The sequence below is a fragment of the Pinus tabuliformis genome, chromosome 7, assembly GCF_031772625.1.
Source record: "Pinus tabuliformis cultivar Carrire ecotype Pingquan chromosome 7, CPIR1, whole genome shotgun sequence".
Lineage (NCBI taxonomy): Eukaryota > Viridiplantae > Streptophyta > Pinopsida > Pinales > Pinaceae > Pinus > Pinus tabuliformis.
This window is the reverse complement of record NC_142293.1, coordinates 1,019,901,887-1,019,971,068: the sequence shown is the minus strand read 5'-3', so window position 1 is coordinate 1,019,971,068 and position 69,182 is coordinate 1,019,901,887. Positions and strand designations below refer to the sequence as shown.

General features: G+C 39.9%; 1 pseudogene; it reads right to left on the bottom strand.

Annotated features, from left to right (window-relative positions):
* Positions 1-14,585: 14,585 nt before the first annotated feature.
* LOC149251091 (elongation factor 2 pseudogene) lies at positions 14,586-19,150 on the bottom strand (annotated as a pseudogene).
* Positions 19,151-69,182: the final 50,032 nt, after the last annotated feature.

The following is a 69,182-nucleotide window of genomic DNA, read 5'->3' as shown; positions in this document are numbered from 1 at the left end:
TAGCCAAAATATTCGTATAAAAAACATTCGATGATGAAATTCCAAAATGTAATATCCCTTTTTTGGGAAAATGTAGTGAATACCATAGATGGATTTGAAACAAAAAATAGTAACTAATAAATAACCAAAATAACACAACATAATCTGGAAATCATTTAGTCATTTTATTAATCATCAATCTGAGTAATATATAAATGAGATAGGGAAATTAAACCTAGGCTTTCTTTGCAACTAAAGCAAGACCCAGAAATATCTCTCTGGCCCAAATGAAGTAAGGCCCAAAATGAAAATATGCATTGTCCCGAGGATAATATATTGCATACTAGTTGAAGAAGAGGATGACCTCATCTCTAAAATGCCTATATCACCCTTGAAACACACCCACCAAATCATCCTCAAAAACCTAGAAAAACCAAACAAGGGTTTGGCTCCAATATGGAAGATGGGTGTTAGGGAATTCAATTGCTAAAATTGATTTCATTAAATTATAAACGAGGGATACTCGTAAGCTTGTGATGATTTCAACAAAATATATGTAGGGTTAGGCAACTGACTCTAATCTAAGAAAACTTGGTTGTTGTAAGCAAGAAAACACTAAGCTCCCTTACATGAGGTCCTTCCTTAATGTTTCACAAGGCCTATCAACAATAATAGTGTTCAAGTATTCCTAATGAAAACAGTAAATCATATAAACCTATAGAAAGCATTAAGATGAGTTACATGACATGGTTGTTGTAGGCATGAAAACATTAATCTCCCTTAGAGGAGGTCTCTTCGTGATGTTTCATAGGACCTATCAACAATCAAGATTATAACCCAACATATAAATCTAACCAACATTCACAACTATTTATAATGAAATTAAATGCTTCATTGATCCATTTGGATTGAGCTCAATTATCCTAAGAGCAAAGTGACAAACTATTCCATAAATTCATACACTACACTGAAGAAATTTACACCTAAAACTATAGGATGGAAATTTATGTAAAAGGAAGCTTTATTCTATTCCATCATAAGTTGGATACATGCTCCAAGAGTCCTCCCTTTGGAATGGATGAGGCACTCCTATTTATACAAAAACTTGAGATAACTAACAAATTTGAGATCCACAAATCTCTCCTAAATCCACAAATGTTTCATGTGATTACAAACATGTGCTAACACTTAGAAAGTAACATCTCTACCAATCCTCTCACAAATATCTAATATATTTGATAATAAATCTTATCAAAACTTCCTTGATTCTTCCCCATGAAGTATGCTTGATGGAATCTCCCAAATTTTCATCAAATCTTCAAGGGGTTGAAGAACAAATTCGAATTCGAGGCTTGGTGGTCAAATATGACTTTGTTGAAGTCTTCAAATACACCTACAAACATCATGAAACTCATCCCACTTTCATATATAAGTGAACACATGTTATTTTCCAATATTTAATCATAAATTCACTCAAAAACACTAAAATAGATGCATTGGAAAATAATAAGTGTAAACCCAATGTAATCATGAAAATAGTTTAATGTAAGGGTATGGGAAATAGAAATGTGGTTTAAAATTGAAGTGAAAGTGAAGTGAAAGGTTGCTAAAAATATGGTATTTGGATGACCCAATGTTATAGACATTTTTGTGCCTTACAGCTATAAGCATGAAATGTCCATAATCCAAGGGATCCAAAGTCCCTAAAAGTGTTGTTCCTCCACCTAAAGGAACAAGGTCAACCAATGACAGCTTCTCCTAGAAGTTCTCCACCAGAAACTGCTCAAAACTAGTCAAATCAAGATCAATTCAGAAGCTCCACTAGCTGCCTGCGTTGCAAAGCACCCAAATGCACTGGCTAGGTGCATTGCAACGCACTTGAATGCACTACCCAAGTGCGTTGAGTGGGAAATGACAAGTGGCAGAGTCATTCAACGAGGTGGAGAGACAATGGAAGCTTCCAGAATCTTCTCTAATGACACTTGCCTCACTGAATTCGACCAGTGATGAGTAAGAGGCTCTCAGTCTCCAAGTGGAAGCAAGAACTGACAGAGAGAGGCCACAAGTCAAAACATAAGCTGAATCATCCTCTTTGCTTACATCTATATATGGATCCCTCATCCCAGAGATACAGAGGTTGGAATTTTGTACTTTGCAGAGAATTGTTGTTGGTTTGAGATTGAGATTAGTATATTGGGTGATTTATGCTTTGTTGGAGGTGAGGAAGGGATTCCTTTGCTGGGAGGTAGATGCTGGATCGGGACTCATTTGGTTGTATCTCCTCTTGGACTTTCTTATCATATCAATAAAATTATTTGAGTTTCTCCTACATGCTGTGTATCAATGATGTTTTGTTATATTTGCATGTTTAGCTTAAGCTGATCCTAAGCTTTTTATGAATGTAAATCTATATCTTCGTGTAGTTTCTCTCTTCTGTGATCTTGCAGGAATTTGGTGAAGCTGGGCCAGTAAGAGAGTAGGGATCTGGGAGCTATAGAAGAGAGGAGCGATTGGATCAACAAACTAGCGCAAGACACAGGTTAGTTTATCCTTCCTCTTCGTTTACATTTCATAAAGAATAATACTCAAGTAGTTTTCCCTTTTTGTTGCTAAGGCACTGTCACACCTTAGAGTGGGATAGGGGCGTTCTGAATAGATACTTTTCCCAACAACAAATTGGCGACTCCGTTGGGGAACGTATCTAGTTAGTTTATTTGTGTTTCTATTGTTGTTTTTCTCATAAACTTAGGAGTGGCGAATCGAACTGCATTTTCCATTTTCAAATGCAAAGTAGAGATCTGCTACTCTAGTCCATTCACTGGGCCTGTTTATGATTTGAACAGCTGATCCACAAATTCTCTAACTGCCCTTTGTGATAGCTCTTAGTCCTCCTTTAAAACATCCCTCTAATTATACCTTACTGATAGCTTTTATCCGGCCAAAAACCATAGATTAAACTACAAACTGTGACCCAAAACCCAGAGAAAATTCTCATTTCTGCTTCAGCGCAGGCTCTGTGAAGAGGTTCTGCATTTCAACACAGGTCCCGAGAGGGCTACCTGCGTTGAAATTTAGTTTCTCTATGCAACAGGTGCACTGATCAGCCTTTGCCCTGTGCAGCTGTGGTTCTTTGCTTCATTTTGTTCAGTTTTATCTCTGATTTTTGCAGCCTGTTATCAGTGTGTGTAGCTATATGAAAACCCCTGTTCTTTTCCTTAATTCCGCCTCAGTTGTATAAAAGAAACTGTATTTGTTTTTGTGTATTTGTTACATCATTTGCAGTTTCCCATTACAAAAGTAAACTAGTCATACTGTCGCCCTTAGATCTAGACTTGTCGTAAGTGTCGTTTTGATCTTAGGAGTAAGTGTGTTTGCTGTTGACAGTTGATTGCGCTTTTACTTTTGTCTTTTGGATTGAATTTGTGAATTTCTAGTGTCGAAACAAGTGTTTACTTCAAAATCATAAAGTGTCGTAATCGTCTTTTTGATTTCGAAAAGAAGCTTGTTTGTGTTTTTCACTTGAAATCGAATTCAAATTTGTACAACTTTCTTTTTAGGCATCAATATTAAGAAATTGAAAACAAATACATGCATTTGTGCATTCGCATATTGATCGTTTGTATGGTTTGATTTAGGAAAAAGTGCATTTACAGTGTGCTCTTTGCTCTTTGAGAAAATATTGTGTCTTTCTTTTCCCCTTGTAGCTAGGATTTTCATTGTTGAAAAGAGATAAAAGCTTGCTTATCATCTTTAGACTGCATTTAGGAATTATATCTACATCTCGTGGTGATCCTAAAAGGCAAACTTCTAAGAAAGATCAACCTAAAATAAATTGAATGAACTTAAAAACGCATTGGAACTTAACGCACAACATAGAGGTCTAGGCTAGAGACGTGTTCCGGCGTCGTAAAACCTGGTGACTGTCGGCCTCACTGATGGTTGGGTGATTCCTCCTGAGAGACGATAAGTGCCAGTATGGATTGTGCTCCCACATACCGTCGAGTATATATTGGGAGACCCCTATAGGCATAAAACCTTTATCCATAGGAAGTCGTGTCAGCCGCCCTACTGATCGCAATGCACTGAACACAGCATTCGGGAAGATTGACCGCCCGTACCCTAAAAAGTATTCTGCGGTTTTGCGATTAGTTTGGCACACCCTCTACCTAGAACTCCAGAGCAGTCCCTTTCATTCCTTTTCAGACTCCTTAACGGAAAAGGTCCATCTGAGCACTTGTCACTTTAGGCTCATTAAAAATCGAAGGAGACTAGAGTCATCTTTTGCTTTTTCTCGACTCTTTAAAATTGAAAAAGCAAGTTGTGTCCCAGCGTCGTTAAAATTTATTTTAAACGGAATATTCATACCCTTTTTCCCGCGTTGATCTTTAGGTTGAGAAAATGGAGCCTACCAACCAAGGAATTCCCCTTGGTGGAAATCCTAGTCCCTTCTCCTCTTGGGGAGATGTTGGTGTGCCCCATATGGCCACATTGTCGCTTCCAGGACTGACAATTGGCTTTCCAGTCTGGCTCTTCTCAACCAATGTCGTTCAGAACACCACTATTCCTGAACAGTCGAATCAACAGTTAGACCAGTCCAGAGTTACCCACCAGCCTTCCACTTCCTCTAATTCTTCCTCTCCTCCTTCCTCTTTGCTTGATGGGGCTGGCAAAGCCAAAATTCAAGTTCCTAAGGAGAAGAAGGAAAAGAAGAAGAAAGAGAAGAAGAAGAAGGAGCCAAAAGCGACTGGGGGAAAATGAGTGTCGTCTAACGAAAATCCACACACAACACTGACCAGGCCTAAATCGCCATGTGTCATTTGCAAGGGAGACCACTTTCACAGAGATTGTCCCTGCATCCCTCGGATACTAAGGGACTGGTCTCCCCGTTTGCACAATCCGGTGGCATCAACCTCTGATAGCCATGTTGAAAACACACCGTCAACTAGCGAAAGTGAAGTCCCAGGACAAAAAGGGAGAGCTAGATCTCCTTGTAAACTGTGCGAAGGCAATCACGCCATCCATCGTTGTCCCTTCTTAGACGAAGCTAAAAGAGTTTTGGATGATCGTCCGGTTTCACCGTTACGACTTCCTCCTGGATATAAAGAACTCTTGCCGAGTCCTTCGTTAGTTGAAAATCCAGCTGGCCCGCTCAAGTGGTCAGCTGAAGCACCGGTCATTGAAGATGAACCAGCTGAATCCATACCCGACGAAAGTCAAAAGGTCGAGGCGGCAGTTGACCCGGTCTTGCCTTCAGAGGTTTTATCTTCGAATGATACAGTCACTGAAGAGAATAAGGATGACATCGTCCAATTTATCTTCATCAAGACAGACTCCGACGAACAGGGGGGCAACCTACCCATTCCTTTATTGCAGGAAGGAAGTTCGTCAGAGCCATACCCGGCCATCTACTCAGTCCCACCTCCAAGCAACCTAGTTGTATCCTTCGACTGGAACCAACTAGGCAGACCCCGTTTACCAGCAAGCATACCATTCCGAATTATCGTTCAAATATACAGAATGGTCATGGCTGGCACCATCATTGATGAGGGGGCATCTGTGAGTATCCTTTCCTCTATTGCTTGGAAATCGCTTGGTTCGCCATTGCTTTTGCCTGAAATGAGAAATCTGACAGGCTTTGATAAAGGAACCAGTCGACCTTTAGGGATCCTCCCCAATGTGCCCATAACATTGAAAGGGAAGACCGTTCAAATGAACGTGATGGTCGTTCAAGGACCCTTGGATTATAACCTACTCCTTGGACGAGACTATATATATTGCATGGGAGCCATCGTCTCCTCACTCTTTAGAGTAATGTGTTTTCCGCGCGAAGGAAGAGTGGTCAAGCTCGTAGACCAGCTTTCATTTCCCGGATCACGCATCGCAAATAGTCATATACCATCCCTAAATGGTCTCTTCACGCAAGAAATGTCTCAACCCACGGTCCATCCTCTCGATGAGCGCGAGTGATTCGGAAAGATATGACTGGAACCCAGGGGGCATGCGTCCTGGTCTGCTTCGGCAGGAAAACTTCGGATATAAGGTAGGTTTCCGCGGGAAAATATGACTAGTCTGTACCCCGTCCGTCTAGGAAGAGGGGTTATTCTAGAATAAGATTTTCTTGTCAAAGTTATGTGTTTGGCGCTCGTTGTCACTCACCTTTGTCTATCTCGGTAGACATCACCGAGGAAATGTTTTATTTGCGCCGCAAATAGAGCAATCTTTGGTAACCTGTAAGAGGTAGGCCTCTCTCATTAAAACAAATGTTTTAACGGACTAAAGAAGGGGTAACCTTGAAATCATACTTTATACCTGGGGGCATGCAAACCTTTTGGAGTGCAAGCAAGGGGCGGCTATTTATTTTTTAAATTTTTAGGTCCTCCCTTTAAACCTGTAGGCTAACCCTTTAAACTCGTAGGATTAGTCATTTCCAAACTTGCATAACGAAAGGATGCGGGGCATAGCTTTGTAAGGCGCAAGCTCCATAAAAAATGGCATCTTATATGAGACATTCTTATCATATGACTGGATAATCGAGCAGTTTTAGCACATAGTTCATGCTCGTTAAAAAATAAACATAAGATCGAGCAAGTGTTTCAACCCGTGTTTAAGCTCATTAAAAAATGAACTATCCTCCGATAAATAACCACTGTGAATGTAACATTATCAGCCATTAAAGCCTTGGTCATGTTTGCACCGTCACCTCCACTTTTCCATTTGGCCAATCATTCACCTCCATATGATTGTTTACCTATTTTGAGGAACAGCTGCGAAGAGTGATTTCACTAGCCATCCTTGTGACATTGTCATGATTGGAAAATTCCAACCCTTACCTGGAATCAGCTGCTACCCATTTTATCACTCATTCCTCAAAAGACGAGTCTTCTTTAAGCTCTTTTCATCTGACTCGTAAAATATGAAAAGATTGCCGAGTTTTGGCCTTCCAGCTCGTTAAAGCGACAGGAAGAGTTATCCCTCCTCTAGATTTTAATATTTTTGGACCTGAGGGATTATTGCACAAAAAGATCGAGCACTTGTTTTGTTCGGCTCGTTAAAACTATCGAAAATTCATCCCTTCTGTATTGTTTTATACTTTTTCGGACTTAAGGGATTAGATGACGAAAAAGGAATTCCAGAGTTAACTTTACGTACCTTTTCAGACTCTCTAAAAATGAAAAGGACCGAGTTATCTTTGTCGTTAGACTCGTTAAAAAGATTAATAGCGACAAACTTGTCTTTATACGAGAACGAGTTTCACTATCGCTAGGCTCGTTAAAACATAGCGATGGGTTTGCCCGAAGGGCAAATTATAGAACAAGCATATGTTATCCTCCTCAAGCTTGACAAAAATAAAGAGGTACTGGTCAGCAATGACTGGGGAAAAATTGGGAAGAAACTCAAAGAACCTTTATTGGTAGCAAGTCGCTCTTGAACATGACACTTCCACTCCGTGCCTGAGTCAGGTTGGGTTGTTTCATTCACCGGTCACATCACCATGGTCTCACCATACCATCCACCTTTGGGTTAAATGCTACCAATCCATCATATAAGTGTCGCCGACATGTTCAAGAGAAGTCATCCAGAGAAGTCATCCGTGTCCCATCCACTACCATACATTATACTTCATTCTTTCATGACCGCCACCCTGAACCATATATCATCAGATTGTTTTCACCTCCGTCAAAATCATTTGCTCCGTTCCGTGTCATTGATGTGGGATACATCAAGGCCCTCCTTTGACGGATCGCTTCTTGTCGACATCAGCTCATTATCCAAGAAGTTGATCTAGGAACACCCCCTTCAGTACTTTGAAGATTGCATGCCTCAATGGCAAGTTTCTCACTTCCGGCGACAGGTATACATCAATGACCTTCGACCGAAAGATTTTGCGTGGTGTTCGACGCCAAGTCCTTTATTCACACCACGTGAATTGTACTGCAGTACCTTGAGGGTCATCATCCTTATCGGTGATTCCTCTCACGCTTGTTAATAGTTTACATCATTGAGTGGTAATCAAGCGATGTCTTTCCATGTTCGACTTCAAAACATTTCTCACATGGATCAACTTGTACTCAGAGTGAAGATCGGACGAGATTGAAGACCCTGTATCTAGTTTCATCCATCCGGGCTGCGATATATATTCAGGAAAAATAAAGACATTGACATGTACAGCATTGTAGAACAGATAATCATCCCGCCAAAAGGATGATGATTTCATCAGAATCATCAGTCTACCATCAGACGATTGTCTGTCCTATGTACATAAAAAATGAATTTATAAAGCTGAGCATGGGAGTGCCTACCTCAGCTAGATCATGAAAACAATATGAAAATAATGTATTGTATTGTATCTTATTACAGGTCTCCTCCCAGCATTGAATGAACTTCGGATCCTCCTAATAAAGCATTTCACCCGATAAACGACCTCATACTTTAGGGGGAAACTGTTATAGACATTTTTGTGCCTTACAGCTATAAGCATGAAATGTCCATAATCCAAGGGATCCAAAGTCCCTAAAAGTGTTGTTCCTCCCCTAAAGGAACAAGGTCAACCAATGACATCTTCTCCTAGAAGTTCTCCACCAGAAACTGCTCAAAACTAGTCAAATCAGGATCAATTCAGAAGCTCCACTAGCTGCCTGCGTTGCAAAGCACCCAAATGCACTGGCTAGGTGCGTTGCAACGCACTTGAATGCACTACCCAGGTGCGTTGAGCGGGAAATTACAAGTGGCAAAGTCATTCAACGAGGTGGAGAGACAATGGAAGCTTCCAGAATCTTCTCCAATGACACTTGCCTCACTGAATTCGACCAGTGATGAGTAAGAGGCTCTCAGTCTCCAAGTGGAAGCAAGAACTAATAGAGAGAGGCCACAAGTCAAAACATAAGTTGACTCATCCTCTCTGCTTACATCTATATATGGATCCCTCATCCCAGAGATCCAGAGGCTGGAATTTTGTACTTTGCAGAGAATTGCTGTTGGTTTGAGATTGAGATTAGTACATTGGGTGATTTATGCTTTGTTGGAGGTGAGGAAGGGATTCCTTTGCTGGGAGGTAGATGCTAGATCGAGACTCATTTGGTTGTATCTCCTCTTGGACTTTCTTATCATATCAATAAAATTATTTGAGTTTCTCCTACATGTTGTGTATCAATGATGTTTTGTTATATTTGCATGTTTAGCTTAAGCTGATCCTAAGCTTTTTATGAATGTAAATCTATATCTTCGTGTAGTTTCTCTCTTCTGTGATCTTGCAGGAATTTGGTGAAGCTGGGCCGGTAAGAGAGCAGGGAGCTGGGAGCTATAGAAGAGAGGAGCGATTGGATCAACAAACTAGCGCAAGACACAGGTTAGTTTATCCTTCCTCTTCGTTTACATTTCATAAAGAAGAATACTCAAGTAGTTTTCCTTGTTTGTTGCTAAGGCACTGTCACACCTTAGAGTGGGATAGGGGCGTTCTGAATAGATACTTTTCCCAACAACACCCAACATTCCCCCCAATTGAAGGTATTGCATGTCCTCATGCGACCTTGCATTAGCTTTCTTGAAGTGCATGATGGAGTCTTTTTTCTGATGTGTAGCAACATTTTTTCTTATGGTTGGTTCTTGTGTGACAACCATAAATATTGCAACTGTTGGTTCTTGTGTGACAACACTTTCCTTTTTACTCTTATTCTTACTACAACAAAGAATGACCTTGAATATTACACCATATGGATACATTCCAAATAATGATTCAGTAATGTGTGCATCAACCATTCAATATTTTTAGCCTCATTTTCTTGAAATTGTTGTGCAAAACATGCTCGTTAAAGAGGCTATGTATAGGAAAACACAAAATTATGGATAACTTATTGAAAATTAATGTTTCTAGGGCTACAAAAATTATTTGGAACATCCTCCACATGGTAGTTTTTCTTAGGAATATTTGCTTCATATGAAAACAACTAATGCATTATGGAAGTCAATAAAGGTGTTTATAAGAAAAAAAACTTTCAATTGGGAAAAACATGTTGGTCAACAGTACATGAGGTTATGAAATATGGGATCGAAAAATATTGTAATGAATATACCCCCCCCCCCCCAAACTAAAGGTCTTTTCCATCCTTGGAAAATGTAGCAAATAAGGAAGATGTAGCATTGACGAAAACTTGACTAAACTGAGATTAGGGGTGAATTAGTTTAGCATAATCATGGAAATTAGAACTATTTTCTTTAAAATCATTAATTGAAACATTACATGAGAAACTTAACAAATAATGACCAACGGATTGAATATGTCACCAACAAGTAATAAGCAAACCAAAACATCACATGAACACATAATAACAACACATATTGACACCAAATATATTTGAAAACCCATAAAGGGAGAAAACCATGATTTTATTATTGTTTTGATGCAAAGACAAGCTTCTACTCCTTATTACATCTGATTTTGTATAGGGTCCAACCTACAAGAGGTTTCTACCTAAATTTCTGCAAGTTGCAACATGCAAGGAAGCTCCAACTCCCATATGTTTTTTGTAGGCTACAACCCACAGGAGGCTCCTACCTCAATAGGATCCAACCTGATGTTTATCAAATCACTACTTGAAAGGAGACCATAATCCCCTGATGCAAATAAGGAACAACGATGTGTTGGTTTACCTGGTCATAAATTTTGCATATCTCCATATTCGTTTTTGCCTCTTAGTCCCTTCAAATATTCTTCACATTAGATTCATATGTGCCAAGTAACTATTTCATAATACCTCAATCAGCACTCACTCATTCTCCCACTCCCTAATCTCCTTTTTCCCTCCAAAATCACATCTTTTATAAAGATAATTTCATGGTTGTTTGTATTCCACATAGGAATATGAAGTGAATAGGCTTTGACTCATTGCCTTCCACTCATTCATTTTCAAACTCTACATATTGTGAATATTATAAAATAAATAAGTGATCCACCACATATTATTTCATCCATCTATAATGATTAAGTGCCTCAATATCAACATAGTGCCAAAAACAACATTATACCACCACAACACATGAAAGCATTCTCCAATGTAAAAAATATGCACACAACATATGAAAATAATGCAAGCATATGTATGAAAAATTCACTCTCCACAACCATCTATATGTTCAAATTAGTCTTTTATTCATGTCATTGCCTCAATCTCCTTAAGTCTTGTCTTCTTTTGCTGTCATGGAATCTTAACTTTATTGTCATTGAGTCTTGCCTTTGTTGTCATGGAGTCTTGCCTTTCCTATCATGGAGTCTTTCCTTTGCATAAAAATAATTCATCTTACCTCACAAATTCTTCATTAAACAATATCTGCAACATTATCCAAGCATCAAGCCATCAACAAGCCAACATCAATGTCATACTAAACCATTAATGTATATGTTGCTCCTTTGTCCCTTGCTCCTGCATACCTTTCTACTCCTTTTATTTTTGTTCCTTGTCTTTCTCCTTTTCCATGCTTCTACATACCTATTTGTTTCTCCTTTGTCCCTTGCTTCTCTGCTTTTTGTTCCTTGTGTTGCTCCTTTGCCATGCTTCTGCATACCTTGTTTCTACTCCTTGCCTTGCTGGGCTTGTGCTACTCCTATGTCTTTCCTTGTTGGTCTTATGCTACTCCTTTGCCATCAATGACAATAATGCCAACAATCTATGGCAACACACTTGTCCTCCTCCTTTCATTTTGAGTAGTGTCTTCCTTCCTCTGATTACCTCCCCCTTTGACATCAATGGCAAGGGGGATACAAATTTCATGTAGCATGTAAAAGAGACCTCAGTGTAGTTGTCATCATTGCATTAATGATTTATAACCTGCAATGTATTTTTTTTCATAAATAATGTTGACACTATCATTTAATGAATGCTACTCTAGATGGCTTATTATGGCTCCTCCATATTGAATGAATGTTGCTCCAAAGTGAACGATTCTTTATATGACATATAAACATTGTAAGAGCGGTGAAAAATATTGTTGTGAGATGTTAATTTTAGGTATGTTCTATGCTAGAGCAATTTATTTTAATTTTCCAATATCTTTTCCTGATTAGCAATCACATCAGCATTAAAGTAAACTGCAGATAGAACATAAATATAAATCGCAGAAGACAAGCCAAGACAAGAGGACACAAGATGTGGCGCCAGCTAGGGACAAACCCCAATGTGGGGAAACCCTTGATCAATTCTTCTTTTATGTTCTTCAAAGTTCAGCAGAGAAAGAGAGAGAGAGAGAGAGATAGTACATTTACAATAGAAGTCAACACTTTGACTTTTGATATCTGCATGAGATCAGTTGAAGACATATTGCTTCAACTGATTCTCCAAGGTGACTGCTTCACCTATCATAGTATATTGCATTCATCATACCATTCATCATCACGGTGCTGCATCATGTTGTACCCATGTGCTGCACTTTGCTGCATCCATCACTGAGTTGTTCTCATTACAGTGTTTCTCCCAAGCTATTAGGTAACTGAGTCCTTCAAGGGTTGCAGACCATCTAGGAGAGCCCCTCCTAATCCATACTACCACCTGCATGCTGCATTATTCCCATGGAACAACCTTAGCTACTTGCTATGGCTTGTAGCCTAGAAAAGCAGTTGGTTGTAGCAGTCTACTCTTCCAACAGGTCTCATTCAATCTTCAAACAACAACCCCATAGCTTCTCTTCAGTGGATACTTATGCCTAGCATATTATACCAAAACATGACCATGTTGTTACTTACAACAAGTGGCTAGATGACTGTGCAAGGCTTCTTTCAGGACAACACCCAACTGCTTTTCTCCTGAAAACAACCTACCTCGAACAATCCTCCTCAACTGCGGATTGAGGCCTTTAATGACAGCATCCTAGTGAATGTTTAAATGCTGTTGTTTGGAGCCACCTTGAGCTGCCCATAGCACCCTCCTTAACTGCGGCTTAGATCCCTCCATGGACTGTGTATACATTTCTTCCTTGACTGCATCTAGGGCACCAGTGTGTCCCTTCTTGCTGCGTATATGCCCTCATGGATTGCGGCCTTAACCTTAAGTGTCACAGCTAGGATACTGCGTTTAGACATCAGCCAGATCTCTGTGTTTAGATCTCTTCATGACAACAATAGGATCTATCTTTATGACTGCGTTTTAATTAGAACAGCAGTTAGGGCATTCCTCATTTAGGACAGTGTTGGGCCTCCATCTTTGACTGTGTATCAGCGTATTAGGGCTCCTCCTAACTGCGTGTAAGGGCCTCTTGTCCAGCGGATAAGGGACTCCATAACTGTGGATAGATTAGGTCTGTTTAGTCCTCCTTTGTGCAGCGTATAGAAGCCTTCTTTGTCTATGGATATAGGGTTGTAAATAGGTCCTGTGGTAAGGCTCCTTCTATGTCTCTTTTGTGACTGCAGCTAGGGCTTCATCTGCGGCTAGGGCATCTCCTTTAGGCCAGCGTATCTTCATTGTGTCTCTCCTTCACCAAAACCCAAAGACGTGGAGAGGAGGAGACCACACATGAAGAGGTGTGTATTCCAAATGATTTCAAGTCCTCTATATTTATACTAAAAACGTAGATGATGAATAGACATGACTATTGGGCTTCTGAGCCTACTCAAGTTACTGGCTGACTTGACAATTTGTCTTATAACACAAATAAATTCATAACTCCATGAATACTTATCGGAATCGGATGATCTTTAGATCAATCCTACACCTCTCGATGAGAGGGATCCAATAAAAATATCAGCTGCCATAAATAAGATGACCCACATGGAGTTTGGCCCTAGTTGCCAATTTTAACATGAGAACACTTTGAAAGCAAGAATATTGTTGAGAGAACAATTTGTAAGGAAAACATGGTATGCATGAGAAATGCATTATATTGAGCATTGCTTGATATTAAAAAAATGCAGCATATTTAATACCAAATGATAGTATTAAAGCTTTTTTAAAGAAACATATTAAAGCAGGAACAAGACTCTCCTGTATGATGATTTAAACCAATAATTTAGATTTTATTCCAAAGTCTTGAGTACCAACAAAAAGGCATCAACAAAGGCTTAAATACCCCTGAACATTCTTCTTGAATGTGTTTTTGAGATGTTGGTTTGTAGCAACTTCAAAATCTCAATTCCCCAAGACAATAGATCTATCTTCAAGAGTGTTTTTAACAACATCCTTAATTTGAGCAATTAGAATTGTAAATGAGTGAGGATTCCTAATATTTTCCACAAAAATGTACTTTACTTCCTAGGACGTGTTTATATACAATCCCAGCCCATTCAAGATCATTAAGAGTCAGATCATCAACAAAATTGACAACTTGCCTACCATGTTAGAACCAAAGAACCATTGCTGGTCCAACATAACCATGTCCATCAGGCAGTGTGGTTGGACCCATTACTACTCCTTGATATCCCATAGGGTACTAGACACTAGATACAATAGGGTATCATGAGTTCATATATCATGTTTTGGCATTGCATAATGCATACGCTTTGGATACCAATCAAATTATTGAATAACATAAATTTAACTAGTCCTAGCACATAAAACTGTGTTTTAATACTCACGTAAGTTCCTCAATATTGACAGCATCCGACATGCAAACATAGCAAGGCTCTACATCTTGTCTTTGTACTCTGACAAGGGAGTCATAATCTCCTTAAGACCCTTCCTCTTATGGATATCAGTCACAAGTTTCCCAGCTCGGGAACCAAATTCCAATGGATCAGATCCATCATATCCCAGTGGTCAAACAACCATTGAGGGAAAGCCTGGTCGGAAGTTGCAGCATGAAGAGTACTTGAGAATCCAAATGATTCAACAATTGGTAGATATGCCTTGATGTTGTATAGTGGAGTTCCTAGCCTCTGCACTTCTTCAAAAACATGACCTCTCTTCTGGTTTAGCACACCATAAATACCACCAAGGGCATTCTCAAGAGCGTGAATCTCAACAAGATATACTAGCTCAAGAAGTCGTGGTTTGGTAGTAAGCTGAGATGCATACATAACCCTTCTAGTCATTGGGATAATCTGGCCACCTCCTCTATGGATCACATAAGTGTGAAAAGCCACGTCACAAACCTCAAATCAAATACCACACATGTTCTCTTCTGCGAGAGCACCTTCATTAGAATTAGAATGCAACAACCACTGACTCGTTAATTTCATTCAAGTATTGAAATCCCTTACACATATCCACCACCACTACTAGGATCAAGCAACCACACTGAAGCAGTCAAGAAGGAAATGTTGTTGAGGATTCTCCTTCATAAGATGCACAAGTTCATGGCCATATAGTGAATTCATCTATGTATGAAGAGAACCCACACATAAGGAAGCTATACAGAGCACTGAGATATCAAGGATTTTGCCAGATTTGAACAATAATTAATTATACCTGTAATAGATAATCTGCCACATGAACAAATAATAATTGTAATTATTATTTTAACATACTTGGAGCATGCAAGGCTGAAAATTTGGTAATATTCCCTTCAATCACTTTAGATCATGCGGGAGTGATACAATTTTGAAAGCTGTCAAATATTTGTCAATATATAACACCAAATTTGATTATTTTCCATGTGTTTTACTCCTGCGTTAACGACCTTCCTTCTAGCATATGACGCTACCAACACATGTCAATACTTTAATATGAAAGTTGAAAAAAGACCTAAGAACTTTCTTGTGCAATAGAATGAGTCGAAATGCATTTGCAAGGGATGCCAATCATATCATCTTCCACCTCTTGGTTTCATTTTGTTGGAGCAGTAACAATGCATTTTCTAAATCAATATTTCCAAGAACCTACTCAGAAAGAAACTGAGAATGTCAAGGATTATATAATTATGTGTGGTCACTTTTGGAGATCTTAATACCAATTTAAATGAACGTTTTTCGAAGAGTGTCGAAACAATTGAACGCTCTGGTCGTACATGGCCAATTCCATTGACCACACCACCCTTTCAGCTAGCTTTTCCAAGATATTTCCATGGGATTTCATCGACATAATTAAATTATCACTACCTGTTAGATCAAGATATTTAAGGCTAATTAAAACCTTGAAGGAATTTGGAAGTCTCTCCAAACTACGTGAGCACGATAGGTTTAGGTGTTCGAGGTTGACCAAATTGCCAAATAAATCTGCCAGTGACTTCATTTTCCAAGCATTTATTAACTCAAAACGCTTCAAAGATGACAACTGACAAAATTAATTTGGCAATGATCTCATATTATTCTCCTCAAGTAACCTGAAGTAACAAGTTGTTCCTTTCTCTTCCTCTTCCACACTTTCATAGATCGTTTTCTTTTGTTTGCATTTATTTCATAGTTTTCTCTTATTGAAGTTCCTTCCATCTTCTGTCTAGTGTTCTTTAGAATATATGGCAGCTTACAATCCTTGGTTTTGTGGCTAAGATTATTACACACAAAACATCTTGTGTTTCCAAAGAATAGAGAAAATTATGTGTTTCTTTTTGCATTCATGTTTTTCTTCATATACACTTTGCATTCAACCGATTTATGTCCAAATTCATGACACATATAACAATAACCATAGAAATATTTTATGTACCTGGTTGTCGGTGTTCTCCTTTGTTTTCTTGTTGGATAGTATCTTCTTATTTGTTGCATGTTTTGCTGAATAGTCTTGATCTTTCACATGTCCATCTTCATGGCAAGGAAAACATGTGATGTTTTTCCCAGAAGCAAAGAATCTCCTTTGAGATATTCTAAACTTGTTCAACTCATTCATTGGATTTTGATATTGCTACTTGGTTTTTTTTCTTTACAAAGCATGTTGCTATTAGACTCTTCTTTTATAGGTCCTTTTAGAGTTGCTTCATTATCATCTTTAATGGTTTCCTTTGTTGAGTTCTTCATGGAGGAAAGGTCCTCTTCTAGTTGCTTACACAACCTATTATTTTCTTCTAACTTACTTCTAGCTTAGTCAACCTCAACTTCTAATCGTTTACATTGTAGGTCTCTCTCCTTGAAATTACTGCTCATCACCTCTTCTAGTCTCCCTGCTTCTTCAAGTTGTGTCTTCACACTGACAATTTCCTCTTTAACTCATGCTCTTTCTCATCACATATCTCCACCAGTGTCTTCAAAAATTTGTTTTTATTCTTCAATCTTTCTATACTAGTCAATGATAAGTCAAGCCTAGCTTGATTTTCATCTGTCTTTTCTTCATGAGGGATGGGTACATTCACACAGGTAAAGGTTTCCTTTTGAAAAGGTTTTTTATCCTTCCTCTCTCTTTTCTTTCTCTGCACTACTGCTGCTAGCCTCTGCATTCATGAGATGCAACCTATCCCATATTTCTTTTGCAGAAGTTAAATCTATGATTGTATAAAGATCCTTATTATGAAGATTTTTATACATGACACATTTTAATTTAGCATTCCACTGTTGTTCTTGCAAAGAGGGAGAATATTTGCAGTAGCCATCACATACTAGTTTCCATACACCAGGTTCGTAAGATATCAGTTCAAATTTTACCTTATCTCTCCATTCATGAAAGTTTGCTGCACTCAACACAGGTACATTTTGATAGTCCATGAATCAACCAAATCTACCTTAAAGTTGTTAGGCTTATACAGAAGGAACCGACTCTGATACCAATTGATGAAAACTTAACTAAACTGAGAGGAGGGGTGAATCATTTTAGCATATTCATGGACATTAAAATTCTTTTCTTTAAACTCATTAACTGAAACATTACATGAGCATCTTAACAAATAATGACTAGCAGATTGAATATGTGAACAACAAGTAATAATCAAACCAAAACATCACATGAACACATAATAACAACACATATTGACACTAGATATATGTGGAAACTCATAAAGGGAGAAAACCACGATTTTATTATTGTTGTGATGCAACGGCAAGCCCCTACTCCTTATTACATCTGATTTTATGTAGGCTCCAACCTACTAGAGGTTGCTACCTCAATTTTCTGCAAGCTGCAACATGCAAGGAAGCTCCAACTCCCATATGTTTTCTGTAGGCTACAACCCATAGCAAGCTCCTACCTCAACATAATCCAACCTGATGTTTATCAAGCCACTACTTGAAAGGACACCATAGTCCCCTAATACAAATAAGGAACAACAATGTGTTGGTTTACCTGGTCATAAATTATGCATATCTCCATCTTCATTTCTGCCTCAGTCCCTTCAAATATGCTTCACATTAGCTTCATATGTGCCAAGTAACTATTGCATAATACCTCAATCAGCTCCCACTCATTCTCCCACTCTCTAACCTCCTTTTTCCCTCCAAAATCACATCTTTTATAAAGATAATTTGATGGTTGTTTGTATTCCACATAGGAATATGAAGTGAATAGGCTTGACTCTTTGCCTTCCACTCATTCGTTTCCAAACTCTTCATATTTTGAATATTATAAAATAAATAAGTGATCCACCACATATTATTATGTCCATCTATAATGATAAGGTTCCTCAATATCAACATAGTTATAAAAACAACATTATACCACCACAACACATGCAAGAATTCTCCAACAACCATCATATGAAAATAATGCAAGCATATGTATGCATCATTCACTCTCCACAACCATCTATATGTTCAAATTCATATTTTCTTCATGCCATTGCCTCAACCTCCTTGAGTCTTATCTTGTTTTGCTGTCATGGAATCTTTCCTTTGTTGTCTTGGAGTCTTTCCTTTCCTATCATGGAGTCTTGCCTTTGCATCACAACAATTCAACTTGCCAACAAATTAGTGTCACTGCAAATTATTCATTAAACAATATCTGCAACATTATCTAAGCATCAAGCCATCAACATGCCAACATCAATGTTCTACCAAACCATCAATGTATCTGCTGCTCCTTTGTCCCTTGCTCCTGCATACCTTTCTGCTCCTTTTCTTGTTGTTCCTTGTGTTGCTCCTTTTCCATGCTTCTGCATACCTTGTTGTTGCTCCTTGCCCCATCAATGTATCTATTGCTCATTTGTCCCTTGCTCCTACATACCTTGCTTCTCCTTTGCTTGTTGTTCCTTGTTCTACTCCTTTTCCATGCTTCTACATACCTTGTTGTTGCTCCTTGCCCCATCAATGTATCTGTTGCTCCTTTGTCCCTTGCTCTTACATACCTTGCTTCTCCTTTGCTTGTTGTTCCTTGTGTTGCTCCTTTGCCATGCTTCTGCATACCTTGTTGTTGCTCCTTGCCCCATCAATGTATCTGTTGCTCTTTTGTCCCTTGCTCCTGCATACCTTGCTGCTCCTTTGCTTGTTTTTCCTTGTGTTTCTCTTTTTCCATGCTTCTTCATACTTTGTTGTTGCTCCTTGCCTTGCTGGTCTTGTGCTACTCCTATGTCTTGTCATACTGGTCTTGTGCTACTCCTTTGCCATCAATGACAATAATTCCAACAATAATGACATGAAATAGAGAAGGATACGAAAGGAAAAATAGAGAATTTTTTCAAATACATGTATTTTAGCATTCAAGGAATTATTGATTAAAGAGTGGAAAACAACATACCTTCACCTACCTGAGAAGGTCTTGAGCTATGCATATGAGAGATCTTTGTATGGCTGGAATATTTTTGGCTGCTACTATTAGATCATCGATTTTCAAGTGAAACAATCTGATATGCTTGGTTGTATGAAGATAGAATGAGATTTGAAATTGATACATTTGTACCATCTTATTGTTGGAACTAAGTTGTTGGTGATGAACTCTAGAGCTAAATTTTGATTTATGGAACATTTCTACAAGTCGTTGTAATACATTTGTACCATCCTATTGTTGGAACTAAGTTGTTGGTGATGAACTCTAGAGCTAAATTTTGATTTATTGGAACATTTCTACAAGTTGTTGTAAGTGTTATGGAACCTTATAGTCTTCATTCATATCTACATCGTCGCATAATTCTTTTCTATGTGAATAAATTTTGCTGATGTCGAACATAGAAATAAATTGTTGGATTACCGACCATTAATGAATGTCGTTAACCAACACGATACTACTCACCATTAATGTCAATGAGAGTCAAGATTCCCAAGTACATCTTACTGGGTATGAATAAATAAGTTGAATTCAAGTCACCTAGAAGATCTGACAAACAGGGGACATTGATGTATTCCCACTGTTCATTGGCGAGAGAACTTGCCATTAAGACATGCAAGCCTCAAGGTACTAAAAATAACTCTAGTCTCAAACCTAGATAATGTGTTGAAGTTGATGGGTCAAGACTTGCTAGAAGGAGGGCCTTAATGAATCCCCCATCATCTAATAGGAGCATAAAGTAATGATTCAGAGGATTATAGATGAAAGAGTTGCATCTATGAAGCAGGTTTTATTTTGCAAAATGAAAAGGACAATGAGGTAATTCAGCATTGTAAGTGAGTTGAATGACTTTATTCATGGGTTAGGTATGAAATGTAAGTGAGGTAGGAAAGTGTGAAACTTGAAAAGGAAAAATGGTTTGAAGTTATGCTCTAGGAAGATGGAAATTGATGGATGGATTGTAAGCTTAGAAAGAGGGAAATGAATGAGTAGGAATGGTATTATGGATGTGATTTGAAATGGAGTTGAGTTCTTCATGTTATTTTTGAAAAATAAATTGATCTTTGAAAACCACTTGTGCATAAATTGATCTTATTTGATCATCCTAGAACCTATAAAAACTTAGCAATAATCTGTAATAAAACATAAGATTCTCGAAGGAGAGAGGTGATCAGTTTGTCTTCATACGATATATACGTAACAAATTGATATATAGTGTTAATAAAAAAAAATCAAGGAAGATAAATAAAAATGAAATTCACTTTTTACCTGCCAGGAAGTGGTGTACGTTGGACTAATTGTTTGTGTTTCATTGATAATTTCTTCATTTGATATCGAATTTGAGTGATTCAAAAAATAAATTCATATCAAAAACATGTTTTTAATGATTTAATGCTTTTTCCAAGTCCAATTGCTATAAAATCCATTAAAAAATGACCATTTTTTGTGTCTCAAATGCTATTGAAACCTATCTCATCATGTAGAGCTCACCGAGATCTTTCGAACGACACTTGAATTGTCTCAAATGGATGTGGTATGAGAAAGTTATGGCTTTTTGAAGTTTTAGAAAAACAATGAAATTGGAGGCATGGGTGACACATGGAAACACTAGGGAGTGCCATATGGCAACACCAAGGAGTGCCACGTGGCAGCTCCAGAAGATGCCACATGGTAGTGCGATGCTGACATGGATTGATGACATGGCATGATGACCCAAAAGATGATGATGTGGTAGTGATGTGGACAACTTACATGGCGATGATGTGGCATTGACTGGTCAACTACTGATGTGGCACGATGAGTTAGCAGAGTGAAGTGGTCTTCTCACTGATAAGGTGACGTGGAAGACTGTTGGGTGATGACAGTGCAATGTTGACGAATAGTAAGATGCCACGTGGACCAATCAAATGTCGCCATGTGAGAGCAAATTTGTTGCCTAGTTAAGGGTTGTCAAAATTGTAGAATAGTTAACAAATTTTGGTCTCTATTAGATTTGAACTCATCACCTCTCTATTACAAATTCAAAGACTTACCACTAAACCACATTCAAATTTGTGAATTAAAATCCATAAATTTTTTATTTAAAGTCGAAAATATTAATCATTCGACAAATTTAACTAACGAGGCAACAATTTGATAAATGCCCAGCAAAACAAAATTCAAGATTTTTAGGAGAAAATCAAGTGTCTAACTGCTCCAGGGCACTTGTCAATCAATTTAATGCCACCAAAATGTTTGATTTTCAATTGAACTCATCCTCTTTCAAAAAAAAAAGATCTCACAACTAATTTAATCTATAAAAATTGGGAAAACATTGAAGCTAAAACTCAAAAAACAATTGTTGTTGCAGGTTGCTACGAGGCATGTTACAGCAAAAATCGTTGGTCATTTTCTCATGAAATATCCATTGGATTTTGTTTAAATTTTGTAGACATTTTCCTATTGTTATAATTTTTATGTACACTAAAAATAAACACCATCCAATGCACAAATTTTGAGATATAATCAAAATGGTTATAGGTGACGATGTGTTTCAACATTTTGTTTTGTAAACTTTAGAAATGATGTTCTCACAAAATACAAATCATATTGGGCTGAAATTTTGTAAGAAGGTTCCTATGTTCCTAATGTTTCTTCATACCAAAAATATGATCAATCCAATGCACGGATCTCGAGATATAAGTGAAATCACTGAAAGTGATTATCCTTATTATATTGTAAACCGTGAAGTGGATTGAGCTGAAATTTACAGGGATTGTTCATCAGAATATTATGCATTTCATGTCCAAAAATTACGAGAAACCAGTTCCTAGTTTGTGAGATATCTTCAGTTTAATTTCTGCATTTTTTATTTTGTTTTTGTTATATATATATATATATATATAATTACAAATTTTTATTTAAGTGATACAAATCAAATTGAATATTGAAGATGAAAATTAATTTAGGCATATTTGACATCGTTAACAACTTAAACCATTCCTGAAAACTTTTCAAAGTCATTTATTTGATTCCTACTTTTTTGATCTTCTAGGTCGCAACAAGGTGCAAGAAGAGATCATTCTTTGAAATTTAACAATTGTTTTTTTTGTGTTTTGAAATCTGAAACTTAGAAAGCATAGGAAAAAGATCAAATCTCAAATTTTTAGCTCTTCCTCTTTCATGAATGTCCATTTTCCTCATAAATATTCTTTCCAATGGTTGGTGAATGAAGTGGATCTTAATGCACCACAATGGAAGTTTTGAAGAAAATAAATGAAATCAAATTTGAAAATCAAAAACTTAAAAAAAAAACTCTCTGAGCTTGGTTTTATTTTCCTATTCTATCCTACTCTATTTTGAGAAATAAAAGTGTTGACATTATGATGCTTGTGTTGTACTTGATGGAAACCCACTTGTAGCAGAACAACTCACTTGTATATGGTAACTAGATGAATCTATGTAACTAGATGAATCTACAAGAGAGATATCAGATGTGACAGAATGCATGGCAGTTGTGTTTACAGATGTGACAAAATGCAGGGTAGTTCAAAGGAATCATTTCAGAAGTAATATGGAAAATCACATTATAACAAGTCTATTCAGAGGGAACAAAGTAATGGTACAAAAGAATAAGATGAAGGAACAAAGGACTACAGATCAGAATCAAGAAATTGAAGAAAGAGAATGGTTTAAGAAGTATACATTGGTTCACCTTGTCCAAGTAGTGTATACACACGGGCTCACGGAACAGAAGGAGCGTATACGTATGCATGCACTTTCACAGAAGAAAAAGCATGTATGGGATGGAAAATCAAGGTTTTGGTCTGAGGTATTGGTCCAAGGTTTTGGTCCGAGGTATTGGTCCAAGGTTTTGGTCCAAGGTTTTGGTCCAAGGTATTGGTCTGAGGTTTTGGTCCAAGGTATTGGTCCAAGGTTTTGGTCCGAGGTATTGTCTTGGTCCGAGGTATTGAAAAAGGATCTAAGTATATAAGGAGGATAAGTTCAAAGGGCTAAGGGCACAAGCAATGAATATCTTAGATCAAAAGTAAATATGCATGTTATGGGTTTCTGATGCTTTGCTTGATCTAGACTAAATATGCACTTGAACGTTTGATGATGGATGAGATATAATGATGGATCAGGATCATAATGACTTATCATTATGTGATATGATAATGAATATGCTATATCTAATTACTAATACGTATTTTATCCTTTATATGTGATGATCTAGGTATGTTTGAAGTCGGGAATTACAACGAAGTTATAAGTAAGTATTTGCAGATCTATACGCTGGTTCGCTTTGGTGAAGGTGCATATACACACTGGTTTTGCTCTTCCAAGTAGTTTATGCAAAAGAAAAGCTTGATGTTCAGGGATGATTGATCTATCAGATCAGTGCTATTGTTTTATTGTTGTTTGTCAATGGTGCCTTCTTAGATCTAAAAGTAGAACTGAATGTATAAGAAAATTAGGTATGAGTGATTGATTGATTGAGAAAGAAGGGTGATACTTGTTGCTATCTATTTAGAACTTTGTAATATGACAATAGATCTTTAGAATGTCACTGATCAATCAACGCAACGAAGGGGGGGCTCCGCCCCCCTTCTAACCCCCGGGTTAACTACTTGGGCTAGTCGTGGAAATAATATGACACAACCCAACATTCTCCCACTTGTTGTTTCTTTCCACAGGGGGCCACAAGAGAGCTTAGTCATATATCCAACCCTGCAATGCCCATTGTTTCTCTACACCAAGAGAATTTCTCAGAGCTCACAAATTTTTCAATGCATCTGCAGTATTCTTCAAAGTGTCCACCTTTACTAGAAACACCTTTTTGTCTTCTATCATATCCTTCACAAAGTGATACTGAACATCAATGTGCTTTGTATTTGAATGATATGCAGGGTTCTTTGCCAAGAAAATTTCATTTTGGCTATCACAGTCTATCCTTTTAGCTCCCTGTACTAACCCCATACTTGAACACAATCTCTGCAACCAAACTACTTCCTTGCCTGCATGAGTGGCTGCCATGTATTCTGCCTCTGTAGTTGATAGTGCCATTACAAATTGTTTCTTACTCATCCAACTGACTGCACCTCCAAATAGGTTAAATACATACCCACTTGTAGATCTTCTCTAATCCAGATCTCCAACCTAGTCTGCACCAACAAAGCCATGAATATCCAACACTCTATCCAATCCTAGTCTTCCTTGTTAGCACAAACCATAATTATTAGTGCCACACAAATACCTGAAAACCTGCTTCACTGTTGTCTAGTGCTCCTTCCCTAGTTTTGACATAAACTTGCTCAATATTCCCACTGCATGTGCAATGTTTGGTCTAGTACAGACCATCACATACATCAGGCTACCGACTGCACTTGCATATGGAACATGGGACATGTCCTCTTCCTCTTCTTGTGTCTTGGGACACTGTTCAGCAGATAACTTTAAACCTACATGAATAGGAACCTACACTAGTTTACTATCCTGCATATTAAACCTCTGTAATATTGTCTCAACATACTTCCTTTGGTTTAACCAGAGCTTCCTCTTTGTCCGATCTCTTTTAATTTTCATACCCAAAATATAGTTTGCAACACCAAGATCTTTCATGTTGAATTTGGAGGACAAATGGGTCTTCAAATCCTAGATAATTTCTTTGTCATTTCCAACCAGTGATATATCATCCACATATAAGACCAGATAAATAACACGGTCACCAATTAATTTAAAATACACACAGTGATCTACTTTGCTTCTACTGAAGCCAAGTCCCCATATAAATGTATCAAATTTATGATACCACATCCTTGGTGATTGTTTTAACCCATACAAAGACTTCTTTAACTTGCATACCAGTTCTTTCTTACCCTTCACCGCAAAGCCTTTAGGTTGCTTCATGTAGATCTCCTCTTCTAGATCCCCGTGAAGAAATGTTGTCTTCACATCCATCTGTTCTACCTCAAAATCAAAAGCAACAACAACATATAAAAGTAATATAATATAAGTTACCTTGGCAACAGGAGAAAAAATATCACCAAAATCAATTCCCAGTACCTGGGAATAACCTTTTGCTACCAATTCCCAGTACCTGGGAATAACCTTTTGCTACCAACCGAGCTTTGTATTTCTCCACCTTTCCTTTTGCATTTGTCTTCTTCTCGAACACCCATTTGCTTCCAATGTGTTTACTTCCAGCCGGCAACTCCACCAGATCCCAAGCCTCATTTTTGTGCAAATACGCCATTTCATCAACCATGGCCTCTTTCCAGAGTTTTCCATCCTTTGAATCTACTGCTTCCTTCATAGTTCTGGGATCATCATCAGTAATAGATAAAGAAAAATTTGAACAGAAAGTAGATGAACTATACCTTTCTGGCTGCCTTCTTTCTCAAACTGATCTTCTCACACTCGGAGTTTGCGGCTCTTCATCTTCTGATTCCTCCTCTGCTATAGAGTATGATTCTTCCTCCTTTAGCTCAAAATCTATCTTCTCAAGTTCCTTTGGTTGGAATTAATGTTTAATAACATCTTTTACCTCTCTAAACACCACATCTCAGCTGTACACAACCTTCCTTGTTACTGGGTTCCAAAGCTTATAACCCTTTAAACCATCCTTATACCCAATAAAGATGCACTTTTAAGATTTACTATCCAACTTGGTTAGTTTCTAATTTGGAACATGTACATATGCATCACATCCAAATACCCTCAGATGTGAAAGAGAGGGTTTCTTACCAGTCCATACCTCTTGTGGAGTCTTATCCTCCAAAGTTGATGAAGGTGATCTGTTGACCAGGTAACATGTTGTCTCCACCGTCTCTACCCAAAATTCTTGTCCTAACATGACACCACTGAGCATGCTTCTTGCCCTTTCCATCAACATCTTGTTCATTCTTTCTACAACTCCATTTTTCTGAGGTGTGTATGGAGTATTCTGTTGTACTGCTATACCACACTTCTTACAAAATTCTTCAAATTCCTTACTGCAAAACTCTCCACCGTTATCTATCCTCAGCACCTTTATCTTCTTCTCTGTCTGGTTTTCCACCAGAGCCTTAAATTCTTTAAACCTATCAAAGACTTCAAATTTCTTCTTAACGAAATATATCCATGTAGTCCTTGAGAAGTCATCTATAAAGGAGACATAGTACACAGACTTACCCAATGATGGAACCTTCACAGGTCCAAACACATCACTGTGCACAAACTCTAATATTTGTTTCGCCCTCTTACCACCAGAGGGGAAACTCACCCGATTCTGCTTCCCATATACACAATTTTCACAGAAACCAAAATCCAGAAAGCTATTACTCATACCTTCTACCATACCTTTACCATGAAGTATTCGAAGGCCCTTCTCTCCAATATGTCCAAGCCTTTGATGCCACAACATGGTCTTCTCTCCAGAGACCACTAGATTTTCTACTCCACTTTCAGGAACCAGTGAACTGTTGCACTCATCAACAACAGTGCTACCTTACAGCTTGTATAAAGTTCCAATTTGAAATCCTCGCATCAATACCAGTGCCCCCCGAACCATCTTGTAGGTATCCTTCTTGAACACTATTTTTACACCTACATCATCCAGCTTGCTTGCAGAAATCAGATTTCTGGCTAATACAGGAATATCCAGAACACCTGGAAGTGTTCTAACCCTTCCACCTTGCAACTTCAACTTTACTTTTCTGCGACCAATGATTCTAGCCTTCCTGTCATCCCCGAAGAAGACATCACCACCATCATACTTCTCATACTTGCAGAACCACTCTCTATGGGGAGTGAAGTGAAAGGATGCACTTGATTCAATCAACCATGCCTCATGATCTACATGTGTACTTGAAGAAGCCAAGTACACATCCCCACCTTCATCTGAGATGGTTTTCACCTCTACAGAAGGATCATCATCAGATCCCTTTCCTTTTTCAGGAGCTTTAGATTTACAGTCCCTTTTGTAGTGCCCTTCCTTTCCACATTTCTAGCACACCACCTTTACAGTTTTTCCTAGAGATTTAGATCTCCCTTTAGATTTAGATCTCCCACTCGATGACTTATTTTTGTTTATGTTTGATGAGCTCCAAAAATGGATAATTATATGGGCTCATTCAACCTCCTAATTTGACTTAATCCACCATTCTCATTAGTTTATTGCATGTTTTTATTATATTTATGCTAATAGAGTGAATTGGGTTAGTCATTATGCCAACAAGTCTAATGGGTGCTTTGTGCAGATGTTTAGTCAATTTTGAGACAAAATCAAAGGTTTTAATGAGCACTTGGCAACCATATTCGTGGAAGAAAAAGGGAGAGGATTTGTAGGAAGGTGTCCCCTTCATTTATGGGCCCTTACCTCAAATTCTCCACCATCGGCTTGGAGTTCAAGGGCCACCAAATCAATTATCACAAGGGCAGCCGAGCAAGTGCTAGTAAAAGTGTTGTTAACTACAAGTTTTGGCAGCCGAGTTCCTAAAGTTTAGGAGGGTTGTTGGGGTCCTCAATTTGTATAAATAAGAAGGCTTAGGGCCTCATTTCAATTAGTCACTTTGTAGGCAGAAGTTAGCTAGTTTGTAGTTTGATTTTAGTCATTCTTTTAGTCATTTTTTAGGCAGTAAGTTAGCTCTACATTTCAGCACATTTTCAAGTTTTCCTTGTGGACAGTTTTTGGAATGTAACTATTCTTTTGATCAATAAAGATGAATCCAGCTTTGCACCAGCTCTAAATCTCTCTTAGGAGGTTGTAGCTCTTGGGGTTGGGCCCATCTCAAGTGCCCAGTACCTCCTTTGTTTACTTTCATGTGTCTTTGCTGCATTCTTAGAATAAAATATGCTATTTAGATTTAAATCTTGCTTTGTTATTTAGATTGATTTTGATGATTAAAAAGGATTTTTATGTTCATATTGAGTTGATAGTGTTAACACCCAGGTTGTTCCCTATGACTCCCAAGGGAATACGGCCGGGGTAACCACTAACCAGTCTTTGGATTGCAGCTTCTAGCCAAGTTGTAATCAGAGAGGGCTCTCTCTTTAAAGTTTTGCTCTGTTTTGATAGTATTTTAGGCTAGCTATGATGTTCAAGGTTTTGTTTTTGAAATGTGTTTGGTGATGATTCCAGTTAATATATATAGGTACTTACTAGCATGTCTTAGTCCATTGGGCATGGGGTCAGTGGTCCTTTATTTTGTCTGGTACTGTGTGATACCTTAGTGATGCTGCAGAGCCAGATTTGTGTCTGAGGAAAAACGTTCATAATAGTTATTAAGTGGGTGTATCCAGTTTATGCAAGGCAATTAAGAATCTCACAGAAAACTGCTAAAGAAAAAACGGTAGGAATATCAATCTAGAAGCAATGAAGAATTTCTAGTTAACATTAACACGTATAGAATTAATAGACACATGAGCAATTAAGAATTCATGTATATCGTTAATTCTGAAAACTAACATTCACAGCAGTAAAAATTGAGCACAAGGTGTAGTAAAACAAATCCTGTACTATTCTTTTTCTTCACTGCTAGCTTAGTACAACATAAGTATGGTTTGATAAACACAAGAAGACAAGAAACAGAGATTGAGGAAAACTTGTTATTTCATCAGACAGCACAGGAATTCTGCATCAGCACATCTAGCATCATCCATACATCGAATACTTCAGGAAATCACTGAGCTGGTCCAGCCCTCTGTATTAGATAAAACTGAAAGTATACAATAGATTCTCCTTGGAGTCAAAAACACCAACCCCTTATGCGTTACTAAGGGGAGTATTTATACAAAATTTACATGTAAAAATATCAAGAAAAGGAGTTAATGGCTCATAAATGTTATGCCAACTCCTGGAGCTTGGTAGCTGAGAAAATAAAAGCTGTAGTAACTTTTTATTGCTTTAGCTGTCAAAAATAGTCAGAAATTGATGACTTGGTGGGTGTCGAAGTCGGCTGAGGCTAAGCTGTCCAAATATGCGCATTTGCTTATCCTTTAGGCTAGCTGTCATTGTCCTTATGTTGAGTCACCCTTTCAGCTACCTTTATTTCTGACTTTGTCATGTTGTTTGTCTTGTAGTGACCTGGAGATGGCAGTGGCCGAACAACTGAGGCTACCGTGGCAAAATCTGAAGCATCGCTTGCCACCAATCCTCCTTAGGCATTTGATGCCTCCGAATTTTTATCAAGGTCTCATCGGCCTCTGTATACCTATAAAAGTTAGGAGGAGTTTCAAACATATGATTTACCTCATTTTCAATGAAGAACAGGCCTTCAAGTTTTTCATACAAGCTCTGTCCTATGGGGGGGCCTGTTTGCTCAGATGTACTGCCAGATGCAATAATCTGATTTTCAATAGTGGTTGCCATTCTGTTGGCAAATTGATCTCAAGAGATCAGTCTTCCTGCACCACTTAGGAGGCTGGGCAGTCCCTTTGATTGCAGCACTGCCATCTTGACTTTATATTCCTCCACCTCAGCTTGTATCTCATAGCACTTCCTCTCCACAGTTTGTACATAGTTCCTGAGAGTTAGTACCTTCTTAGCAGTGAGGACAGCCTCGGTTCTGTTGGCAATGCCTATGGCTGCCAGTTCCTCCTTTTCTTGTCTGTTCAGGAAGTCTATCATCCTGTTGGCCTGTTCTGGCTTGTCTCCCAGTGTTGTCTTGGCCTTATGGATTTCTGCTTGTGCTTGGCCCATTAAGTCCATCTGTTCATGTATTGTTTTGATTGACCTCCATTGTTGATTGATGGAATGGCTAATTTTGGCCCATAGAATCCTCTTTATGTCGGCCATGGCAGTCTCTAGATTCAGTTCCTTCTCTAAGGCCTTGATCTTGTCTTTTAGGGCCTTTATTTCTATGCCCTGCTCTGCTACAGTTACTTTTGACTTGTCATATTTGGCATCCAGTTCCGCCAATTTTTCCTTGGCCTTCTTTATTTCATTGGCCTGGAGCTCCATTTCCTTGATGGCCTTAGTCAATTCTTCTATACTTGCACTGGCATCTGGAGCTGCTGCTGTTCCTGCTGCTTCTGTTGTGGGGGCCACTGCTGCCCCTGAAGTTGTTGCTGTTGTTGAAGTAGTTGGAGGAGCTTGGGAAGTGAATTCTCCCTGTTTATCTTGTAATGCTCCTTCTAGCTCTTTCTCCAAATCCATGATCCTCTGGTCTAGCTGCATTATGAGGTCTAATTGGTTGTCAACCTGTTTTTGCTTTTGAAGCTCTGCGGTTTGAGGGTGCTCTGTGGGCTGCAGCTTCAACCTCTTCTTTAATGCATTCAGGTCATCATCTTTCTTCTTCATAAGGGCCTTCACACCCTTTGGATCACTAGGATCATGTCCTAGATCAATGATGATGTCCTCAAGAGACTTTATTCTATTGTCTTTGGCCAAGGAGGACATTCTCTCAAAATCCAACTGTGTGTTGGTGTTTTTCAGGGATTCTTTTAGCTCATGGGCCATGGTTGCCCTCTCCACCAAGGTTGCATAAACCATTTCTCCAGCTTGCTTGTGGAGTTCTATTTGATCCATGGGATGGATGTCTTTGGCCATGACCTCCACCCTTGTCTTCACAAAATCTGCAGCTGACTTAGGCTGCGATATTGTAGGCTTAAAGTGACTAAGGATTATTTTTTCCTCTTTAATGTCATACACAGACATTAGCCTTTCTTGCTGGGCTGGTGTTGCATCTATAAATTGCTTGTAGACATCAGCCCTCAGCAGATCATTCTGAGCTTTTATTTGTTTGAAAGAAGCCTTAGTGCTCTTGGGCTTCTTGCTCTGCTGGGAGGAGGAAGACACCTCCAAACCAAGTTGCAATCCTTGCTCCTGCTGAAAGGAGCTTGTCCCTATGTGCTGGCTGCCCTCCCTATTTTTCCTTGAGCTGTCAAGGAATTCTTCTGTGATGTCTTCTACCTCTGGGGAGTCTATCCTTTGCCTTTTGGCTCCTGGTTGTTGGGAGGATCCACTAATTGGAGTGGACTCTTCTCTATCTCTTTTCATACCCCTTTCTTCATGTGTTGGGGTCTGCAAACTTGGAGCAGTTAATGGCTCAGTCTGTGGAGGTGGAGTTTGCATTACTAGAGCTGCTGGTAGCTCCGTTTGTTGAGGGGCAGTCTGCTCTTGCTGCTGTTCTGTTTTCTGCCCTTGTTGGGGCTCTTGATGCTGCTCATTTGCAGGGGCAGGCTTTTCTTTCACTGTTTCCTCCTCTGCACCCATTATCCCTTTGCCTTTGTCTGTAGCTGGTGCTACTGTGGAAGGTGCTTGTGTGACTGGTGCAGTCCTTGAGGCCAAGGTCCCTTCTCCTGTTGAATAAGGCCGCTTGAAAGGTACCTGCTGCACAGAGTCTAGGTCAATGGTTTTTTCAAGCTCCTTCATATTCTTTAGCATTATCTCTTCTTCAGTTAGCTTTTCAACTAGAGTACCCAGCTGCCATTCTTGCTGGTTGGCATATCTTTCAATGTGTGGGTATTGACAATATCTATAACCTAGAAGCCTGTATTTGTTTCTTCTGGCAGTAATGAAGCCCTCAGGGTCATAAGGGACCCACCGAAAACTATATGATAGTTTATATTTGTCCTTGAGGATGAGGTCAACATCTTCCCACCCTTCTTTCTGATTCATGATGAAGGGGCCCAACTGGTGTTTGAACTTGAGGTGGGCCTTCTTTTTGGCACTGTGGAAGTGGGTGAGGTCGGATTGAATCAGCTGCCTGTAATACTCCAAGGCAAACATCCTCATAGGCACATATTTTGGGAGCCTGTATGGACAGAGCTCACAGCCATAGACTCTGATGACTGTACGATCCTCATATAGGTACCAATCACCTATTTTACATTTTTTGGAAAGCTGCAGAGCCTTTTACATTTCAGTTGATATTCTGGGAGGAGGGGACCTCATCAATAGGCAAGAGACTGGATACACAAATTGGTCAACAAACTCACAATAGGAATAGGGTGAGTTTGTGACTTTGTGATAGACAGAGGTCCAGAAGATCACAGATCTTCTTTCCCCTCTATAATCCAGCTTTTTGATATAGCATGGAAAAGCCTCAGACTGATAGTACATAAAGAGGTGATAGATATAGGCTGAGTACTTGAAGACCCCCTGTCTATCCACTGCACCCAACTGATCATGGATTTTGTTAGCTATAAACTTGGCAAAGTTATACTTGTGGGCAGGGGGTTGGCCTGGGCTGTAAACAGCTAGTAATACTAGCATTGTCTCATCCACATGTTCGCTGGTTCTGTATCCTAGCACATAAGCAATCATGTCCAGGAGTAATCTGCCTACTTCAGTGAAGTGGACATCTAAATAAGGAGGTGGCCTTGCAGGCTGGCACTCAGGTTTCATGAATGTCCTGGTGACCTTTTGAATCTCCTCACTGGTCATCTTGGCACCAGTGTCCAGCAGATAGTTCATGGAGAATGGGATTAGCAGCTCTGTCTGATCAAAATGTAGCATTTTTTTGATGGACTCAGGATTAATGTAGAAGAGGATCCTCCCAGATAGGGTGCTGATGGCTCTGTGCTGCACATCATAGTTTTCAGCACATAGTTGAATGATTTCAGGAAACACATTTACAAAGGGGAGACAATAGTATGGCAGGTTGGACTCCCATATGCCATATGTATCATGACCATTCAGGTAGTCCTCTCTCAACTGCCTGAAGGTCTGCAGAAAGTCCCTGTTTCCCACATAGTCTTCAATAAGGTAGTCCTTGTCAGCAAGAGGCAAGGACTGCAGGTCTTTATTGGGTGGATTTAATGGAGCAACACCGAGAGCTGTGGGTGCAGGGGCAGCCATTGTATGATTTGATTTTGAATAAGATGAGTGCAATGGTTTGCAAACCTCTTAAGAGCTCAAATGATAGGCCAACTGTAGACAATGTCTGAAATGTTTTTTAAAGTGGAAAAGCAGGCTTGTTTCTGCAGTTTTTGGTGAATTCACAGGGGTTGTGAATTGCTAGGGGTATGCGAGGTTATGTGAGGTCTACTTAGGAAAGCAGCTGCAGCTGGTCTACACCTGGCAAAAGGGAACAATGTCAGGCCCCTCGAGGACAAATTTAGAATTTTGGTCTGCGTTTTAACTGTTTTAGTGTTGAATTATGGTTTTGGGGTAATGCAGGTTACCTTAGCTCACTTTTAGGTAGTAGATAGAGCTTGTATGGAATTTGACAAGTGCTCTAATGGTGAATTTACAGAGAAATGGTATGCATGGGCCAAATGGAAGAATTACGGTGAATACCTGGATAAAAATGCTTGAAAAGCCTGCGGGCCGAACTGTGGAGGCACAAGGTAGCTGAGTTGATAAGCTCGAGCGGCACAAATTCGAATTTTGGAGGTTCAGGAACAATCTGGCGTGGAAGCAGCAACAAGAGCTCTGTGTATTTTCGCTCAAAAATGACACAAAACGGCTATTTAGGGCGTTAATAACGGCAATTTTGGCAAAAATGGGTTATTGGCGATTTTCCGCCAATGACGTCAGCATGACGTCACGGGGGGCCCGGGTACGGAGGTGACGTGGATGGTGAGGTGGCGGCCAGAGTGGCAGACGCGGTGGTAGGGGAATGCGGTGGCAGACAGATGCGGTGGCCGACCACGTGGAGGGCCACGGGCGCGGGGGCGGGAGATGGTCCGACGTCATGATGACGTGTAGGTGACGTAGGAGGGAAGGCGGTAACGGGGATGGTGGTAAGCGGTTTCCCCGCACCACCTTTGGGCAAAGGCGGTATCAGGGAGGGGGGCTCCGAACAACCTCGCCGCCTACCACACGTCCCTTGTACGGGGCGGAAAACCACCATTCCCCGGACGCTAAAGGTCGGCGGATCCAAAACTGAAAATGCCCGCCCATCGTTGGATAGGGGGTGGCAGATGATGGACGGCTGGCGGGCCTTCCGACCGATCGTGCATGTTGGGGAGGGACCTGCCAGCATATTAAAATATTTGATTTAATATTTGGGTGGAGAACTTTAGGTTTAGTGCTTTTTGTGGGTTTTTCGGGGCAAGGGTTAATCCAAGGGGGGAAAAAAGGTTAAAAAATGGGTTTTAAGCAGAGGGAAGGGGTTCTTGTGGAATTTATTGAACAGAGGTGAGGTGATGTCTTAGGGGGAGGCTATTACTCCAACCTGAGGTCAGAGCAATCCCATGACAGGGTTAACACTAGTCCCTGGTGGACTACTGTCTCCCTTAACAAACTTATTTAGCTATAGTGCTAAAGGGGGAGGATATTTATACAATGCTGGGATTTATACACCATAGTGTTATTATAGTAGGGAAAGGGGGACATAGGGGATTTAGATAATAAAGTTAAGGGTTAATATGGATGGAAGAAGTGAATGAGGAGCGAAATCACTAAGTTTATGTGAAGATAACTTAGCTTAGGGAGTAGATCAAAATAAAAAGAATTTTAGACAGGAAATGTGGCTTTTAAAGGAATAAGCACCAGCATAAAACCTCAAATTATCTCATGAACACAACTGATGAAGGGATGTTAGTTATGAATGGGAAAAGGGAAAATGGAATGTTAGACATGCTCCTTTGCTTTGCTGCCACCTGATGGAGAAGAAGAGCTTCTCAATCCATTGATGCTCCTTTGTGAATAGGTTAGCACATTTTAAATTGTAAGGAATGACATTTCTGCAACCCCATCTGCCTACCCATGTACTTGCCTAGCATTTTTTGTTTCTTCTTGGAGGGTGCACTTATACTTGCAGACCCTTATTTGCCTTTTCTTTTCTCTTGGCTTTTTCTTTTGATTTTCTATCTAGAACTACCCTTATTGCTTCCAAGGTCCCATATTAAGCAATTGGTAACCTTAATTCTCTACCTAAGCTACTGGTCTGCCAAGATTAAACAGTTTCGACAGACTTCTTTCTCTATTCTACAACAAAAAATTGAAACATGGCATGGTCCAGATTAGGCTGTTGGACCATCCATAAAAATTTAGTCAACCTCAAGCTATGTACACACATTGTTTTCTCTTGGAAATATAGGATCTTTGCATCACCAAAGCAGAGCATATTTGGACCTTTCTTTGTCAATCATGAAATATGAAGCCTATTGGTATAGGTAGCTAACAGTGGCTCCACTTGGGGATGGTTTTTCTTCTTGAAAGACCAAGAACAGCAGGTCAGAATGCCTTAGCCCTTGACTGCTTTTACCAAAACTTGAAGTATGCTGCTTTGAAATGCCAAAATTGTGCTCTTCCCATCATGGTAAATGTCTGAACTTATTTACCTTTTGCTGATACCTTATAACACTCGAGAAACTGCATTTTTACATATTTTTAAAGACAACAATATATACACCTGGATATGTACAATGGAAACACAATTGCCTTCATGGATAGTAGTCAAAATAGTGCTTCAACATCCTGCCATTTATAGGACCTTCATTCAAATCAGTTTCATCAAGATTTTTGAGGAAATAAGTATTGTTTCCTTGCACTTCTTGAACAGCAAATGGTCCTGTCCAAAGGGAATTGAATTTTCCATGTTTTCCCTTATCCTCTCTTCTTGAGTCCCACTTGAGGACTTTGCCTCCAACATTAAAGTCTTCTGCCTTAGTTCTTCTGTCAAAAGCTTTCTTTAGCTTTTCTTGTAAAACTTGAACTCTGTTGTACACTTGATCTCTAGTTTGCTGCAAACATATTATTTGATTTATCCTTCTCTGCATATCATTTGGTTCAGCTTGACTTTCTTGAAGAAGTTTCATGACAGGAATCCCTAGTGATGAAGGGAATTTAGCTTCTAATCCATAGACTAACTCATATGGGTTGGTCCCTGTTGATCTCTTGGTTGTTAGTCTATCTGCCCATAAGGCATTCACAAGCTTCTTATGCCAATTCTTTTTGTTTTCTTCTAGCACTTTCTTTATGATGTTTACCAGGCTTTTATTTGATGATTCAGCAAGGCCATTTCCTTGGGGATAGTATGCAGTAGAATGGCCCAAGGTAATGTGAAACTTGTGGCAGAAATTTACCATCTTCTTAGATCTAAAAGCAGCAACATTGTCTGTTATTATTTTATCAGGACAGCTAAATCTAGAAAGGATATTGGTCTCAAGGAACTGAATGATAGTGGAATCATTTGCTTGTCTGCATGGAACAGCTTCAATCCATTTAGTAAAGTAGTCCGTAGCTGTCAAAATCCATCTATGTTGTCCTGAAGATGAGGGATGAATTTCCCCAATGAAATCCAAGCCCCATTGTTGAAAAGGTCTCTTTGTTGCAATAGGCCTCAAGGGAAGTGGCAGTAACTGTCTCTTTCCCTCAAACACTTGACATTTGTGACATGAGGTGGTGAATTTCTTGACATCAGAGAACATGGTGGGCCAGTAGTAACCAGCCCTCAGTATTTTATCCACAGTGGACTTCCAGTACAAGTGTCCACCACAGTCACCTGCATGAAATTCTTTTATGATATTGTTAGTTTCATTCTCAATTAAGCAGTTTAACAATATCCCTTCATGGTTTTTCCAAAGTAAATTTCCATCCATAACACAGAATTTAGAAGCTTTCATTTTTAGGAACCTACACTTAGTTCTGGACAATCCTGGTGGAGCACACAGGTTTTGTAATACATAACATATATCAGAATACCAATGGGATTGTTCAAAGGCTACATTGATCTTTGGAGTCGCCAACTCCGGTTCACTGTCCAGCTAGTTGATGTCCAAGGCTTGGAAATTTGTTTCAGACATTAATTTAGCCAGACCTTGTCCTTTTATCAGTTTTGTAGGTTTTATTTCAATGTCAAATTCTAGAATATTTGCAATCCATTTTCCCCTTCTGCCCTCTAAGTTCTCTTGAGTAAGTATGTCTTTGACAATTGGGCTTGGTACATAGGCTATAACATGGGAGTATAGGATATAGATCCTAAAGTCTTTGATAGCTTTGACCAAGGCATATGCTTGCTTTTCCATAATCTGGTATTTCAGGGGTGCGTCTCTAAGAGCTTTACTAAAGAAAGCAATGGGTTTCTCATTTCCTTGGTCATCTTTCTGTAATAAGACAGCAGCAATGGTGTGTTGGGAAGCAAAGGAAAATATGATAAATTCCCTATCAAATTGTGGATTTGTTAGGACTGGAGTTTGGGTGAGGGCCAATTTTATTCCTTCAAAGGCTTGACTTGCCTCTGTCGTCCATTTTACCTTTGAATCCTTTTCTAACATTTTTTTCAGTAACCTGCTCAATTCGGCCAGATTTGGGATAAATCTCCTCAGGAAGTTGATTTTACCCAAAAAGGCTTGTAATTCCTTTATATTTCTTGGGTGAGGCATTTTTAAGATGGCCTGGATTCTGTCTAGATCAACCCTAATGCCATCTTTAGAAATGATGTGGCCCAACAGTTTTCCTTCCTCTAAACCAAACAGGGATTTCTTAGGATTTAAGGAAATTCCATATTTCCTACATGTTAGGAAGATCTGTCTCAAATGTTTCAAATGTTCTTGGTCTGATTTTGAGAAAGGTGTGAGGTCATCCAAATAAATGACAAGGAAGTCATGAATCTCTTTGGCAAAAGCAATATCCATTGCTCTTTGAAATGTTGCCCCTGCATTCTTCAACCCAAAAGGCATTTTTACATATTTGAAGGTTCCCCATGGGGTTGTAAATGTTGTTTTGTCCTGATCATCAGGATGAACTAAGATCTAGTTGAAACCTGAGAATCCATCAAGTAGAGAAATTCTTGAGGCCCCCACTACTCTCTGCAAGATGTGATCCATCTTGGGTAAGGGGTAATTGTCTTTCAAGGACACTTGATTCAAGTTCCTTAGGTCAACACATAGCCTTATTTCACTGGTTTTCTTTCTTGTAGGGACTAAGTTTGAAATCCAATCAGAGAATCTGATTGGTGCTATGATGTCTGCCTTGAACATTTTCTGTACCTCTTGTTCCATTGCTGGGAGAAGCATAGGATTGATTCTCCTCAATTTTTGTTTAAATGGTTTTTGATCTGGCTTGAGAGGGATAGTGTGTTAAATTACAGAGGTGTCATAGGATTTTAAATCCTCATAACTCCATGCAAAGACATCCTGGACCTCTTTAAAGAGGTCAATGTATTTGGGCTTTTGGTCAGGAGGTAAGGAAGCAGACAATTTTATTATTTTGGGTTGTTCAGCAGTCCCAATGTTACATTCTTCTATGGCAGTGTTGAGGGGCTGCATTTTTGGTTTGTTGGGAACATCATTGGAGTCGAAAATGTCTTCTAAAGGAGCTAAGCCTGTTGGAAGAAAATTGTCCTTCAATTGTATCACTTTAGCCTCATCTTCGGCTGTCTCCTCATAACTGATTTGTTGAATTTCTTGTATGTTATCTTTGTTGAAAATTGTAGGATTTAGTATTTGGTTAGCTGTTTTGGGTGATATTGCTTTGTTATTCTGTCTACTCTGTATTTGTGATTGACTTGCTCTTTCAGGTATTTTTGATTGACTTGCTCTTTTAGTGTCAATGTTTAGTCCTGAAAATTCTTGCTGTAAAGTCAAGAAATTGTTTATTTGAGCATCATCATCAAACACTTGCCAATCCTTGACATTGTTTGGGACAAATGGTCTGTGTTTTATCTCGGCTGAAAAGCAGTGGTGGGGCTCAAAAGGTAGCTTGCAGGTACTTGCAAATGTGGCCAAACTATGGGCATGCAGGTTATGGGTTCTAGGAATTTTGGTAATTTGAAATTCAGTGAAGGACTGTAGTATTTCAGCAGCAGCAGATCTATAAGATCTCAGTCTTTTGTCATTGGTGACAAAATTTCCCTTTACTTGTTGGATAACTAGGTCTGAGTCCCCTAGAATTGACACTTTTATGGCTTGTAGGGACTTTACTAGTTTAAGGCCTAGTAAAATAGCTTCATATTCTGCCATGTTATTGGTGCATCTGAAATTTAGTCTGTAGGCTCAGCCCTCTGCATGAATGTGTTGTTTATTATGTATCCAAACTCCAGCTCCTGCCCCTAATTTGTTGACTGACCCATCAAATTCAAGAAACCATAGGTTTTCTTTTTCTAGGGGAGATTTAATAAGTTCCCTGTGATCTGGGATCATAAGTTGAAGTTCTGGTTTTTCACCTGGTTTGTCTTCTAGGAAAATCTGACCACTTGATTGAATTTGCTTGATCTCTAGAACAGCAGTTTTGTTTGGTGATGGTTTAACCATTATTTCTTGTGTAGTAGTTTGTTCATCAATATCCTGGTCTTGCTCAAGTGTTTTGGTTTCAACATCATTATTTGTAAGACCTGTATTATCATTGAAAAGAATATATGAGTCTATATCAGAATGAACAACATATATGGGAAAATTTTGAGGTTTTTCTTCACTGCTGACCATGTATTTCATAAGTGTTTCTCTGTATAGTCTTTTTGGTTGCCCAAAGACAGATGGTTGCATATGACATGTCTAGTTGTAGGGAACCTTGGAGTTTAGCCCCCCATGACCTTGATAACAGCATTCCATATTTGGGTGGGATGTCAGCAACTACAACATCCATCAGGATTGTTTTATTGGGATATTGTACGAGTGAGACACAGAGATCTTTTATGAGACCTAGACACTTAACTTGGCTAGAGTCAAATGAGAATAGGTCCTTATATGGTCTTGTAATGTCTAGATTCAATCTTTCCATGACTGACTTAGGCATCAAATTGTGAGAGGCACCTGAGTCAAACATTGCATTGTGTAATATCTTATCATGAACATGTAAACTAACATAAAAGGGTAAAACACCTGCAACAACTGCTTTTCCATCAACTTCTGGACCGAAAATCAATTCTGGGGTATCATCTAACACATTCACATTATCTTTATTACGAGTTAGCTGAAGGGACTTTTTGATTTGTTGCCTATAAATGTCATGTTTGGCCAGTTCTGAGGGGGAATAGCTACCTTCAATTTTCCAATTTCAGCTTCTATGTCAAAGGGTCTATCAGATTGGTTCTTGGTGTTGTGAGTGGCAGCCTTTTCCTTGTTAACCAGGTCCTCCTCTTGTTTCTTATCTTGATCTGGAAGCTTGTCCTTCTTACTCACTTCTTGAGAGGTGTTACTTAGGTTGGGCTTCAAGGATGAGGGATCTACTGGCTGCTGTTTTGAGGAAAAGGTTTCAGCTATTTCCTCAGCGGTTACCTCATCTGTATTTGGACCAGTTTTGTTACTTGGTTCTGTGACAATGGCTCTTTTGGGCTGCTGGCTGTCCTTTGTCTTTTCAGGCTGAGTTACATTTACAGTTATACTCCTTAGCTTGTATTGTTTATGGACTTCATAAACAGCTGTGGCATAGCCTTGCTTAAAATCAAATGACTCACCTGATTTGGTTTGGAACAGCTTGATTTCATCATTCTCATGATCTTCTTGTGTTAAAAAGACTTGACTTTCACGATCCAAACCCATTAGATTAATGTGGGGATCTTCATTGGGTTCACTTGCTGTGGAAGTCTCAGCATAATTTTCTTGGAAAGGGGGTCTTATGTCTGGGTCAGGACTGGTCTTGCCAACGTTTGGATTTAGAGTTCTCCTAAAATTTGGATTCCTAGGGGGGTTGTTTTGCGGTGCTTCCCGTGATGACTTTCTCTCAACTGATTCCACTCTATCTCCCAATCTCTTCATACCAGTGAGTATTGCATCCAGTTTATGATCAAAGGCTGAGGGTTCTTCTTTGAAGGTGGTTCTTTTTTCCAACCTAGCTCTGTTTCTTTTGGCAATCAGGTTAGCTTCCACTGTGACAACAACCTTTTGGGCATCTGCAAGGGTTTCAGGAGCTCTCTCCTTCAACTGGTAGGCCATATCAGGATCAAAACCATCAGGAAATTTGTATAAGGCCAAATCATGGGGAGGTATTAAATTTTGTGGGATTGCGTTATATACATTGTTGAATCTTGCACAATACTCCAAAACAGTCTCCTGGGGACCTCTTTTTATAGTGTCATATTCGCCAAGTATGTGCAGAGGATCTTTCTTTTTCTCCCATCTGTTAGTAAAGGCTTGATACAGCTCATTAGGAGTTGTGATGGAATTTGCATTCAGGGATCTGAACCAAGTTCTTACATCCCCAGTCAGACTTTGAACAAACATCCTCATTCTCACACTGTCATCATCTATTTCATAGGTCTCAAAATGGTCTTGCATCCTTTTGGCATGCTGAATAGCTGTAAAAGGGCCAGTGGAGTCAAAATATGAGATCTTAGTTTGGTAGTCTTGGGGTAGAGCTGCAGCATTAGCTGGTAACTGCAAGGGTGCATATCTGTTAGCCATATTCACAAGGTTTGGGGGATTTACAGGAGCAACTGGGATAAAAGGAACGATGTGTACCACAGGGGTAACAGGTGTACCAGCACCTAGAGTGTTGGTCAAGGGGATTTGTGCAGTGGGTGAAGATGTGAAAGGAGGGCTTTGAGATGTAGATGGTGAACTGGGGGAGACAGGAGTTGACCGAAACAAAACCTTGATAGGAGTTGGAACTGGTTCAGGGTGAGCAGTCTTAGGAATCAAATCACTAGGATTTTCCTTCCTTTGTTGTTTCCTAATTATTTTGGGAATTGTATTTGGATTTTCAAAAACTGCTGGTAGATTTGGGTCAGGGTTTGACCTAGTGTGCCTGGTTTCCCTTTTAGGAGCCAGCTTCTGAACTTCTTTTTGGTATTTTTAAGATATTTTTTAGGACTGTTTTAAGGGACTACTCAAGCTTTTAAAACCACTGTCTTGGCAGACAACAGTTGAAAAACAATATGCTCAGTTCCCCAGCGGAGTCGCCATTTATGTTAACACCAAGGTTGTTCCCTATTACTCCCAAGGGAATACGGCCGGGGTAACCACTAACCAGTCCTTGGATTGCAGCTTCTAGCCAAGCTGTAATCAGAGAGGGCTCTCTCTTTAAAGTTTTGCTCTATTTTGATAGTATTTTAGGCTAGCTATGATGTTCAAGGTTTTGTTTTTGAAATGTGTTTGGTGATGATTCTAGTTAATATATATAGGTACTTACTAGCATGTCTTAGTCCATTGGGCATGGGGTCAGTGGTCCTTTAGTTTGTCTGATACTGTGTGATACCTTAGTGATGCTGTAGAGCCAGATTTGTGTCTAAGGAAAAACGTTCATAATAGTTATTAAGTGGGTGTATCCAGTTTATGCAAGGCAATTAAGAATCTCACAGAAAACTGCTAAAGAAAAAACGGTAGGAATATCAATCTAGAAGCAATGAAGAATTTCTAGTTAACATTAACACGTATAGAATTAATAGACACATGAGAAATTAAGAATTCATGTATATCGTTAATTCTGAAAACTAACATTCACAACAGTAAAAATTGAGCACAAGGTGTAGTAAAACAAATCCTGTACTATTCTTTTTCTTCACTGCTAGCTTAGTACAACATAAGTATGGTTTGATAAACACAAGAAGACAAGAAACAGAGATTGAGGAAAACTTGTTATTTCATCAGACAGCACAGGAATTCTGCATCAGCACATCTAGCATCATCCATACATCGAATACTTCAGGAAATCACTGAGCTGGTCCAGCCCTCTGTATTAGATAAAACTGAAAGTATACAATAGATTCTCCTTGGAGTAAAAAATCACCAACCCCTTATGCGTTACTAAGGGGAGTATTTATACAAAATTTACATGTAAAAATATCAAGAAAAGGAGTTAATGGCTCATAAATGTTATGCCAACTCCTGGAGCTTGGTAGCTGAGAAAATAAAAGTTGTAGTAACTTTTTATTGCTTTAGCTGTCAAAAATAGTCAGAAATTGATGACTTGGTGGGTGTCGAAGTGGGCTGAGGCTAAGCTGTCCAAATATGCGCATTTGCTTATCCTTTAGGCTAGTTGTCATTGTCCTTATGCTGAGTCACCCTTTCAGCTGCCTTTATTTCTGACTTTGTCATGTTGTTTGTCTTGTAGTGACCTGGAGCTGGCAGTGGCCGAACAACTAAGGCTACCGTGGCAAAATCTGAAGCATTGCTTGCCACCAATCCTCCTTAGGCATTTGATGCCTCCGAATTTTTATCAAGGTCTCATCGGCCTCTGTATACCTATAAAAGTTAGGAGGAGTTTCAAACAGATGATTTACCTCATTTTCAATGAAGAACAGGCCTTCAAGTTTTTCATACAAGCTCTGTCCTGTGGGGGGCCCTGTTTGCTCAGATGTACTGCCAGATGCAATAATCTGATTTTCAATAGTGGTTGCCATTCTGTTGGCAAATTGATCTCGAGAGATCAGTCTTCCTGCACCACATAGGAGGCTGGGCAGTCCCTTTGATTGCAGCACTGCCATCTTGACTTTATATTCCTCCACCTCAACTTGTATCTCATAGCACTTCCTCTCCACAGTTTGTACATAGTTCCTGAGAGTTATTACCTTCTTAGTAGTGAGGAAAGCCTCGGTTCTGTTGGCAATGCCTATGGCTGCCAATTCCTCCTTTTCTTGTCTGTTCAGGAAGTCTATCATCCTGTTGGCCTGTTCTAGCTTGTCTCCCAGTGTTGTCTTGGCCTTATGGATTTCTGCTTGTGCTTGGCCCATTAAGTCCATCTGTTCATGTATTGTTTTGATTGACCTCCATTGTTGATTGATGGAATGGCCAATTTTGGCCCATAGAATCCTCTTTATGTCGGCCATGGCAGTCTCTAGATTTAGTTCCTTCTCTAAGGCCTTGATCTTGTCTTTTAGGGCCTTTATTTCTCTACCCTGCTCTGCTACAGTTACTTTTGACTTGTCATATTTGGCATCCAGTTCTGCCAATTTTTCCTTGGCCTTATTTATTTCATTGGCCTGGAGCTCCATTTCCTTGATGGCCTTAGTCAATTCTTCTATACTTGCACTGGCATCTGGAGCTGCTGTTGTTGCTGCTGCTTCTGTTGTGGGGGCCACTGCTGCCCCTGAAGTTGTTGCTGTTGTTGAAGTAGTTGGAGGAGCTTGGGAAGTGAATTCTCCCTGTTTATCTTGTAATGCTCCTTCCAGCTCTTTATCCAAATCCATGATCTCCTGGTCTAGCTGCATTATGAGGTCTAATTGGTTGTCAACCTATTTTTGCTTTTGAAGCTCTGCGGTTTGAGGGTGCTCTGTGGGCTGTAGCTTCAACCTCTTCTTTAATGCATTCAGGTCATCATCTTTCTTCTTCATAAAGGCCTTCACACCCTTTGGATCACTACGATCATGTCCTAGATCAATGATGATGTCCTCAAGAGACTTTATTCTATTATCTTTGGCCAAGGAGGACATTCTCTCAAAATCCAACTGTGTGTTGGTGTTTTTCAGGGATTCTTTTAGCTCATGGGCCATGGTTGCCCTCTCCACCAAGGTTTCATAAACCATTTCTACAGCTTGCTTGTGGAGTTCTATTTGATCCATGGGATGGATGTCTTTGGCCATGACCTCCACCCTTGTCTTCACAAAATCTGCAGCTGACTTAGGCTGCGGTATTGTAGGCTTAAAGTGACTAAGGATTATTTTTTCCTCTTTAATGTCATACACAGACATTAGCCTTTCTTGCTGGGCTGGTGTTGCATCTATAAATTGCTTGTAGACCTCAGCCCTCAGTAGATCATTCTGAGCTTTTATTTGTTTGAAAGAAGCCTTAGCACTCTTGGGCTTCTTGCTCTGCTGGGAGGAGGAAGACACCTCCAAACCAAGTTGCAATCCTTGCTCCTGCTGAAAGGAGCTTGTCCCTGTGTGCTGGCTGCCCTCCCTATTTTTCCTTGAGTTGTCAAGGAATACTTCCGTGATGTCTTCTACCTCTGGGGAGTCTAGCCTTTGCCTTTTGGCTCCTGGTTTTTGGGAGGATCCACTAATTGGAGTGGACTCTTCTCTATCTCTTTTCATACCCCTTTCTTCATGTGCTGGGGTCTGCAAACTTGGAGCAGTTAATGGCTCAGTCTGTGGAGGTGGAGTTTGCATTACTGGAGCTGCTGGTAGCTCCGTTTGTTGAGGGGCAGTCTGCTCTTGCTGTTGTTCTGTTTGCTGCCCTTGTTGGGGCTCTTGATGCTTCTCATTTGCAGGGGCAGGATTTTCTTTCACTGTTTCCTCCTCCGCACCCATTATCCCTTTGCCTTTGTCTGCAGCTGGTGCTGCTGTGGAAGGTGCTTATGTGACTGGTGGCCCTACAGGCTGGCACTCAGGTTTCATGAATGTCCTGGTGACCTTTTGAATCTCCTCACTGGTCATCTTGGCACCAGTGTCCAGCAGATAGTTCATGGAGAATGGGATTAGCAGCTCTGTCTGATCAAAATGTAGCATTTTGTTGATGGACTCAGGATTAATGTAGAAGAGGATCCTCCCAGATGGGGTGTTGATGGCTCTGTGCTACACATCATAGTTTTCAGCACATAGGTGAATGATTTCAGGAAACACATTTACAGAGGGGAGACAATAGTATGGCAGGTTGGACTCCCATATGCCATATGTATCATGACCATTCAGGTAGTCCTCTCTCAACTGCCTGAAGGTCTGCAGAAAGTCCCTATTTCCCACATAGTCTTCAATAAGGTAGTCCTTGTCAGCAAGAGGCAAGGACTGCAGGTCTTTATTGGGTGGATTTAATGGAGCAACACTAAGAGCTGTGGGTGCAGGGGCAGGCATTGTATGATTTGATTTTTTGAATAAGATGAGTGCAATCGTTTCCAAACCTCTTAAGAGCTCAAATGATAGGCCAACTGTAGACAATGTCTGAAATGTTTTTTAAAGTGGAAAAGCAGGCTTGTTTCTTACAGGGGTTGTGAATTGCTAGGGGTATGCGAGGTTATGTGAGGTCTACTTAGGAAAGCAGCTGCAGCTGGTCTACACTCGGCAAAAGGGAACAATGTCGGGCCCCTCGAGGACAAATTTAGAATTTTGGTCTGCGTTTTAACTGTTTTAGTGTTGAATTATGGTTTTGGGGTAATGCAGGTTACCTTAGCTCACTTTTAGGTAGTAGATAGAGCTTGTATGGAATTTGACAAGTGCTTTAGTGGTGAATTTACAGAGAAATGGTATGCATGGGCCAAATGGAAGAATTACGGTGAATACCTGGATAAAAACGCTTGAAAAGCCTGCGGGCCGAACTGTGGAGGCACAAGGTAGCTGAGTTGATAAGCTCAAGCGGCACAAATTCGAATTTTGGAGGTTCAGGAAAAATCTGGCGCGGAAGCAGCAACAAGAACTCTGTGTATTTTCGCTCGAAAATGACACAAAATGGCTATTTCGGGCGTTAATAACGGCAATTTTGGCAAAATTGGGTTATTGGCGCTTTTCCGCCGATGAGGTCAGCATGACGTCACGGCGGGCCCGGGTATGGAGGTGACGTGGATGGTGAGGTGGCGGCCTGAGTGGCAGACGCGGTGGCAGGGGAATGCGGTGGCAGACAGATGCGGTGGCCGACCACGTGGAGGGCCACGGGCGCGGGGGCGGGAGATGGTCCGACGTCATGATGACGTGTAGGTGACGTAGGAGGGAAGGCGGTAACGGGGATGGTGGTAAGCAGTTTCCCCGCACCACCTTTGGGCAAAGGCGGTATCAGGGAGGGGGGCTCCGAACAACCTCGCCGCCTGCCACGCGTCCGTTGTACGGGGCGGAAAACCACCGTTCCCCGGACGCTAAAGGTCGGCGGATCCGAAACTGAAAATGCCCGCCCATCGTTGGATCGGGGGTGGCAGATGATGGACGACTGGCGGGCCTTCCAACGGATCGTGCATGTTGGGGAGGGACCCGCCAGCATATTAAAATATTTGATTTAATATTTGGGCGGAGAACTTTAGGTTTAGTGCTTTTTGTGGGTTTTTCGGGGCAAGGGTTAATCCAAGGGGGAAAAAAGGTTAAAAAATGGGTTTTAAGCAGAGGGAAGGGGTTCTTGTGGAATTTATTGAACAGAGGTGAGGTGATGGCTTAGGGGGAGGCTGTTACTCCAACCTGAGGTCAGAGCAATCCCATGACAGGGTTAACCCTAGTCCCTAGTGGACTACTGTCTCCCTTAACAAACTTATTTAGCTATAGTGCTAAAGGGGGAGGATATTTATACAATGCTGGGATTTATACACCATAGTGTTATTATAGTAGGGAAAGGGGGACATAGGGGATTTAGATAATAAAGTTAAGGGTTAATATGGATGGAAGAAGTGAATGAGGAGCGAAATCACTAAGTTTATGTGAAGATAACTTAGCTTAGGGAGTAGATCAAAATAAAAAGAATTTTAGACAGGAAATGTGGCTTTTAAAGGAATAAGCACCAGCATAAAACCTCAAATTATCTCATGAACACAACTGATGAAGGGATGTTAGTTATGAATGGGAAAAGGGAAAATGGAATGTTAGACATGCTCCTTTGCTTTGCTGCCACCTGATGGAGAAGAAGAGCTTCTCAATCCATTGATGCTCCTTTGTGAATAGGTTAGCACATTTTCAATTGTAAGGAATGACATTTCTGCAACCCCATCTGCCTACCCATGTACTTGCCTAGCATTTTTTGTTTCTTCTTGGAGGGTGCACTTAGACTTGCAGACCCTTATTTGCCTTTTCTTTTCTCTTGGCTTTTTCTTTTGATTTTCTATCTAGAACTACCCTTATTGCTTCCAAGGTCCCAGATTAAGCAATTGGTAACCTTAATTCTCTACCTAAGCTACTGGTCTGCCAAGATTAAACAGTTTCGACAGACTTCTTTCTCTATTCGACAACAAAAAATTGAAACATGGCATGGTCCAGATTAGGCTGTTGGACCATCCATAAAAATTTAGTCAACCTCAAGCTATGTACACACATTGTTTTCTCTTGGAAATATAGGATCTTTGCATCACCAAAGCAGAGCATATTTGGACCTTTCTTTGTCAATCATGAAATATGAATCCTATTGGTATAGGTAGCTAATAGTGGCTCCACTTGGGGATGGTTTTTCTTCTTGAAAGACCAAGAACAGCAGGTCAGAATGCCTTAGCCCTTGACTGCTTTTACCAAAACTTGAAGTATGCTGCTTTGAAATGCCAAAATTGTGCTCTTCCCATCATGTTAAATGTCTGAACTTATTTGCCTTTTGTTGATACCTTATAACACTTGAGAAACTGTATTTTTACATATTTTTAAAGACAACAATATATACACCTGGATATGTACAATGGAAACACATCTGCCTTCATGGATAGTAGTCAAAATAGTGCTTCAACATCCTGCCATTTACAGGACCTTCATTCAAATCAGTTTCATCAAGACTTTTGAGGAAATAAGTATTGTTTCCTTGCACTTCTTGAACAACAAATGGTCCTGTCCAAAGGGAATCGAATTTTCCATGTTTTCCCTTATCCTCTCTTCTTGAGTCCCACTTGAGGACTTTGTCTCCAACATTAAAGTCTTCTGCCTTAGTTCTTCTGTCAAAAGCTTTCTTTAGCTTTTCTTGTAAAACTTGAACTCTGATGTACACTTGATCTCTAGTTTTCTGCAAACATATTATTTGATTTATCCTTCTCTGCATATCATTTGGTTCAGCTTGACTTTCTTGAAGAAGTTTCATGACAGGAATCCCTAGTGATGAAGGGAATTTAGCTTCTAATCCATAGACTAACTCATATGGGTTGGTCCCTGTTGATCTCTTGGTTGTTAGTCTATCCGCCCATAAGGCATTCACAAGCTTCTTATGCCAATTCTTTTTGTTTTCTTCTAGCACTTTCTTTATGATGTTTACCAGGCTTTTATTTGATGATTCAGCAAGGCCATTTCCTTGGGGATAGTATGCAGTAGAATGGCCCAAGGTAATGTGAAACTTGTGGCAGAAATTTACCATCTTCTTAGATCTGAAAGCAGCAGCATTGTCTGTTATTATTTTATCAGGACAGCTAAATCTAGAAAGGATATTGGTCTCAAGGAACTGAATGATAGTGGAATCATTTGCTTGTCTGCATGGAACAGCTTCAATCCATTTAGTAAAGTAGTCCGTAGCTGTCAGAATCCAACTATGTTGTCCTGAAGATGAGGGATGAATTTCCCCAATGAAATCCAAGCCCCATTGTTGAAAAGGTCTCTCTGTTGCAATAGGCCTCAAGGGAAGTGGCAGTAACTGTCTCTTTCCCTCAAACACTTGACATTTGTGACATGAGGTGGTGATTTTCTTGACATCAAAGAACATGGTGGGCCAGTAGTAACCAGCCCTCAGTATTTTATCCACAGTGGACTTCCAGTACAAGTGTCCACCACAGTCACCTGCATGAAATTCTTTTATGATATTGTTAGTTTCATTCTCAATTAAGCAGTTTAACAATATCCCTTCATGGTTTTTCCAAAGTAAATTTCCATCCATAACACAGAATTTAGAAGCTTTCATTTTTAGGAACCTACACTTAGTTCTGGACAATCCTGGTGGAGCACACAGGTTTTATAATACATAACATATATCAGAATACCAATGGGATTGTTCAAAGGCTACATTGATCTTTGGAGTCGCTAGCTCCAGTTCACTGTCCAGCTGGTTGATGTCCAAGGCTTGGAAATTTGTTTCAGATATTAATTTAGCCAGACCTTGTCCTTTTATCAGTTTTGTAGGTTTTATTTCAATGTCAAATTCTAGAATATTTGCAATCCATTTTCCCCTTCTGCCCTCTAAGTTCTCTTGAGTAAGTTTGTCTTTGACAATTGGGCTTGGTACATAGGCTATAACATGGGAGTATAGGATATAGATCCTAAAGTCTTTGATAGCTTTGACCAAGGCATATGCTTGCTTTTCCATAATCTGGTATTTCAGGGGTGCGTCTCTAAGAGCTTTACTAAAGAAAGCAATGGGTTTCTCATTTCCTTGGTCATCTTTCTGTAATAAGACAGCAGCAATGGTGTGTTGGGAAGCAAAGGAAAATATGATAAATTCCCTATCAAATTGTGGATTTGTTAGGACTGGAGTTTGGGTGAGGGCCAATTTTATTCCTTCAAAGGCTTGACTTGCCTCTGTCGTCCACTTTACCTTTGAATCCTTTTTTAACATTTTATTCAGTAACCTGCTCAATTCGGCCAGATTTGGGATAAATCTCCTCAGGAAGTTGATTTTACCCAAAAAGGCTTGTAATTCCTTTATATTTCTTGGGTGAGGCATTTGTAAGATGGCCTGGATTCTGTCTGGATCAAACCTAATGCCATCTTTAGAAATGATGTGGCCCAACAGATAGGTTAATAACAGGGAAGATCTTCAGAAAAAGGTCATCAAGCACCTCTGATTTCACCTCTCCCTCAGTGGGATCAAGAGCTGGGATCAAGGTGACCTTGTTGCAACCAAAAACATTATCTTTGCTTCGCCATGCAACCATTAGTGTTCGATTTTTATTTGCAGAAGTTGGTTACATGTTCAAAGTGTTATTTTCTTAGTTTGCATAGCATTTCACATTATTTCGTTGTAAATAAACTGTTGTTCATTTTCCTTGTTGTTATTTAGTTCAAATTAGGTCAAGATAGCTAGATCTTGGGTTTGCATAGTCTTTGTTTGGTCAGTTTTAGAAAATTGTGTGCAGATCACCTGTATTACCTCTCTATCTACCTTTCCTCCATCAGATAATCTACTCCAACCCTTAATCCATGATTCCTACCCTTTATTTGCCATACTTTTCCCACCTTGCCCCAATTTCTACATTCTTGTGCATAATCGCTTCCTCCATCCTTGAACCAAATCCAATCGCTCCTTAGCCTCATGTGCCAGGTCCTAAACCCCTTAACATCATTATCCAACCTCCATTTCCACTTTCCCACCATTTTTCCTCCATCAACCCTACAAAATCCACTTTTCGGAACATCATGTAGAAAATTACAGAACATCCTGTAGAAATTCCAAAACATCCTTTAGAACCCCTGCAGACTTCCTGTAGAAGCTCAGAAATGAGGTTTCTTGGTAGCAAAACTCTGTGAAACTCTATGGAAGGGTATTAGGGACCCCTTAGGCCCTTTCTGAACCTTCTTGACCTCCTCCAAGCATTTCCTCTCGCCAATCCACCTCTGCACAGTCAAAAACAGTTAAATCACATGCATAATAATTCTGCCAACTTACTCAAAAATACAAAAAGATGGTTCTTTCAGATTTGACTATAAAAGTAGCTTAGAAACATGCATTTCATCTTCTTAGAAGTCAATGGCATCTCTCCCAGTAGCTTGCATCCTCTTTCTTGCATCAGTAGAGCTAGCTGGTAAAATTAGGGTTTGCTAGGGTTTACGTTTCCTTTCAGCTTTCCAGTTTCTTTCTGCAAGTAGATTAGCCTTCTTTGAGTTAGCTTTCATCCATCAATTACAAATCTTCTTCTCAGAGCTCATAGAAGTTAGCTTAAGCTCCTAGCGGACTTGTGCCAGCTGACCAAGTGACAGCTGCGGCAAGAGCTAGTACTTGTGCATACAGCACCGTCGCTTCCAAGTTTGTTACGAACTACCGGGTTGATAAAAGTAAAGAAGGGAGTCCCAAGAGTTGCAGCATTATTGCTGCAATACTGGGGCCCACCACTCTTTTTAGCGTCGTTTCCGGGGAAGCGTCAGAGTATTGGTGATTGCTGCTTTTCTTCTATTTTCTACTACAACCTTCTGCTAAGTAGTTTATTTCATTTCATTTCCGCAAAAGTAGAGTAGATATTTCCTGCTTTCATAGATTAGCATTTCAATTCCGCAATTTCATTTCTACAAGCGTAGATTAGCATTTCAATTCCGCAAGCATAGCCTAGCATTTCATTCCTACAATTTCATTTGAGCAAAATATATTAGTCATTTCCTGCTTTCATTTCAATACCACATTGTCATTTCAGCAAGATAGTTAGTTGCAGTTCAATATATTTTAGTTTTGCAGGTACAAGCAGAAAAAAGAAAAATCAACCAAAAATATTTCCTTTCATGCCTTGTAGGAGTAGAGATAATTCAGGAAAATTATTGCACAACACCCCCACTCTTCACACAACCAACCTTCTCTCTTCTTCGACGGTTGTGATTAAAGTACCCTTAGGTGGAAAGCAAGACATATTTGAAGAACCTCAAGGGAAGAAGAAGAAGAAAACATTCCTCTGGAGAAAATGGTTACAAGCAGAAATGTTGGGAGCAATACCTTATCCAAAAATGAATTTGAAAATCAGATGGAAGATTTCAAGAGTGATATGAGGCAGTTTCTTTCCATGCAACTAGATACCTTACAGATCCAAAGGAAGCAAGAGGAATCCAAGAGGGCTTTGATCATTTTTTGTCCTAGGTGCACTAGAAAGCATCCTAGGAACGAATGTCCAATGCACTCCCTAGAAGTGTGTTTCGTCTGTGAAGAATACCATCCTACGAATCAGTGCCCTTCCTTGCCTGGACTTAAAGCTGTATATCAGAGAGCCAAAGGAGCCATTGAACAACTCTATTATATGAACCAAAGGGGGCCACATGGACCCATACCCTACCAGCAAGGAATGTAAGGGATAGCCTAGACCTATTACGACCCCTATCAAGCCACTTTCATGCCTTCTTGGGGTCCCCCTGCTCATCCTTCCTGGTCCACACCCCCTCCTTGGTCGGATCCATCTCCATATTATGCCCAACCTACTGCTCATTCATTTCACTCTTATGCTCAGCCACAACCTCAGTGGAATGCACCTCATCAGGGGTGGAGGCCCCAGTACAACTCTCCTCCCGCTCATTTTCCTCCAGCACCTGCCCAACCACAACCCCATCCACATCTATCTCAAATATACACCCCCACTCAACTACCCATACCACCATTTCCAAACCCGCACATTGGAATAGCTCAATCCAATTGCAAAGCTGAGGCACAACATGTCCAAATGACTCCTATTGAGCTCGATGATCTTCACCATAGCTCAGGAAGAGTATTGCAAAACAAAGATTATATTAACAACATTGAAGGACCAAAGGCAAAAGAAGATTCAAAATAAAATATCAAAGAACCATGGGCTGCACTTGATGAAGAGAAGGCATCAAAATCAGAGATCGAGAGAGTTCCCTCATGGTTACCATCAAACCCTCCATGTAGTCAAGAGAAAAATCAGCAAAAAGAGGAAGATGAGAAGGTCATGATAGAAGGTGACATGAAGAATGATCCAGATCACCAAGAGGACCAAGGATATCAGAGCTATATTGAGATATGGTTCCAGAGAGTCACTAAGTTGCAGCAGTACTCTCTTCCTCAGCTATGTCTGATCCCTTCAAAGTCAAATCATTTGGTCTCTAAAATCAGGATAGCTGTCAAAACATGCATTTCAAGCCTCCACATCATCTTGTCTCTAATCTCGATGTGAACATGGCTCCATTGGAAGTATTCTTATACTTGAAAAGAATTTTGTTTTTCAAGTAGGGTAGGGTAGAAAAAAAAAAGGAGAAAAAAGAAAAAAATGAAAAAATAGAAATAAGAGGAAAAATATAAGGTGAAAACCTCCTCGGAGGCGCCTTAGATTGGCTCATTGATTGAAAACCTCCATGAGGCGGTCAATGGGTTGAAAAAAAGAAGAAAAAAGAGAAAAGAAAAAGAGAATAAGATCCCTGGGTGAAAACCTCCCTTGGAGGCACCCAAGGCAGGCAATTAGGGTGAAAACCTCCATGAGGCGCCCTAGTTGTTTAAAAAAGAAAAAAGAAAAAAGAAAGCAGGACTAATCTCTCTGAAAAATTGCAGGTTGCAGTGAATGCTTTGCAAGAAAAGAGGGGTGTGCAAAACGAGGACAGGAGTCCATACCAGGCTCCAGAACATCCCTTCAGACACTCCCTCCATGGCCACTCACCTCTCCTAGGGTTTGGTCACATTCAGGTCAGGATTTGGCTTTCTACAGGAAGTTCCAGGTTTTTCTACACAGAGTTCCAGGCATTTCTATAGGAAGTTCTGAAACATCCTGTAGAACCCTCGGACGAACCAAATTCAATTTTAAAAGGGAATTGTGATGGTTGGAATCTATTGGTTAGGCCTGCAAGCACCCATGTTTCCATCCTTCACCTTTCTCCATCATTTTTTCCACCTCATTGTGCTTCTACAGGAAGTTCCTGTAGAAATTAAAGGAAGCTAGAAATGGATTTCAAAAAGGTAGTTTGGCAAACATGATAGCTTCCTCAAGGGTTCAGAAGTCCTCCTGCAATCTTCAAACTCCTCCTCTATCATATCCATGCCTGCATCACAGCCTAAGCTCATTTGTTTTACCATGCAAAAACTTGCAGAATGCTTTGAAGAAAAAATACATAGAACAGAATTTGTTTTTGTCCTAACCTGAAAACCATGCATCCATTTTAAAAACTGTTTTATGGGGAATTGTACAGGGATGATGGAAACATGCCCAAGTAGTTTCAGAGAATTCTGGTGCACGGTTTCTAAGAAACCAGCCTCCATCACCTTCAGCTATTTTTGCATTTTCTCCATATCCATGCATCCGTTTCAAAACATGTTTCAACTGGAGATGCACATGGGTGATAATAGCCTACCCAAGCAGTTTCAGCCGATTCCGATGCACGGTTTCCGAGAAATTGATCTCTGTAATCTTCAGCCATTTTCCATTTTTCTCAAAATTTGTGCATCCATTGATCACAATTTTGCTATGAGAGGTGCATAATGATGATAGGAACATGCTCAGCAAGTTTCAAATTGATCCGATCTATCGTTTGGGAGCAATGCCAGAAACAAGTTTCGGTCCTATGAAAATTCAACAGCAGCAGTTTGAGGGTGCAGATCTGAACGTGAAGCCAGCTCCTACAGCATGGATCTGGCCAGGGGATACCTACACAAGAAAACAGCCATGAATCAGCAGCCAAGCCATCATGCAAACACAGAAACCAATGCATGCAGCAAATGAAAGGCCACAACACCTCACAGCAACCATTCGACTTCCAAGTACGTGACTAAAACTCATTCCTCTGTTGCATGAATCTAATTTAAGAACTGCCTAAACAAATGAGATGGTGGGATTCAGCCAAAAAGGTAGCCAGTTCGATTGCACTCATCCACGGATCACCAACGCACGTGTGTAGTCAGTCACGGGAAATTAAAAAAAAAACAGACATTGGTAGAGATTTTAACTCCAATGCAACTGATTAATGAGAAGAGGACATGCAGCTCATCACAGAACTGTAGTCTGCATGTGGCCACGCACACCTGGCCACTTCACTCCCTCACCATGAATCACGCAACAATTAAAGAATGCTCGGTTGACTCTCACCATCCTTTGTTCAACTGCAGTCACAACTGGAGCACGCATCCACCATGTCCAGATCAGTTAACCAGTGGTCCTCTGCAACTTTCCTACCTGATTTCTCGAGATTTCTGCCATTTTTAAAAAAATTCCCACCTATCGGGCTCTACAGGAAGCGCAGTTTTGTTCTACAGGAAGTCTTCTACAGGAAACGCATAAAACAACCATGCAGAAAGAAAACCTGGGATTTTCGGTGAATTCCAAGCTCCAAACGAGTTAGGATCAGGGAAACTTCGTTGTGCATGATTTATTGGTGCAAAATGGTGAATTGAACATGGAATTAAATTAAAAAAGTGAGAGGAAAAGTCTGCCTGCACATTGAAGAAAAGTGAAAAGTCGCTTGCATATTTTCTGAGTTCTACACAGTTTTTTTTCCTGCTGCATTCAAAGTCTGGCTTCTTCTTTCTCACCTTCTTCTGAAAAGAGAGATGCAACCATAGGAACTAAGCCTATGTGAAAGAATGAATTTGCAAGACTGTCCACTTTCTAGAAGAAAAAACAATGTTATTTGTTCTCTGATCTGTCAAAAAAATTGATTTCTTTTCAAAAACTAAGAAGAAAATTTAGGTTGGAAAAGTTTGAAGAGAGGAAAAATTGGAAGTTGTTGTTGTGAAAAGCACAAAAATTCCATGAGCAATAACAAGTTTACAAGAGGGGCAATGAGCTATCTTTTTAGAAGAAAACATGGGTTTTTGACTTCAAGAGAATAAGAAAACAAACAGTTTTATTTGTTGCATGTTTATGCAAAAGAAGCGATGCAATTCTAGGGAAGAGTCAAGCCTGAAGAATGTGAAAAAACCAATGATGAGGGAGCACAAATCATTCAAGCAGAGGGCAAAACAAAGGAAGAACGGAAAAGAAAAAGACTACAGCAGAGAAGGAAGAAGCTAAAAAAGATGAGAAGAAAACCAAAACAGTGCGTGAGGAAGCAAGCTAACAGAGGCAGAGAAGACAAAAGAAGAGGGGAAAAAAAAAGGAGGAAGAGCCACATCCAGCCAAGCAGACAAAAATAGTTGAAACCGTTTCTACAGGAAGCCAGAAAATAGTTAGCACAGGACTTTCTACAGAAAGTCTGGAAAAAGGGCAGAAGGAAAAATCGTCAAAAGAACCAATCACGATTGTGGACACCCCAGCTACACAAAAGGAGAGGTCTCCCTCCAAGGCATCCATCACCTATGAATGGGAAAGCTCGAATACATCCACCTGGAGAGAAAGAATGAAAATGTTGGACACAAAGGCCTCTCTACAGGATGCTGAGACAGTTCTACAGGAAGCTGAGAATTCTCTAGGAAAAGGAGCACAGGCAGTGGGAAGAAGCAGAGAGAAAAGCATGGTTTCATGACCGAGAAGAGGACATCACTTCAGAAGCTTGGCATGACAAGGAGGCCACCAAGGCCATCAAAGATGAGGAGATAGATTGGTTGCTCAGAGGATGAGCAACACTTTCAGTAAGGGGGTGATGATGAGCCCAAAAAATGGATAATTATATGGGCTCATTCAACGTGCTAATTTGACTTAATCCACCATTCTCATTATTTTATTGCATGTTTTTTATTATATTTATGCTAATAGAGTGAATTGGGTTAGTCATTATGCCAACAAGTCTAATGGGTGCTTTGTGCAGATTTTTAGTCAATTTTGAGACAAAATCAAAGGTTTTAATGAGCACTTGGCAACCAAATTCGTGGAAGAACAAGGGAGAAGATTTGTAGGAAGGTGTCCCCTTCATTTATGGGCCCTTACCTTGAATTCTCCACCATCAGCTCGGAGTTCAAGGGCCACCAAATCAATTATCACAAGGGCAGCCGAGCAAGTGCTAGTAAAAGTGTTGTTAACTACAAGTTTTGGTAGCCGAGTTCCTAAAGTTTAGGAGGGTTGTTGAGGTCCTCAATTTGTATAAATAAGAAATATTAGGGCCTCATTTCAGTTAGTCACTTTGTAGGCAGAAGTTAGCTAGTTTGTAGTTTGATTTTAGTCATTCTTTTAGTCATTTTTTAGGCAGTAAGTTAGCTCTACATTTCAGAACATTTTCAAGTTTTCCTTGTGGAAAGTTTTTGGAATTTAACTATTCTTTTGATCAATAAAGATGAATCCAACTTTTCACCAGCTCTAAATCTCTCTTAGGAGGTTGTAGCTCTTGGGGTTGGGCCCATCTCAAGTGCCTAATACCTCCTTTGTTTACTTTCATGTGTCTTTGCTGCATTCTTAAAATAAAATCTTCTATTTAGATTTAAATCTTGCTTTGTTATTTAGATTGCTTTTGATGATTAAAAAGACTTTTTATGTTCAGATTGAGTTGATAGGTTAATAACAGGGAAGATCTTTAGAAAAAGGCCATCAAGCACCTCTGATTTCACATCTCCCTCAGTGGGATCAAGAGCTCGGATCAAGGTGACCTTGTTGCCACCAAAAACACTATCTTTGCTTCACCATGCAACCATTAGTGTTCGATTTTTATTTTAAGAAGTTGGTTACATGTTTAGAGTCTTGATTGCTTAGTTTTCATAGCATTTCACATTATTTCGTTGTAAATAAATTGTTGTTCATTTTCCTTGTTGTTATTTGGGTCAAATTAGATCAAGATAGCTAGATCTTGGGTTTGCATAGCCTTTGTTTGGTCAGTTTTAGAAAATTGTGAGCAGATCACCTGTATTACCTCTCTATCTACCTTTCCTCCATCAGATAATCTGCTCCAACCCTTAATCCATGATTCCTACCCTTCATTTGCCATACTTTTCCCACCTTGCCCCAATTTCTACATTCTTGTGCATCATCGCTTCCTCCATCCTTGAACCAAATCCAATCGCTCCTTAGCCTCATGCGCCAGGTCCTAAACCCCTTAACATCATTATCCAACCTCCATTTCCCCTTTCCCACCATTTTTCCTCCATCAACCCTCCAAAATCCACTTTTCGGAACATCGTGTAGAAAATTACAGAACATCCTGTAGAAATTCCAAAACATCCTATAGAACCCCTGCAGACTTCCTGTAGAAGCTCACGAATGAGGTCTCTTGGTAGAAAAACTCTGTGAAACTCTTTGGAAGGGTGTTAGGGACCCCTTAGGCCCTTTCTGAACCTTCTTGACCTCCTCCAAGCATTTCCTCTCTCCAATCCACCTCTGCACAGTCAAAAACAATTAAATCGCATGCATAATAATTCTACCAACTTACTCAAAAATACAAAAAGATGGTTCTTTCAGATTTGACTATAAAAGTAGCTTAGACACATACATTTCATCTTCTTAGAAGTCAATGGTATCTCTCCCAGTAGCTTGCATCCTCTTTCTTGCATCAGTAGAGCTAGCTGGTAAAATTAGGGTTTGCTAGGGTTTACGTTTCCTTTCAGCTCTCCAGTTTCTTTCTGCAAGTAGATTAGCCTTCTTTGAGTTAACTTTCATCCATCAGTTAAAAAGCTTCTTCTCAGAGCTCATAGAAGTTGGCTTAAGCTCCTAGCGGACTTGTGCCAGCTGACCAAGTGACAGCTGCGGCAAAATCTAGTACTTGTGCATACAACACCGTCGCTTCCAAGTTTGTTACGAACTACTGGGTTGATAAAAGTAAAGAAGGGAGTCCCAAGGGTTGCAACATTATTGCTTCAATACTGGGGCTCACCACTCTTTTTGGCGTCGTTGCCGGGGAAGCGTCAGAGTATTGGTGATTGCTGCTTTTCTTCTATTTTCCACTACAACCTTCTGCTAAGTAGTTTATTTCATTTCATTTCCGCAAAAGTAGAGTATATATTTCCTGCTTTCATAGATTAGCATTTCAATTCCGCAATTTCATTTCTACAAGCGTAGATTAGCATTTCAATTCCACAAGCGTAGCCTAGCATTTAATTCCTGCAATTTCATTTGAGCAAAATAGATTAGTCCTTTCCTGCTTTCATTTCAATTCCACATTTTCATTTCAACAAGATAGTTAGTTGCAGTTAAATCTATTTTAGTTTTGCAGGTACAAGCAGAAAAAATCAAAATCAACCAAAAATATTTCCTTTCATGCCTTGTAGGAGTAGAGATAATGTAGGAAAATGATTGCACAACACCCCCACTCTTCACACAACCAACCTTCTCTCTTATTCGATGGCTGTGATTAAAACACCCTTAGGTGGACAGCAAGACATATTTGAAGAACCTCAAAGGAAGAAGAAGAAAACATTCCTCTGGAGAAAATGGCTACAAGCAGAAATGTTGGGAGCAGTACCTTATCCAAAAATGAATTTGAAAATCAGATGGAAGATTTCAAGAGTGATATGAGGCAGTTTCTTGCCATAAAAATAGACACCTTATAGATCCAAAGGAAGCAAGAGGAAGCCAAGAGGGCTTTGGCCATTTTTTGTCCTAGGTGCACTAGAAAGCATCCTAGGAACGAATGTCCAATGCACTCCCTAGAAGTGTGTTTCGTCTGTGAAGAATACCATCCTACGAATCAATGCCCTTCCTTGCCTGGACTTAAAGCTGCATATCAGAAAGCCAAAGGAGCCATTGAACCACTCTATTATATGAACCAAAGGGGGCCACATGGACCCATACCCTACCAGCAAGGAACGCAAGGGACAACCCAGACCTATTACGACCCCTATCAAGCCACTTTCATGCCTTCTTGGGGTCCCCTTGCTCATCCTTCTAGGTCCACACCCCCTCTTTGGTCGGATCCATATCCAAATTATGCCCAACCTGCTGCTCATTCATTTCACTCTTATGCTCAGCCACAACCTCAGTGGAATGCACCTCATCAGGGGTGGAGGCCACAGTACAACTCTCCTCCCGCTCATTTTCCTCCACCACCTACCCAACCACAACCCCATCCACATCCATCTCAAATATACACCCCCACTCAAATACCTATACCACCATTTCCAAACCCACACATTGGAATAGCTCAACCCAATTGCAAAGCTGAGACACAACATGTCCAAATGACTCCTATTGAGCTCGATGATCTTCACCATAGCTCAGGAAGAGTATTGCAAAACAGAGATTATATTAACAACATTGAAGGACCAAAGGCAAAAGAAGATTCAAAAGAAAAGATCAAAGAACCATGGGCTGCACTTGATGAAGAGAAGGCATCAAAATCAGAGATCGAGAGAGTTCCCTCATGGTTACCATCAAACCCTCCATGTAGTCAAGAGAAAAATCAGCAAAAAGAGGAAGATGAGAAGGTCATGATAGAAGGTGACATGAAGAATGATCCAGATTAGCAAGAGGACCAAAGATATCAAAGCTATATTGAGATATGGTTCCAGACAGTCACTAAGTTGCAGTAGTACTCTCTTCCTCAGCTATGTTTGATCCCTTCAAAGTCAAATCATTTGGTCTCTGAAATCCAGATAGCTGTCAAAACATGCATTTCAAGCCTCCACATCATCTTGTCTCTAATATCGATGTGCACATGGCTCCATTGGAAGTATTTTTATACTGGAAAAGAATTTTGTTTTTCAAGTAGGGTAGGGTAGAAAAAAAAAAGAAAAAAATGAAAAAAAATGAAAAAATGGAAATAAGAGGAAAAATCTAAGGTGAAAACCTCCTCGGAGGTGCCTTAGATTGGCTCATTGATTGAAAACCTCCATGAGGCAGTCAATGGGTTGAAAAACAGAAGAAAAAAGAAAAAAGAAAAAGAGAATAAGATCCTTGGGTGAAAACCTCCCTTGGAGGCGCCCAAGGCAAGCAATTAGGGTGAAAACCTCCATGAGGCGCCCTAGTTGTTTTCAAAAAAAAAAACAAAAGAAAAAAGAAAAAAAAAGAAAAGAAAAAGAAAGCAGGACTAATCTCTGTGAAAAATTGCAGGTTGCAGTGAATACTTTGCAAGAAAAGAGGGGCGCACAAAACGAGGACAGGAGTCTGTACCAGGCTCCAGAACATCCCTTCAGACACTCCCTCCATGGCCACTCACCTCTCCTAGGGTTTGGTCACATTCAGGTCAAGATTTGGCTTTCTACAGGAAGTTCCAGGTTTTTCTACAGGAAGTTCTAGGTGTTTCTACAGGAAGTTCTGAAACATCCTGTAGAACCTTCAGACGAAACAAATTCAATTTTAAAATGGAATATGATGGTTGGAATCTGTTGGTTAGGCCTGCAAGCACCCTTGTTTCCATCCTTCACCTTTCTCCATCATTTTTTCCACCTCATTGTGCTTCTACAGGAAGTTCCTGTAGAAATTAAAGGAAGCTAGAAATGGATTTCAAAAAGATAGTTTGGCGAACATGATAGCTTCCTCAAGGGTTCAGAAGTCCTCCTGCAATCTTCAAACTCCTCCTCCATCATCTCCATGCCTGCATCACAGCCTAAGCTCATTTTTTTTACCATGCAAAAACTTGCAGAATGCTTTGAAGAAAAATACATAGAATAGAATTTGTTTTTGCCATAACTTGAAAACCATGCATCCATTTGAAAAACTATTTTACGGGGAATTGTACAGGGATGATGGAAACATGCCGAAGCAGTTTCAGCCAATTCTGGTGCACGGTTTCCAAGAAACCAGCCTCCTTCACCTTCAGCCATTTTTGCATTTTCTCCATATCCGTGCATCCATTTCAAAACCTGTTTCATGGGGAGATGCACATGGGTGATAGTAGCCTACCCAAGCAGTTTCAGCCGATTCCGATGCATGGTTTCCGAGACATTGATCTCTGTAATCTTCAGCCATTTTCCGTTTTTCTCGAAATCTATGCATCCATTGATCACAGTTTTTCTATGGGAGGTGCATAATGATGATAGGAACATGCTCAGCAAGTTTCAGATCGATCCGATCTATCGTTCGGGAGCAATGGCAAAAACAAGTTTCGGTCCTGTGAAAATTCAACGGCAGCAACTTGAGGGTGCAGATCTGAATGTGAAGCTAGCTCCTACAGCATGGATCTGGCCAAGGGATACCTGCACAAGAAAACAACCATGAATCAGCAGCCAAGCCATCATGCAACCACAGAAACCAATGCATGCAGCAAATTAAAGGCCACAGCACCTCACAACAACCATTCGACTTCTAGGTACGTGACTAAAACTCATTCCTCTGTTGCATGAATCTAATTTAAGAATTGCCTAAACGAATGAGATGGTGGGATTCAGCCAAAAAGGTAGCCAGTTCGATTGCACTCATCCATGGATCACTAGCGCACGTGTGTAGTCAATCACGGGAAATTAAAAAAAAAACAGACACTGGTAGAGATTTTAACTCCAGTGCAACTGATTAACAAGAAGAGGACATGCAGCTCATCATGGAACTGTAGTCTGCATGTGGCCACGCACACCTGGCCACTTCACTCCCTCACCATGAATCGCGCAGCAATTAAAGAATGCTCGGATGACTCTCACCACCCTCTATTCAACTGTGGTCACAACTGGAGCACGCGTCCACCATGTCCAAATCAGTTAACCAGTGGTCCTCTGCAACATTCCTGCCTGATTTCTCGAGATTTCTGCCATTTTTTTTTAAATTCCCGCCTATCGGGCTCTACAGGAAGCGCAGTTTCGTTCTACAGGAAGCCTTTTACAGGAAACACAGAAAACAACCATGCAGAAAGAAAACCTGGGATTTTTGGCGAATTTCAAGCTCCAAACAAGGTAGGATCGGGGAAATTTCGTTGTGCATGATTTGTTAGTGCAAAATGGTGAATTGAACACGAAATTAAATTTAAAAAATGAGAGGAAAAGTCTGCCTGCACATTGAAAAAAGTGAAAAGTCTGCTTGCATATTTTCTGAGTTCTACATAGTTCTTTTTTTCCCATTGCATTCGGAGTCTGGCTTCTTCTTTCTCACCTTCTTCTAAAAAGAGAGATGCAACCATAGGAACTAAGCCTGTGTGAAAGAATGAATTTGCAATAGTGTCCACTCTCTTGAAGAAAAAACTATGTTATTTGTTCTCTGATCTGTCAAAAAAAATGATTTCTTTTCAAAAACTAAGAAGCAAATTCAGGTTGGAAAAGTTTGAAGAGAGGAAAAATTGGAAGTTGTTGTTGTGAAAAACACGAAAATTCCATGAGAAATAACAAGTTTACAAGAGGGGCAATTAGTTTTCTTTTTAGAAGAAAACATGGGTTTTTGACTTCAAGAGAAGAAGAAAAGAAACAGTTTTATTTGTTGCATGTTTATGCAAAAGAAGCGATGCAATTCTAGGGAAGAATCAAGCTTGAAGAATGTGAAAAAATGATGAGGGAGCACAAATCATTCAAGCAGAGGGCAAAACAAAGGAAGAACAGAAAAGAAAAAGACTACAGCAGAGAAGGAAGAAGCTAAACAAGATGAGAAGAAAGCCAAAACAGAGTGTGAGGAAGCAAGCTAACAGAGGCACAGAAGACAAAAGAAGAGGGAAAAAAAAGGAGGAAGAGCCACATCCAGCCAAGCAGACCAAAACAGTTGAAACCGTTTCTACAGGAAGCCAGAAAACAGTCAGCACAGGACTTTCTACAGGAAGTCTGGAAAGAGGGCAGAAAGAAAAATCGTCAAAAGAACCAATCACGATTGTGGACACCCCAGCTACGCAAAAGGAGAGGTCTCCCTCCAAGGCATCCATCACCTATGAATGAGGAAGTCTGAAGACATCCACCTGGAGAGAAAGAATGAAAATGTTGGACACAAAGGCCTCTTATAGGATGTTGAGACAGTTCTACAGGAAGCTGAGAATTCTATAGGAAAAGGAGCACAGGTAGTGGGAAGAAGCAGAGAGAAAAGCATGGTTTCATGACCGAGAAGAGGACATCACTTCAGAAGCTTGGCATGACAAGGAGGCCACCAAGGCCATCAAAGATGAGGAGATAAATTGGTTGCTCAGAGGATGAGCAACACTTTCAATAGGGGGTGATGATGAGCCCCAAAAATGGATAATTATATGGGCTCATTCAACGTGCTAATTTGACTTGATCCACCATTATCATTAGTTTATTGCATGTTTTTTATTATATTTATGCTAATAGAGTGAATTGGGTTAGTCATTATGCCAACAAGTCTAATGGGTGCTTTGTGCAGATTTTTAGTCAATTTTGAGACAAAATCAAAGGTTTTAATGAGCACTTGGCAGCCAAATTCGTGGAAGAACAAGGGAGAGGATTTGTAGGAAGGTGTCCCCTTCATTTATGGGCCCTTACCTTGAATTCTCCACCATCAGCTCAGAGTTCAAGGGCCACCAAATCAATTATCACAAGGGCAGCCGAGCAAGTGCTAGTAAAAGTGTTGTTAACTACAAGTCTTGGCAGCCGAGTTCCTAAAGTTTAGGAGGGCTGTTGGGGTCCTCAATTTGTATAAATAAGAAGGCTTAGGGCCTCATTTCAGTTAGTCACTTTGTAGGCAGAATTTAGCTAGTTTTTAGTTCGATTTTAGTAATTCTTTTAGTCATTTTTTAGGCAGTAAGTTAGCTCTACATTTCAGCACATTTTCAAGTTTTCCTTGTGGACAGTTTTTGGAATGTAACTATTCTTTTGATCAATAAAGATGAATCCATCTTTGCATCAACTCTAAATCTCTCTTAGGAGGCTGTAGCTCTTGGGGTTGGGCCCATCTCAAGTGCCCAGTACCTCCTTTGTTTACTTTCATGTGTCTTTGCTGCATTCTTAGAATAAAATCTGCTATTTAGATTTAAATATTGCTTTGTTATTTAGATTTCTTTTGATGATTAAAAAGGATTTTTATGTTCAGATTGAGTTGATAGGTTAATAACAAGGAAGATGTTCAGAAAAAGGCCATCAAGCACCTCTGATTTCACCTCTCCCTCAGTGGGATCAAGAGCTCGGATCAAGGTGACCTTTCTGCCACCAAAAACACTATCTTTGCTTCGCCATGCAACCATTAGTGTTCGATATTTATTTGCAGAAGTTGGTTACATGTTCAGAGTCTTGATTGCTTAGTTTGTATAGCATTTCACATTATTTTGTTGTAAATAAACTGTTGTTCATTTTCCTTGCTATTATTTAGGTCAAATTAGGTCAAGATAGCTAGATCTTGGGTTTGCATAGCCTTTGTTTGGTCAGTTTTAGAAAATTGTGAGCAGATCACCTGTATTACCTCTCTATCTACCTTTCCTCCATCAGATAATCTACTCCAACCCTTAATCCATGATTCCTACCCTTCATTTGCCATACTTTTCCCACCTTGCCCCAATTTCTACATTCTTGTGCATCATCGCTTCCTCCACCCTTGAACCAAATCCAATCGCTCCTTAGCCTCATGCGCCAGGTCCTAAACTCCTTAACATCATTATCCAACCTCCATTTCCACTTTCCCACCATTTTTCCTCCATAAACCCTCCAAAATCCACTTTTCGCAACATCCTGTAGAAAATTACAAAACATCCTGTAGAAATTCCAAAACATCCTGTAGAACCCCTACAGGCTTCCTGTAGAAGCTCATGAATGAGGTTTCTTGGTAAAAAAACTATGTGAAACTCTCTGGAAGGGTGTTAGGGAACCCTTAGGCCCTTTCTGAACCTTCCCAACCTCCTCCAAGCATTTCCTCTCGCCAATCCACCTTTTCACAGTAAAAAACAGTTAAATCGCATGCATAATAATTCTGGCAACTTACTCAAAAATACAAAAAGATGGTTCTTTCAGATTTGACTATAAAAGTAGCTTAGACACATGCATTTCATCTTCTTAGAAGTCAATGGTATCTCTCCCAGTAGCTTGCATCCTCTTTCTTGCATCAGTAGAGCTAGCTGTTAAAATTAGGGTTTGCTAGGGTTTACGTTTCCTTTCAGCTCTCCAGTTTCTTTCTGCAAGTAGATTAGCCTTCTTTGAGTTAGCTTTCATCCATTAGTTAAAAAGCTTCTTCTCAGAGCTCATAGAAGTTGGCTTAAGCTCCTAGTGGACTTGTGCCAGCTGACCAAGTGACAGCAGCGGCAAGAGCTAGTACCTGTGCATATAGCACCGTCGCTTCCAAGTTTGTTACGAACTACTGGGTTGATAAAAGTAAAGAAGGGAGTCCCAAGAGTTGCAGCATTATTGCTGCAATACTGGGGCCCACAAATGTTCTAGGACTATCCTCATATAGACAAGGCATCACCATTCTGCCTCTCCATATTTTTCTGTCTCATCTCCTTCGTCAGCAAGGATGAGACTATTTCGTAAAACTGCAAGGCAGTTGTATTGCTACCTATTGCAATAACCAGACTATCCCACGAATCTAGTAGAAAACACAACAAACTGATGCACTTATCTTCATCTGAAATTTTAATATCAACAAATAATAACTGACTTAACACAGCATTAAATGTGTTCATATGCTCTGTCACTTAGTCTCCATCTTTCATCCTCAGGTTATACAACATTTTCCGCAGGAACAGTTTATTCACCAGAGACGTAGATTGGTACAAAGTCCCTAACTTTTCCGATAAAGCCTTATCCATAGCTTCCCCTGATCTAACTTCTTCCATTCTTCATCGGACACTCTCGTTGGTTTAGTACCCGGATCTACTGCGATCTACTGATCTTTATCCACCAACAGATCCTCCATCTTGAGTTTCCACAACTCAAAACTCTGACCATTAAATTTCTCGATCTCTATCTTTCCATTGCTCACCATCTTCGTTCACCACCAGAATCGATCTTGCAGATCTCCCACTAAACAAGGTCTACCACAGGCCCGAGCAAAACCCCTCAGCAACAAAGGCGTCCCCTTGAAGCCAAAATATCTCTGGTTACCAAATGTTGGTTTTAACCCCGTACATAAATTACCTGCATACGAATTATAAAATACAGAAAATAAACAATGCAAGAGCATAAAACATAAAACACATATACACAGAGATTTTCCCTTGGATCCCAAAACCGGGACTACCAGCTTGATTTTTCATTATTTTCATTTCAATGTTACAATACATATTTATACATGTTGAAGCATCCAATACCATGGAACGAAAACCATTGCGTCCAAAACCATGGACCGAAAACCATCGCATCCAAAACCATGTGCGAAAAACATGCACAAAACGATAGGTAGGTCCGCCCAACCCAATATAGGGTCCAAAATCAAAAAATTTCGGGGCGCTGCCCCAGACCCCATAGAGTGGGGTTACCTGCACCCCTCAACCCCCCTGTGACTCCCCCCGCTATGTAATCGGCACAACAAAGGGGGTGCTCCGCCCCCCTTCTAACCCCCCGATTAACTACGTGGGCTAGTCGTGGAAAGAATATAACACAACCCAACAGTTTAATCATAGAATTCAGCTTGTGCCTAGGGGGAGCATGACCAATGTTCATATTCAGTTGTTTCGATATGGAAGTCTTCATTTTGGTCATCCCTTTGCCCTTGATCTCAAAAGGAGAGAATATCTTGGTCCTCCCTTTTCCCTTGATGTCAAAGGGGGAGAGTATCTTGGTGTTGCTTGATACATCTAACAGGTTCTACAACTTGAAGTAATCAACACCAATATGGTTGTCATCAAGTCCAAAGGGGGATATTGTTGGCATTATGATGCATGTGTTGTACTTGATGGCAACCCACTTGTAGTAGAACAACTCACTTCCATATGGTAACTAGATGAATCTACGTAACTAGATGAATATACAGGAGATATATCAGATGTGGAAGAATGCATGGAAGTTTTATTTATAGATGTGACAAAATGCAAAGCAGTTCAAAGGAATCATTTCAAAAGTAATATGGAAAATCACATTATAACAGGTCTATTCAGAGGGAACAAAGCAATGGTACAAAACAATAGGATGAAGGAACAAAGGACTACATATCAGAATCAATAAATTGAAGAAAGAGAATGGTTTAAGAAGTATACGTTGGTTCACCTTGTCCAAGTAGCGTATACACGAGAAGGAGTGTATGCATATGCATGCACTTTCACAGAAGGAAAAGCACGTATGGGATGGAAAATCAAGGTTTTGGTCCGAGGTATTGTTCCCAAGTTTTGGTCCGAGGTTTTGGTCCAAGGTATTGGTCCAAGGTTTTGGTCCGAGGTATTGGTTCGTGGTTTTGGTCTGAGGTATTGGTCCGAGGTTTTTGGTCTGAGGTATTGGTCTGAGGTATTGGCCTAAGGTATTGGTCCGAGGTATTGAAAAAGGATCTAAGTATATAAGGAGGAGAAGTTCAAAGGGCTAAGGGCACAAGTAATGAATATCTTATGAAGTGTTAGATCAAAAGAAAATATGCATGTTATGGGTTTCTGATGCTTTTCTTGATCTAGATTAAGTATGAACCTGAGTGTTTGATGATGGATGAGATCTAATGATGGATCAGGATCATAATGACTTATCATTATGTGATCTGATAATGGATAGGCTAGATCTAATTGCTAACAAACATTTTAACCTTTATATGTGATGATCTAGGTATGTCTGAAGTCGGGAATTGCAGTGAAGTTATAAGTAATTATTTTCATATCTATATGCTAGTTCGCTTTGGTGAAGGTGCGTATACACGCTAGTTCGACTCTTCCAAGTAGTGTATGCAAAATAAAAGCTTGATGTTAAGGGATGACTAATCTATTAGATCAGTGTTTCTATTTTATTGTTGTTTTTAAATGATGTCTTCTTAGATTTGAAAGTAGAACTGAATGTATAAGGAAATTGAGTTTGATTGATTGATTGATTGAGAAAGAAGGGTGATCCTTGTTGCTATCTATTTATAACTCTGTAATATGACAGTAGATCTTCATA